Source organism: Clytia hemisphaerica, unplaced genomic scaffold, assembly GCF_902728285.1.
Source record: "Clytia hemisphaerica strain Z4C2 unplaced genomic scaffold, Clytia hemisphaerica genome assembly, whole genome shotgun sequence".
Lineage (NCBI taxonomy): Eukaryota > Metazoa > Cnidaria > Hydrozoa > Leptothecata > Clytiidae > Clytia > Clytia hemisphaerica.
In genome coordinates, this window is record NW_027104412.1 from 69956 (window position 1) to 142044 (window position 72089).

The following is a 72089-nucleotide window of genomic DNA, read 5'->3' on the forward strand; positions in this document are numbered from 1 at the left end:
TTGACAAAAGAGCCAAATTACCCATACAAAAGTGTCACAAATATATTGTTGAAAAAATTATTTAGGGTGAAAGCTTATTTTACCTAATTATCCTTCTAGTAATACTTTGACCCTTCATTTACTTAAAATTTAGCATCGATGATTCGAGTCTTCCACTCCAGCTCGAATATCTCGAGATATTTTGGTTTAAATATTGAAAATGATCGATATTTTTTGCTGAGTCAGCAGTTTTTCGGCATATTTAGCAGCCTTAAAAATGAATTATCTCGAGATTTAGACATCGAAAAAAAATCCATTTTTAGATACTACTAATTCAGGGCTATCCAGCTGTGAAAATGATTTTTTTCTGAAAATTCCCCCAGAAAAATGCTGACGTCTTCGGAAAACACCCAAAACGTCGATTTTTCGCCTTAAAGATGCAACTTTTCGGCATCACGTGGTCGAAACTCAACAAATAACCCTCATTTTCTTTACTTACTTTTCACACTGAATCCGTTGGTAATCTCAGATATTTGATTTTCAGACTTCAAAAAAACCGTTAGTAAATTGGGGACCCTTAATAAGTTCATCGATTAACTAAAAACTGACTTACTCGAAAACAGCAGGAGATACAAAGGGAATTTTTTTGTCGATTCTACACCCTATTAGGAGCATAATATCAAAAATTTGCCCTGATCTAAGGGGTGCCCTACGAAAACTACAGTGGACTACTCGGACGCTGGTCTAGTAGCTTGTTAAATTTTATGCCATTTATCATTCTTTTATAATTTTATAATATTCTTTTATAATTTTATAATATTCTTTTATCATTTTATAATATTCGTTGATCATTGACTTCCAAGCCCAAAGGGCTAAACTCGAGACTGGATTGAGTTCTGCAAAGAGACGAAAAATTATTTCCTAGATAAAGCTCTTGCTAGAAGCCTGCAGTACCTAGTACAAGCCTTATTATAAAGCTTTTTCTCGGCTTGATATCTTCTGCTATCTTCTCAGCATAAGCTTTTGTTTTACGTATACTGACACTCAATCTCTAGTTTCTCGTATGCAATATCTCCCATAATTACTAAATGACGAACTGCTTATTGTTATACTTTGTTATATTGCAATACCCATATTAGTTTGTTAACAAGTCACAATTCTAGATACATTACAATCTCTTCTCTAGCACAAGCCATACTATTACGTCAGTAAGCAATACATGTTTCTTAATTTCATTAAAATTTTAAACCAAATATGTTACTTGAAATTTATTTTTATATACAGTATATGTTCATAGGCACTGGTACAGACCCCTGCGCACTCTTATTTATATTCTATATGCCTATTCAGTTGTTCGTTTACTTATCCACATGGTCTCAATCAGCTAATTAGTATTTACAATTCCTATCTCCAATCCAATTTTATTTAGTCCAACCTAATTCGGTAATTTCATATTTCATCATCTATTTCATTGGTGGTCTACCAGTATTATGTTGTTGTTTTTTTCGGTAAAGTTATTAAATTTATTTCATGTTCACCTTAAAATATTGAAAATGACAAACAGGCCTTGCAATACCGGTTTATCTTCTTTTGGCTGCATTGTAATTTTATTACTTCTGGTCGCAGGGACCAGCTATCGTCCCAATTCTGAGTTAATCTTCTAGATATAGAAGGTGCATTCTACTTACCAATTCTACTTTGTTAGCGTAGCCGGTCAGAGCATCTCACTAGTATACATAATGATTTTCTAAATATAAATATTTTTCTAGACTTCTATACTATATAATATTTTCAGCCGAAGAGCCAAATGTAAATTTTGGAGATTGAAATATATCATTAAATATTTCCCGTTTTCCAAAAGGTAATATTTGTTAAAACGGGCTTTCTTCTCCATTTTCAGATATCAAAACGCCTTCAGTACGCCCTGACTGACGCCCGTTTTAGCGCTTAAAGAAAGTCTACTTTATAAGAATCAAATCAATATCTCTTGATTGAAGGCAATATGCCTTTCGGTAATTAGTTCTTACAAAGTAAACAAAGGATGGCAAAAATGATGAGCATATTTATCTTTATTATAAGCATCTACTTTATAAGAATCAAATCAATAACTCTTTATTGAAGGCAATATGCCTTTCAGTAATTAGTCCTTGCAAAGTAAACAAAGGATGGCGAAAAAGATGAGCATATTTATTTTTATTATAAGCATCTACTTTATAAGAATCAAATCAATAACTCTTGATTGAAGGCAATATGCCTTTCGGTAATTAGTGCTTACAAAGTAAACAAAGGATGGCGAAAAAGATGAGCATATTTATTTTTATTATAAGCATGTGCTTTATAAGAATCAAATCAATTTCAGAATTTTTGGCGTTTTCACTGTGATAACATATGAGCGATAACTTCTCTTTTTGAGATGTGAGCGACCGTCTATCCCATGTCATCTCAAAAGTAAAGTTGAAACCAAGCTTTCTTCCTCCAACTTAAACTTTATCGATAAAACGAATTTAAAATCTACACATGCGTAATTTTGCTTACTTAGGGATATTTTGATAGGAATCTCTGCGGGGCATTCTTAGCGACAGCTACTTGCTAGTATATGTCAATAATTACCTTCAATTTTAAGGAAATATTTAGTCGCAATTTTGCGATTCTTGTTATTATTATTATGGGAAATGAAACGACTTATTTCCCATTCAGAACGCCCGTGCGTTGTTTTTCCAAAAATGCCGGATTGAAACTAAAATCTATCGCTAGATTTCAAAAGATGCAGTCCTCAAAAACAAAGGAACCGTTAGATACAATCCGTCCTCATGATTATGCCGTGTTCTAGGCGTGTTTTTGGATGGGAAATAAAAGTGGCTTCACTTTTTCTTGCTTGGGAAAGGTTAGAGATTCCACTCTAGCCCGTCGATCTTTAAATCAATGTCGTTAATCCTCTTAGCCTGATCCATAAGTTAAAAAAGCCCACTCAGTTTTACCTAAAGTTCTGATGGTTGGTTGATTTAGCGCACCTCCAGTCGGGTTCATCTGCCCTTAAGCTTAAGCCTGAAATATTTCGGTTGGACCTGTCAATCCCCGAAAACGAGGGCTGGGCGGTCTGGCGAAATTTTGTAATGTAAAGCTTCCAGATGTTGAAAACTTGTCCGACTTTCACAGCTTTAGCGTGCTGGAAGAAAATTTCTGCATTAGGGCGAAAATAAAAAAAATGTAGTGTTTCCGGAAACCGGCCAGGTGTTGTTGTTGTTTTTTTTGTTTTGTTTTGTTTTGTTTTTTTAATATTTAGCGATTAATTCTATTAGCGACGTATCACATTCCTCAACTCAAACGCCTCATCGAATCAACTACAATAGTTTTTTTCACAATCTTGTTTCAATGCCTATTCCTCAGCCTAAATAAAATCATAACATATTTACGAGATATTATTTATCTAAGAATAGTTAGTTTATTTATTTCTTACTGTCTGCCATAATTTATCTAGGACGACTATCTTGCGAAGAAGCCGTTATCCAGTCTAATTATTACTAATCGAACAAACTTCCAAACGTCATATCTCAGTATTCTGATTCCGAGCATCACTTAGTTTTCCTTATTCCTTCCCGATGAGTCTTTCTTCCCGTATCTGTTCGAGTTGTTAGTTATTTATATATTTTATACACACAGCATATACATTATATAACACTTTTCTTGTAAGAAGAACCAATATTTTTGGAGATCAAGGAAATAATAATGTTTAAAAAAAAATTAATTAAGTAAGGAAACATTCCAGTGTAAACGCGCTCATTGGGTGGTTTCACACTGTTGCTTGAAACTTTTGGTAACAAAAGAGGGTACGATCCTATATTTTGTTTTCTATTTTATGAAATTGGCACGATCGCTTGAAAGTTTCAAGCAAAATTCAAGCAAAAACGATTAAGCTAACGAGTAATTCATTTCGCTTTGTAAACTCAAATTTATTTGCGACTTTATTTACGACCAACATTTATAAGGATAAGTTTGTTTCTTATGCGTGATTTAATAGAAAAACTGTTAATTTGATTTGATAAGATATTCATATTAACACAAAGTTTACTGTGATTAATATTCCGGTTTCACAAAAATATTTTGTTCTTTTCAACTCATCTCACGTTTTGTTGATGAAATCTGAACAGTCATTTGCTCTCGTGCTTTTCAACATTTGAAGCGGATCGAAACCTCCTCCAAGAAACAAAGGCAATTATTACTTTCGTTTGAACGCTTCACGTGAATTCGAGAAAGAAGCAGTAAAAATGGGGAGTTTCTAAACATCGACCAGAAATGGCGACCACGACCAGCGACCACGACCGGCGACCAGATAAATTTGGGTTATCGAGTTTATCTGCTCTCACCACCGTAGAGAATGTTTAAATCAAGTCCTCAGAATACTAAAATTTGACCTTTGAAGTAACCAGTCATTTCCATGACAAAGTGACACTATTTGACACAAAAATATTGACAGGGTCATTAAGTATGATGTTTGTAAGCTTCGTTACACCAAATATTTTACTTATGCTGAATGAGATGCCTTTAGTATGAATAGATAAAACTTGTCAGTAGGAAAAGAATTGGGAAGGCCAGTTTTAGAGATATGAATCTAATCAATTATTCTATTGTCATTATGCTGACAAAATGATTGATATCGACAGAAATAACAATCTGATGATGAAATACAAAGCTTCTCAAACCATTTTCAAAGAAAATTGTGCCACTAATTATTGTGATGCTGATAATACAAAAGGATCGAAATTGACACCATAATCAAGCGTATTTGGCACGTGGCTTTAATTAGATGAGACAGGGGTGAGCTTACTTTTCAATACAGGGTGTCCCTAATTAAAGTATCGAGTTTGAACATGCGATTGAGTAGAAAAGTTTGTGTGTGTTATAGCTAAAATATAAGAACGTTCTCCATCACACAGGCTTATTACAAAAGGTATAAATTAATCGTAATGACAAAGAAAAAAGAGGGAGAGCTTAAAATACAATTTTGTGAACACGCACATAAAACTTTCTACTCATAGTTGTGTTTCGACTCGATACTTTAATTAGGGACACCCTGTATTAAATATATTCAAATGATTAGAGACACTCTACGTTGGAGAAAGAGAAAAAACTCGATAACCCAAATTTATCTGGTCGCTGGTCGTGGTCGCCGGTCGTTGGTCGTCATTTCTGGTCGACGTTTAGAAACTCCCGTAAAAATGCTTTTCTTTTCTAGACTTTCTTTGTTTTATTGACAAAAAAAATTTATGATTATACACGTTAAGCCTATTAGCTTGTAATTTTCAGTGTGAAACCACCCATTCCCCCGCACGAAAATTACAAAAACGTAATTTTTATCAAAAACTAATATTTGGCTTCTATCGAAATTTACATAATCACACTTCATCAAGTCGACGAAAACGTTAAAATGATGAGGATTTGCCTGTTTATGGGTCACAGAAAAAATTAGTTAAACAAAACAGATTGTATTACATTTCTTTTGTTTTTATGTCATGTATTTGATTGACAAAACAAGCCCTTATGTTTTTAATGAATAATCTCATGTATATTGTAATTTAATCAAACCCACCCTTATCAATTTTTCGGTTAGATCATCGAAACGTGTGCATATCATCAAAATCACAAGACAACATTTGATGTGACAAAGAAGGAAGTAGAAAGGAGAAGAAAAGCATACATAACTTTTTTATCGACTTATGGAATTAAGACGGGTAAGTTACGTAAATTCTAAAATCTTTTACTTTTAACCTTTTCGGTTAAGTGTTACGTAAAGGTTTAAAATCTTACGTCATATCGTAATATCAACCCTTCACGTTACAGAAAAAGGCACTTTACTTTTAGGCTTCTAGGGTATTTCCGAAGGACAGGGTGTCCGCTTTTTTTATTTCACATTTCTTGACAGAGTAGATGGACACGATCAGTAAACTTAGGAAATTGGGCATTTGTGTGAGCCATAAGGGCTCCTTTTTCAGACCGTTGAAAGTCCCTCAAGGGATACAAAAGCCATTTTAAAAAGCATAAATTTTGACACGGGTCAGATATTTTCGACAAGTTTTGAACTGATATGTTTTCTCAAAATCTCTACCCTATAGACACCCCTGTCTCACAGCCCCAGTGGAACTTTTTTCCTCAATGGGGATAAAAATTCCTATTTAAATCCCAATGGGGATAGAAATTCTATTATTCAAAGGTAAAAAAATCCAGTGGGGATGGTTTTGGAGTGCAATTTTTAAACATTTAATTTCGAGTGGGGATGAATTATAAGTCAATTTCCCAGTTGGGCTGAAATTCCAGGGTATTTTCCTACCGGAGACGAAATTTTTGCAAGATTTTCCAGTGGGTCTGACACCCCTGTGTCACAGACCCGGTGGATCCCCCACCCCGGTGGAAAAATAAGCCAAAAAATCGTCCCCGGTGGAAAAAATATCCTACAATTTCATTCCCACTGCGAAATTGCTCTATGATTTTATCCCCATTGAAAACTGAATGTAAAAAATTGCACTCCAAAACCATCCCCACTAGAATTCTCGAGCTGGAAACAATAGATTTCCTATCCCCATTGGCATTTTGATAGAAATTTTCATCCCCACTGAGGGAAAAAGTTCTACCGGGGCACTGAGACAGGGGTGTTGTCTGTGACACAGCGGTGTCAATAGTGAAAATACGGGCCTGATAAAATCTGTACGAGGCTTCATTTTGACCTCAAACTTTTTGTTGCTTGAAACTTATGGAATATTTTGTGCTTATATCAACTAAAATCTCAACTTATTTTCAACGTTTTGTGCTATTAGCTCCACGATTAATATATGAATAGGAGATTTTTTATTGAGCACCCTGTATTGTTCAACAAAATCTCATAAACTTTGACGGAAGGTGTCAGTTTTAAGACGGGCAAAACTCCAGATAGTTATTTATGTATTTAAAAGGCACTATTTGTATTTGTGTCTGATTTAAAATGACGGAAATTTATCGTCCAAACCTCAATCTATCATCAATTAGACGAAAATCCCGGTTTTAAAGTGCATCGCATTGTTGAAATGTCAAGAAACACTGGTGCCCCCGGAAAAAAACTTCATCTAAGGAAAAATCCCTATATCTTTCGCAACATCTTTATGATTTGATTCCTTCGGGATTAATTGATTTCTGTTTTCAAATTCACCTTTTTTGAATTGAGACAAATAAGACAAATTCTAAATTTTAACTATTTCACAAGTTAGGTCTCATAAATGAAAGTAGTTTTCTCCTTTCCTGCCAGTGACAATTAGGGCCCACGCTCTATGGCCCTCGATCATAGTATGAATTTTGATCTTGTTAGGGAGATTGCTTTGTGAGTTTGCCCTTATCTATAGATCAAGTCTGGTATTCTACTTTCTTGCTATATAAAAGATCCTCGCAATTTAGTAACCATGGTAGTATATTATCATAGAGACCTGAATCCCATTGATATAATCAAACAATTCCACGTTCGACTTGTATGTAAGCGATCGTTGTTATAAGAACATCAAAAAATAAAAGAACTATCTTCCTTCCAGAACTAGAATCTTGCAAAATTTTATCAGAATATCATCAAGTGATACGTAAAAAAACGTGCGTTGAAATTGCTAAGAATATTATAGTGACAACACAAAGGTATTTTTGACGGGCGATAACCAAGTTAGCTTTTATAAAATAATTTTCTAATACTCAAAAATGCTAATTTGGAATGACAAGTGCTTTACTATGATTCAAGAGCAAATCCATGAGAGCTCGTGATAGTACAACATGTACTAGTCATTGAGAAAACAGCTTGTCACCAACAAAAACACTAAGATAACCATAAGAAAAATATTCACATGGTTTTTGATTTGTGTTGTTGTAATGCTTGAAGGGGGTGCTCTCTATTGCGTTAGGGGTCAAGAAAATATAATCATTATTAGAATATTGAATCTACTACTAGTACTGTAAAAAAACAATTTGTAAATTTTTTTAAAGCATGGGTGTTTGAGAATGATGGTAAAAGCTTAGACACGGAAAAGCCAGATTTTCTTTTCGCTTAACCTTGTTAATGGTTTTATGTAAGGTTGACTTGAAAAGGAAACTTTCTTTCATTTTTTTATTTTTGACATGGTGATGTGATAAAGCATCCTTTGAATTAAGCTTGGTGTTCACTTCACAAATGGGAAGGAATTTGACGATATTTCTTTTTGGCATTTTTATTTGCATCCTTCATCTTTAGGGGTTAATTTTCTGCGTTAACAAGATGTTTGTTTTTCGCTTTTTATGGTTTGATTGAAGGATAATTGTTCTTTCTCTAGTTTGATAGTGCCCAAAATCTAAAAAATTAAGGATTTATTAAAAATGTTTATCAATGATCTTATCGAACGCATGGAATGTCATCGAGTATTCTTCAAAGGTTCTGGAAACTTTACCAATAATTTCGGATCGTTTATTAACAATCGCATGTATATTTTTACTCCTGTGTGTCAAAAAGTCCGTGTTCTTCGACACGTTGCTCGAGTTGCTCAGGCACGTCTTTGTACGTTATCTTCTCTTTTCTTCGGTAACTCCGTAAGTTGGTCTAATGTCGACACCCCTCTTCTAATTTCGACATCCTTCTTTACAAATAGGAATAATAGGAAGGTCGGGATTGCTGATGGAAACTATTTTCCCTTGCTTAGCTTTCAGATTGAAAAAATCTTTTGTCTATAAGTGATCCCGACCTTCTGATCATTCCTATCTTTAAAGGAGGGTGTCGAAATTAGAAGAGGGATGTTGACATTAGACCAACTTACGGTATGTGAAAAAGAACTTTCAGTTACCTTAACGGACAACGAGTGTATGTGAGGGTGGATGCCGCTATTATTGCAGTGGCTGAAACACTTATTACACTGGCTAAAAAGAGTATGCCATTCGGTGCAAAATTTCTAATATTTGTTATCACAGCTTGTATTTCATTAAAAAGTTCAAACTGCAACAATCACCCTTTCATCTGTATCCTTATCTTCATATCTGTCTTCAAAAGCTACCTTATGACGTATGCATACCAGCGCTTTTGAAATTCCCTTTTTGATCAAAACTAATCTTGTGAGCGCTTAAAAAATTATTTATTTACTTGAAAATCCCCAAAAAGAATGTCATTGTTTTCTGGTTCTTGTCTCACAACTTTCGTTTTTCGTCTTTTTTGCAAATATTTGTCTTACAATATTTTTGAATCAAAGGGCCAAAATCTACATTTACCGAAATAAATCGTCAATGTACAAAATTCCTTTCTACCATTGTAGGCGCTATTTAAACAAACATGATAACCAAAGTGTAAAAGGGAAGTAAGAGGAGGCCTTGGAGACGCTTTGTAGAGACATTAGAGACAATTGACTTTCAAAGTTCAAATATTTAGACGGTTTAGCAATCATTGACCGTTGAAAATTCAAGTGCCGTCATCTGAGTTAAAAAAAAAACATTTTTATGTGATTTCAGCGAAAAAAAATATTCTTTGAGTGAAAATACGCACAATATCTTTCAAATTTGCGTACAGTAAAGTTGAAGCAACGAAATGAGTTTTGTTTCAATTTGTTTTTGATGATGTCTTCACTACTACTTGAAGGAAAGATTGAGGAACTAGAAAATTTTACATTAAATGCTACGGGTGATTCAACTATGGTTGGAAATGTATGTTTGCAAATGGCCACTGATTTCACTACCAAATACCAGGTGAGCTCATAATTTATTTTGATTTCATTAATTCAGGTTTGATTTTAAATATATGGCCTGTAACAACCCATAAAAAACAGTCCTCTAAAATCAAATTCAAAATACTCAAATTTGGGTCCACCAGTGAGGTTTCTTCTGTGTATATAAACTGTTGACCATTGCAGACTTTTTCATCATAATAGGGAGTTTTTTCCATCTGGTAGAACCTTTGGTTTAGCTCCTTTAGCTTTATATATTTTTTTTTAAACTCGACTAGCTAAGATGTATTCGGAAAGTCTTTGAAGCTCCTATTTTCTCCAAAGTTATAAATTAAACTCAGAGACTTTAATCTCTTCGGTAATTGGTGTGGTCTTTTGTTCCGTGTTAATTCGCTAGGCTTTGTTTTTTGGTGATACCGTATTTAATCGATCATAGTGCAAAGGTTTAGCATTCGGCTACGGTGTGCAAGATTTCAATCCCTGACTGGGTCATACCAAAGACTTTGTAATTGGTTTAAAATACTACTTGAGGCGTCTCTGCTTAAAGTTAAAGTTAAAATAAAGATGAAGGGTAAGTTGGACATTCCGGAAATCTAAGCAGTTGCAGACTTACTTAATTAATCTACTAAATAGTGCGTATAACACGGTGATCTTTGGACACTAATTCAAATCTAAAATTTCACTGTGAAATGAAATACTTTACGTTCTTAATCGATGAGTCAATACAATCTGTAAACAAAAGCGTCTCTGAGAAAATATACCAAGTCTGCAGTAAACGCTTTTTTTAATAAAAATACGCTTTATAAGAATGTCCATATGATGAAAATGGCAAAAAAATTGAGAATATCACCATCATGCAATTTTGCTACTGAAGCTAAGGATGCCATTATTAGGGCATTTTTAATTACAAATTGTCAATTACCCCAAGTAAGGCTCACTCCTTTCACAAAAATGCCATTTTATGCTTGAGATGCATGTACTAAATGTTAAATCTAGTCTGAATTAGGATTCTAACCTAAGAATGCTGTAACAATATTTTAGGATGATTTTCCCAAAAAAGTTAAGAATATCCATGATGAAATGGATTTTACACCATTCTTATAAAAAAGCGTGTAATAACCACAAGAAAAAGTGGACAACTTGAAACTTTTTTTGTTTTTGATGCAATAGTTATGTAGTTATTTTTTTGTCATTATGAACCTCCTGGTACTTAAAGTCCAGTGAATGTTTTAGGGTGTGTTTCTATGGAACCCCCGAAGAAGGATGAGAAGTTATTGATAAAATTTTTTTTTGACGAATAAGATTACTAGAATTAGATCACGTGATGCGAAATAAAACCTTTCATTAAACCTTTCCAGTCGACCCACTTGCCCACATCCATTTAGACAGTCCCTTGTTAAAAGATCGACATATTTTTAAATACTACAACACAAATTTTAAGGGCAATGCTGAATCAACAGTTTGGAATATTTGGTCTTAACCCTTTGCGTACCGCTGTCGGCAAATGCCGACAAGAGCATTTTCGATTTCTTTGCCGGTGTCGTCATTTGCTGACAAGAGAGATCTCGACCTATTTGCCGGAGGTTTTTTTAAGTTTATTGAAAGTTCGATTTTGAACTAGATTTTATTAAATAGCATAGATGAATACACGCTTTTTTTTTATAAGAATACACTTTATAAGAATGTCCATGATGAAAATGGCCAAAAAATTAAGAATATGCTAAGAATATCACCATCATAGAATTTTGCTACTCAAGCTAAGAATGCCATTTTTAGAGCATTTTCAATTATAAATTGTCAATTACCCCCAAGTAAGGCTCACCTCTTTCACAAAAATGCAATCTTATGCTTGAGACTATGTATTAAATGTTAAATCTAGTCTGAATTAGGATCCTAACCTAAGAATGCTGTAAGAATATTTTAGGATGATTTTCCCAAAAAAGTTAAGAATATCCATGATTAAATGGATTTACACCATTCTTATAAAAAAAAAAGCGTGTAATTAAAATATATTTCAAAGATGTTTTTCATAATTATAAATTTTTTAACTCAAAGTATATTCTTATGATATTTCTGATATCTTTCAGAAAATAAAGCTAAATGTGATGGCAAATAGGTCAAACATTCATTTTTTTTTTCAGTGGCAAATAGAAAATACGAACGGCAGTAAAAAATTGGACCCTCTGATTATTATTTTGTATCACTGACAGTCTAATGTTTAAACAAAAACCCTTTTACGGGTGCAAGCTTGGGGTTAATTTTGAGTGTAATTTTAAATTATTCAATAAAAATGTTTGCAAATTCACGTTTCATTAAAATTAAAGAAGCTCGACTTTTGGGTCTTGTTTAAACCCTGAAAATGCGAAAATTGGACCAAATCCCTCTTATACTAGGGGTATCTAGGGGGTTTTCATAAAACTTGAATGTTGTTTTTGTATTCTACATGAAAAATTGGACAAAAGTGGAAAGTTTCATCGAAATTTGATAAACTTGATTTTTGGGTCATTTTTTGCCCCAAAAGCCCGGAATTGGGCCCAAAACCCCCAATTTTACCCCCTATAAGACCCAAATAAACAAAAAAACAATATTGCCATTCAGTTCTACACCATTTAATTGTGTTATATTCGTAGTTTCATTAGAATTGGACGACATCGACTTTTTTTGCATTTTTGCCCTGGGGACACTCATCGGGGACGCAAAGTCTTAAAGGGTTAAGCTGCTGGTTTATTAAATTATGTTTGAGTAACTAACTTAGCCAAGACAAGTAAGATGTAGACGTGAGGAGACAAAAAGCTTCACAACGATGAGGTGGATTACATTAACACAAACATACATGTTTTCTTACTTAATCTTTGCAATGATGCTTATTATTGGATTAATGTGCTATATATAGGTATATATAGGGATGTATATCTATAGAGGTCTGCAATTCAGACTAAATGAAACCTAGTTTTGTTTTGTACTTACTTTAATTAGGACTAAGTAATTGGGTTATAGACCACGATGACTTTCCACGCTTTTAATTTCGATATTATACTTCCCCAAGTATAAAGATAGATCAAACTAGCTTGAATTATTTTCAAAATGCGACATTTATGATTTATTTCAAGATCCATAATGAAATGATTAATGGTTATGGCTTCGAAGATCTGTTTACTGGTTGTTATGTCTGTATTTAGAAAAGCATCTGATTAAAAAGGTTAACCCACTCCTGAGGCTCTCTACAATGACGACCTTGTCTATTTTGATGAATAATAAGGTTAAAAAATTAATGATTGAAAATGTTTGGACCGTGCAATAAATAACGCGGTATCCATGTCCACATCCATGTCTCAAAGCCCACAGTGGGATGAAATTCCTATCATCGAAATCCCAAGGAGGTTAGAAATTCTATTGTTCCTAGATCCTAGGTTAAAGAAATCCACTGGGATTGTGTTTTTGACTTGGATTCCATTGGATTTGGATTTTCATGAGAAAGAAAGTCAATTTTTCAGTGGGTCTGAAATTGTAGGGTATTTTTCCTACCGTGCACGAAATATTGGCCAAATTTTCTAGTGGGGCGGGGTTCCACCGGAGCTGTGACACAGGACTGTAATGATGATCTCCAACATCATGCAACATCTCGATTAATCGTTAACGATTATTCTTTGATAAAAATAACATTCTCAAATTAGCCCTTCAAAACCACTGAAAAGCTATTTTGGATAATCTGCTACTGATTACAACTCATCCTGGAGTGCTTTCAAAATTATATCTTTTTTTATTCTTTCAAGTTTTTTCTTCCAAGTGATTTTTGACGTGAACGGGGTGGGATACTTATAACTTATATTCAAGAAGTAAAGGGAAAATAACAGTCTAGGACGCCTGAACTGAAAAAAGAACTGTTGGCTCACTCGGGCTCAATCTCGTACCCAGAGCCTCTTGCACCACTATTAGATTTTACTGATGGGCCTGATATACAAACTTTCGTGAGCAATATCAGAATAAAACAAGCGAGCTAAAGGGACTGGTTTCGAGTTTACTTTTTGCTTAAACTCAGCTGGTTACATTTTTCATGATTTCAGGGCTGAAAGTTAAAATTTTCTTAAACGCTTTTAACATGCTTACTTTCTTCACCTATTATGACTAAATACAGGCATGAGATCAGCATTTTTAAATCACAGGCCAATTTGAGCCTCATTCTGTTATAAAATTGTTCCATAAAACAAGCGTGTGTTCTTAGACCATTCTAAGCTGCTCTCTTATTCTTCCAGATAATGTTTCTAGACCCTGTGAAATCTTTCAGTTCTTACTATGTTCTTAGATTTTCAGTATACTTTTTGTAACCTCGATGTCTCGCTTAGGGAGCTTAGTTTATTCCCCAAGATTCCAAGATTCTGGTTGGATTTGCATTTTTCTTACTAAAAAAGTATGACAATTTTCCAAATGGCTATTGAATGTGCTTAGATATGTTTTGCTTGACCCTAAGCATTTAAATTTTCGAAATGAGCGCTTAACGGCTTATTCTGACGGTTATCAGATTTAAAAAATGTGTAGGACATTATAAGTACTGTTATTCATTAATCTTCTTATTCAATTACAGAAAACTTATAGAGGTATCAAGATAGGGTATAGAAATAATTAGTCGTCGTGTCAAAGGCATTGGTTGCTAATATACACACTTAGAAAAATTCTCAACATTTTTTTCGTCGTTTCGTCTAAGAGAAAAAAGTACAAGCTTCGATAAAAGCTTACTTGTATAAACCCTCGAGTGACTGTAGCATGAAAGTAGAGAATCCAGCTACGGTGCGCAAGATTGTGGGTTCGATCCCCAGCCGGGTCATACCCCGGGGGGAGGGGTACTTAGGCAAAATGGGTGCCGGGTATGTGCGAGCCATAAGGGTACCTTTTCTCATTCCTCAAAAGTCTCTCAAAGGGGTAATTCAAAAGTTAGTCTCTGAAAGGGTCCCAAAATCACAAAATTCAAAAATTTCTCTCTCAAAGGGTCACGATTTCCAAGAATTTTGACCAAAATTTGGTGAAAATCAAACCAAAATTTGGAAAAAATGGACCAAAATTTTGGAAAAAGTCTCTCAAAGGGTCCCAAAATCACCAAAATTTTGTCTCTCAAAGGGTCGATTTTCGATTTTCGGCTCGGACATACCCGTCACCTCGCAAACCTAGTACCCCCCCCCCCCGGGGGTCATACCAATGATTCCCAAAAATAATACTTAATGCCTATCTGCTTGATGCCCAGCAATTAAAGAGACGGATCAAAGGTAAGTGGGGGAAATCCAGGGAAAGGAGTGGCGCCCCTCCCCTACCTACCTTCGGGTAGACAGCTATAGAAAAGGGAGCCTTTGGGTCGCCCTCGACTGTGGTCGCAAACTTTCCTACTTATAAACCCTCAATACTCCCATAACCATAGTGAGAATTTCCAAGGTATTTTATTTCCCACCTACTTGACTACTACGTTTATTAATGCGTATATCAATGTCATAATAGGATAATTGTATAGGGTATACCTACGTCTGGGCTTATGGGGGTTCATTATATCATCAAAGATTTTGTTGAATACTTTGATAATTGTGAGTGTCCAATTAGAACAATGTTTCTAACTCTTAATGAGTTTTAATAATGATTATTATTAGAAAAATGGGGGAGTTTAGTATGTACTTAGCTGTGCGCGATTAATTTGTCTTTGCTCATGATTTGTGTATTTCTGCCATAGTAACCATGTGTTTAAATGGATTTACATGGGAGAAAATCTATGGCGACCACGTATGTGCCATTCGAACTTTAGTAAACCTACTCATCACTCCCTCTTTTAGAACTCAAACCCACCTAAGACCATGTTTAGACGTTACGGTTTTGTATGGTTTACATTACGGATCGAGAGTGTTTATATTGGTTCCAGAACGTTTCGGAGTGAGAAAAGGGAGCTGTTACGTTTCGATAAAAAAAAAGGAATGCCTTAATTATTCTAAGTTCGAGGTCTAGAGATAGAAAAACTTGATATGTTAAGGAAAACGAAAACTGCGAAGCACTTTAGAAGAAGTCGGAAGTGATACGTTGAAATAATAAGCTGCAAGAAGACCTCAAGCAGGATTTTACCACGCGGATACTAAAAAGGTTCTATGTCACGACCTCAACATTCGGGAAAAGATTATGGTTACGGTTTGAAGTCTAAGTTTCTTACTTAATGAGAACTTATTCATTAACTCGTTGAATGTCATCGCACTTCATAACTTTAAGTTTTTAAACATTTTTTTTCCAACGCCAATATTCCTTGACTAAAGCAATTAGTACCCGAGACATGGAGAATTGCCAACATTACCGCTTAATTAGAAAGCTTGTTTGGTTTCGGATACGAAATTCAATGATGTTTGAATATTACTTCTGAGAAAAGATTGTGTTTCGTAATAATCAAACCACATAAATTTATAGGATTTTTTCTGTATTTCAGTTTTGGATTTTTATCTAATCTTGGTTTGGAAATCAAATCAGAGAAGCTTCCTCCTAGTCAGAACCTGCTCTAAAATTGAATTCAAGGCTGAAAAATTGATATGCTGTTTATAAACCGCCTTTCGCAAATAATGTATGATAATGATTTTAAGTTGGTATTTCAGAGTCTTCTTTTTAATCGAAATATCAAATTCCAAGAATTCAAAGTTTCGACTGCGGATTTTTTTAAGGACAAATGAGAAATCTTTATTAATTTTTTGACGTTTATTTGAATCAACAGTGTGTACAGCCATACTGTCTGTCAAAACGTGACAAAGCGATTTTTGAACTGGTTTTATGAGTCAAAGAGATAGGAAAATCCCGCGTTGGTAGGAAATGTGAGCTTACAATTGATATGACGTCATCAAAAACAATTTACTGTTTTACAGCTCATTTTGCCGGAGATATTGACGGAGAGTATTAACTCCTGCATAAGAAAAATAGTTAAAACGATAGCTCTCCCTCTTATACTTTGAACCCTCAAAGTTTGCTTCTGCACGTGCAAGAGACACAAAAATTCTTGTTTGTAAGTTTATCTGTCTCTGTTGATATAAGGTCACCTCTCAAAAACACGACTCATTTCTGACACGTTCTTGTTATATTTTGTTAAGTCTCTTTAAATTATACGATTTGTATCAGGTATTGCAACATACATTTTAGTTCTTTGAACCTCAAAATCAGAACGTATCTTGTTGATTAAACTTTTTTTTATTTGCCACGCCCTTTTACAAAAGTTTCTCTATGCTAAAATTATTCAACGATAGAGCCTCCCTCGAACACAGTGCTTGCCTGATCTCGTACACTTTACACCTTTTCGACCGTAGTCGCGCGGTCCGAGGCGCGGTCAGACGCGTGCTACTTTATTATTCAATTCACCACCCTAAACTCGGCCTAATCCTTTTTTAAACTTTTTACCATCGTCTTTAGGCGTGAAAAAAAGACTGCGACGCGTTTCAGGGTGGTAAAACGGACAAGAAAATGCCCGTGCGGCAGTTGGCGGCTACGGTCGAAAAGGTGCATTGATGACGCTGATAGATACGTTGACGGGGATATAAGATATAAATGATTAACGATTCCTTGAATTTAAGGGCACTGGCCTCTTTACGTCGCAGAATCCTTTATCGGCCCTGGCTCTTGAGGGTGTAATACGTCATTGACATCGCATAACTGACATATCTCAAAAAAGGCTTGCTTAATGCGCTCATATCAAATCTACGCCGTAGATCAATAAACCTAGATAATACGCAATTCTTTACCGTGGGATTACACTATAGCATGGGATTATGGGTATTCTAATATTTGCAAAAGTGACATCACGTTCAAATCTCCAAATCTGTTTTCTAGCCTGCCCCCTTTTCTTTTTTAATCTGCTACAGGAAAATTCACATTTTGCCAGAATGCTTCGTTACCTTCATCCATCACTGACCTGACTATGACTTTCTGATACTTTAAAATTTTCATCTTTTATTTACTTTCAACATTTCAATTTTACTTTTTCTCAGCCTTTAATTCCACTTTAAACCCTATTTCATATCCGAAACAAGATTTCTCACTTATTATTAATCACTACTGAAAATGTAACTCTTTGAGTTAGCTGTTTCTTGGTGGGAGAAAGATGGAACCCTGTCTGAGTGAAAACTTGTAAGATGTTTTTTAGCTTTTGGGATGAATCAATAATGTGGTTATACGGTCTCCTGTTTTTTTAATGGTGTAGATTTCAAATTAAACGAATTGGCCAACAGGAACAGAATTTTTGCTACCAGGGAAGATTATTTAATCAGACCGTTTTAGTGGATGAAGTTGAGTCTTAAACACTTGGAAGTAGTGTCTTTGGACAAGTGTTACCCAATGGTAGCATTACTCGATATTGGTGAAAATATTCCAAAGGAAAATTTCATTGAATTACTAATTGTCCCACATTGAGTAGTGCTACCATAAGGGTACCAACCGTCTAAAATATCATCTCTTAGATGGCCTGCTAAAGCTTGGTCATCTAAAGGTCAGTTGGTACTAGAAAAGAGGAATGAGTATCGAGGTGTAAATACGTAACAAAATTGTGAACAAGTCTTCTTCATCTAAGATCTCAAATAGTTTTCATGGTTACCTTTAATTCTGACTGGAGGCATACCCGAGGCATATACTAAATAGAAAGTCAATTCCTCTTCAATGTCCACATATGACGGTCATTTTATATCACACGTTAAATTTAGGGGTGAGAAGGATATTCATCTAAATAAGATCTTAATAACCATAGTTACCATAATTTTATTTTCATTGAACATGCTGAATAAACTGTCTTCACAGTTTGGTTTTTGAATCTTAGCGTAAAACTTAAGGTTTGGAAGCATCGAGCCAGCATTATTCTCACTAAGGATTTCAAAACTACATGTACATGCCCGAAAGGTATCAAGAGTATTACCCAAAATGTCAATATTTAAATTTTAGTACGATGATCTACTTTACGTGACATATTTGTCATTAACATATGGGTCAATTTTGTATTTTTTCCTCGCATAGCATTACAATACTGTACAAACATGCAAACAAATAAACAAGTACGCTGGCTCTCACTCTACCATCCGTAATTTTGTTTACTTTTGGATAGAGTATACCACTTGCTGGATTAGTAAACGTGTGTCCTTTTGCGTCATCAGAAAATAAGCCTGTCAGGCTTGGGATTTGGCTTTCCTGCTGGAAATAGTGTATCATTACTAGCTGACATACCTTTTGGTAAATTCCTAGAAACACTGTGGCCACTACTTTATCATTCTTTGTGAAATAGATAGATAGAGTCAGGTAGCTCCGTAACCTAGGACTTTTAGCAATACAGTCTTTTAATTGTTTTCAGGGGGTCCCCGACACGATCACCTTTATGAACTGAACAGAACGTTAGAAGAAGTGAGGGGTTCGAACCGTTTCTAGCACTGAAGACAAAACACTCAGCAATTGCTTCAAAAAAGGAAACAAGGAAACAAGCAAACAAGAAAAATTCATGTGAACTTTGCAAAATCTGAATATAAAATTTGGCTGAAATTCTCAGACAAGTAAATAATAAATGTTCTGAATATAAAATTTGGCTGAAATTCTCAGAAACATAATTTCCTTATATTATAAAATAATTTGCATTGGCACATACAGATTTGAATTTTTCGTATATCATTTCCTTCTTCAAAACATACATTAAAATCCTATAATTACCCTGTTAATGACAAGTCATTAAGAAGTTACCAGATAATCCTGTTCACCAATTTATTTACACCAATTATTAATATAGCCAGTACCCAACTCTCAATCCTATCATAAGAAAGGTTAAGAGTCAATGGATAGTTCAGTGCACGCTTGACTGTGACATACTGGTTACCACATACCGTACATTCCTTTTACCACATTCCTCAGCTTCATTCATTATTGCGTATGAAAACTGAAAACTACTAAAACCTGCAACATGTCATTAACAGGAGTTGGTATGTGTCATCGTTAATGATTCTCTATCCAATAATAATCTCGATTGTTGATAAGAAAGAGAATTGTTTTCTGTTAGAGTATTTTTAGGCTCTTCAATCGTGTTAAGGGTACGTTTATGTTGAGTTTTGTACGTAATTTTCGCTTGTTGTTATTTGTTGGTATCTTTTTACATGGCTGTTTTGGATAGTATCATAGAAGGTTCGTTGATGTCAGAATGTCATGGAAGAAATAAAACACATCAGGTATTCATTCGTACTTCTAACTACAGAATTATGTGTTTGCATATGCGATTCAATGTTGTGTACACGTCCTTTTATAAGAGCAGTCAAAATTTTTAAAAAGTTCAGGTTCTTAACCTAACGAGTATTAAGCCTAAAAATGTTCTTAAAATATTCTTATTTGCATTTGATTTGTCGCAGTATTATGATTGTGCTTTTTCTTAAGAGATTGGTTTTAATTTAAAGCCTTAAAATGGTATTTAACTTGTTCTTAATATTTTGGCCAACAAAGCCTTATGTATCCTTACTGTATATAGTTTGTTCTAAAAAAATTTGTATCTGTTCAGTGCTGCTAAATTTTCTTGTCTAACTTAAAGCCGTGAGAAGGTATCGGGTATGTGCGGGCCAGTGGACTGCCAAAACTGATCCTTAGAGAGACTAAATATTTGCGATCCTTAAGGGAAGATTGTCTGCCCTTTTTGTAGTTCCAGTACCTTCAGAGAGACTTGAGAAGTTTGAGAAACCACTTGTTTACTGATAACCCGTACTTGGGCAAAAAGGGGTACGAGGATGTGCCGCTGGTCGCAGAGTACCTTTTTTCAATTCCATGAGTCTCAGGTAGTGTCGCAAAAACACCAAAATTGGGAGTGCCCTTGGGAGAATATGGGACAAAAATAGGAAATTTTTGAGGAAATTTTGGAATTTCGGTTTCATTCAGAGTCACTTTTTTCAAAAAAACAAGTCTTACGTAGGGTCCATTTTTCGAACTTCAGCGGCACAGCCTCGTCGGTCGGCAAGGGTAGTACCCTCCCTCAGGGACTGCTATTAAAGTTTTCAACCCGGCAGAGTCATCGACATTCATTGAGTAGATTGAGGTTGAAATTAGCACTGTTGTTTTTCCTCCAAACGAAAGGCGGCAGTTCCAAATCAGATCATTTGAAAAGCGTCCCAGGATTTTTATCGATAAGAAAGTACGTGAGAAAGGAGATCGTCCTGACAGAAGCGAAAGTTAAGTCAATACATTCAAGTTTAAAATTGAACTACGACTCACAATATTTCAGATATCAAATTAGCAATCGAAGTAGTGATTACATACGAAATTCATAACATTATCTAATTTCTGACACCTGTCAAGAAATATGACAAGAAAATATATCCTTCAAATAAATATTGCATCTCACAAGTCACGTAAGATTTATGATATGAATGAACCAGTGCAGTATATTTGATATTATAACTGCTCAAGACTGAGAACAGTTATGGTGGACACATCCCCTTCTCACAGACCCGGTAGAATTTTTTCGGCCACAGTGGAGATAGAAATAACAGACTGAATCTCATATTCTTTTATAGGTGGGGATTTAAATTCCTTTGTTTTCAAGTCAGAACACCATATTTTGCAGTGAAGATTGGTTTATTTGATTATTTTCAGTGAGAACAAAAATTGGAGTATAATTTTCCACCGGGGACGATATTTTGGCAAATTTTTCCAGTGGGAAAGGGTTCCAGTGGGTCTGTGAGAAGGGGATGTGTGAACAATTACATCCGCGATAAAACGTTTTCCATTACAGATAGATTTCCGTCTGAGCGAAGTATATAAAGAGAAACTTTTCCGTCTCAAAATTCTGCATGATTCACAAAGCTTTCAAGAATATATGCTAATTTGCTGTGAAAACCATTTTCCCGTCTAAGACAAAAAACCTTGTTTTTGACCACTGTTAGAATACTTTGATAGTAGGCGAAAAGTGTGGGTCCATTGGCGATAACAAGTAAGATTCTTATCATGTTCTGACATGTTCTCTTTTTTTTATACCTCTACGTAAATGACACGTTTAACCCCCGAAATAGTCTAGAAACATAAATTAGATCAGTTTAGCTTTGTATGTTTCGAAAGGTTTGATAATGATAAAAATACTAATTGAATTAATATTGCATGTACAGGCTAATCAAAAACGATCAATGATTACTTTCCTGTGCAAATTCTTAGCTAAGTTATGGTGGAAAGCACGTCATATTATCTGCTAATTGGTCTCCTCCAACTAAGACGGGACATATTGTCGGGGGTAATACCTACTCAATTATCTAATGTTCCGATAATAGACCATTAGATAAGCCTAAACAATTCGTTTAAAGTAAACAAAGGTGATGTTATCATACGAAAAAATATGTAAAATAGGCGGTAAATGGGCGGTAGACGGAAAAAGTGGTGGAAGAGCTTAAAGAACATACTGTGCCAAACATCTCCGTGACTGTTTACTCCACCCTGGGCTAACTTCCGTTTTCAAATTTATCCTGCCTCCTAAACTATTCCCTTTCTAATGAACTTGTATTGACGATAGGATCGTCTAAAGTACCAATTAATAGAAAGATTTTTATCGATTTTAAACGAATATATTTATGTCTCGCTATTTCGATTTTCAAGCTACCAAGAGTTTTCTTTTCGGATATCGCCGTTGACAAATCAAAAGGTCCAATCTCAAAATTATTGCCTGAGAAAACTAAGAATTTTTCTATTTGTCTGAGCCTAAATTTTGAGATTAAGCCTAATTCATGTAGATGGAACCCTCTTCACTATGCAAAATGGGCCAATCTCAAATTTAGCTAGACAGAAAAACTCTTAGCTTTCCCAGATACTAATTTTGTGATTTGCCCTTTTGATTTTTCAACGGCGATTAAGCTTTTTGAGCTTTTCTTGGAATTACTGAACTAATAACTAAAAAGTTTTGACAGTAGAACGATAAAAGATATATAAGTATCTCCATAATAAATGCTCATTAGCCTACACCCATTTTCTACGTCACATTCCACTCTTTTGTTTTAATGCAATTTGCAAGTGATATATAATCATTCAATACGTCAATGGCGTAATTGCAGTTCTGGCTACGCATCACTTAAGACCCGGAAAATCCATAGTTTTTATTGGTTGACGTACGTATGATCACGCTAAAGTTCTTTTTTGGTGATGACGAAGTGTCTTTTTTTAGTACAGTTGATTCTTTCTAAGTCGATCTGTCGATCTTCAAGGGACCAAAAGTTTTCTTTGAATTAGAGAAAGATTCGAATTAAAGAGAGCATTTGACGAGGCTGAGAATTAATTCGAATTATAGAAAGATTCGAATTCGAATAAGCGAGAGCTCACTGTAAGAGTTTTTTCATTTGTTTGAGTGAGCAGATTAGTGTATCTTGCCTTTACGGTGTCCTCTGGTACCTCTAAGTAAACGGTAATAAATTTTGAAATTTTCTTAATTAGGTCTGCTACTTGAGCCTACTAGGATGTTCACGATGTGAAGAGTTCACAAGCTTTTTGGTCATTCCATACAGTATAGAAAAGTCCTTCAAACGCCCTAAATTTCGGGTAGAAGAAAAAATCTACCATTTATCAATACTCAATGACCAGACAAACTTCACGGTAAACATACTGGAAATTCGCAGTTTTTTATCTGAATGATGGAACTTAAATTTTTAGTTTTTGCACAGCGTGCTGGAAAAATTTTTTAAACAATTTATAGCTAAATTGGATTTATAATTCCAATTTTGAATTGCGTCACTTTTTCCAAAAGGAAAACTTAAAACGATTTTGGCTTTATTTCTTGGCAATCTATTGGCTCCGTGTTGAAAGGAAAAGAAACTGAGGGTGAGTTCAAAATATATAAACTTTTAACGCCCTACTCTTCATCAATTTGTCCATAACGCCCTTATCGAGATCCAACCCATCAGTCACTGTTTCAACTAGATAATGTGGCTTTTAAGAAAACTTTTGAAGATTGTTTGGAGCTTCCTTCTTTTTAAAAGAATGATACAGGCATGGATTTTTTTGGTTATTTTGTTTTTGAATAGTCTTTTCTACTTTTCTAACAATCGATTGCACTAATGCCACTATTGAGGCTCCCCAGCGAACTTTCAAATTCACGCAATTACGCATTCTTCACCAAATTCCAAATTCACGCATTCGTGCAATTTCTTTTCACGCAAAGATTTCCAATTCACGTAGTAACGCAGTTTTTAAAATTTTTATTCATTAACGCAAATTTAAAAGCCCATTCACGCATTACGCCAACCGCTGGGGGCCATTCAACATCACATACATTACTAATACCTGACCCAGGAATCATTTTTCATGCAGTAAGAAAGATATTATCAGATTGGGAATGATGGGCGTTGTTTACCGTAGGTTTTGTGGGCTGGGCAAAACACATATTTTTCAAACTTATCCATAACGAGTTCGGATAAAAGCAGGATGAAAGGGGTTGATAATAACATCAATTCTAATCTTACATAAACATTATAATATCAAGATAATCCGAAAATAACATATACGAAATACACGGATGTTGTTCGGAACCTTGGCTGGCGTCAGAATATCACCCATTTGGGAACACATGTGGAAATATTAATGGTGTCAATCATTAATTAGTTACGGATATACAAATGCACACTTGTCAACGAGGTTATAATTTTTTTCTTCTCTTTTCATTCCAAAATTATTTTTGATCCAATTTTCGATGAACTGTTAAGAATGCCAGATATAATTTTTCGATGTGTATTATGACTTCCTATCATTAGTTTCCACTCCTACATGCTACACATACGTGGGACATGCGTGTACCATACACACAAATGTGTCGCCTTGTTTTAGTATTTTAATTTGATTTTCTTGGATAGAATTCAAGAATTTTGCATTTCAACATTTCTATGTCAGTCATTAAATGTTTCGATTAAGAGTTTAATAAGCGGAACTGAATAAGCTTATCTTTTGGCAAGAAACTCGATAATTTTCAAAGATTTCGCTTCCTGATTTTCTCTTTATCGAATTTTTGGAATAATTATCTTTGGTTTAATTATCTTTAAAAATCAGATAACAATTTAACTGTTTTACAAATTTACGTCAAAACCTGTTGATGTGGCAATGACTGCTATGTGCAACCGCAGATATCTTGCATAAAACACTAGATAGAGCTACTCCGTCCCTATTTGAATTAAAATAATCCGCCATCTTTGATAAGTAGACCATAGTTCGGTGCCGGCAATTTGATCGATCAAGCCTATCTCTCGCCTCGTCGCGCCATATTCAGGTTTTTTTTGCTTGGTTGAACAAATTGCCGGTACCGAACTGTGATATACTTTTAGCAAAAATGGCGCATTATTTTGCTTCCCCTGCAGTTGTTCGGGAAATACAGAGTAGCTCTGTCTAGTGTTTTATATAAGATATCTATATGTGCAACACAAGCACATCAAAAAGATGTTACCTAATTTACCAAAAGTTCAGTAACAAAAGTAAATTTCTAGAGAAGTGTCAGGGAAAATCAAGTTTGAAAATATTAATATATTTTGCGAAAAGAACTAGCCAAGCGTAGAAAATTGCTTTATGCTCTACAGTATTTAAATTCGATTATCCTAACAGTCTTAGTTAGGCGTGTCTTAACCGTCGGGCAGACTATGAACTTTAAAAAAAACACTAGATGCCGGAAAACTAGTAAGATCCTCAAATTGAGACAAGAGTCTTTTGGCCATGCTGTATTGAATGGTACCACAATCTTTTTTATTTTTGTAACAATGTTGATTTATCCCCGGCATCAGGAACCGACTTGAAATCTGTCACTTCCATTTTAGATTATCAACGGCTTATTACAGTGTCCAAAGGTTAACATACACGCTTTTTTTATAAAAACATCCAAAATTTTCTTCGGCTGTTTTTAACTTTTTAAGATTTAAACCTAAAAATGTTCTTAAAATGTTCTTATTTTCACCATTTTTTCGTCTGTTTTCCTAAGAAATCAGGTGTCAAAGTCCTCAAAGCCTTAAAATGTTCTTAATCTATTCTTAATATTATGGCCATTGAAGCCTTATGTTCTTATAAAAAGACGTCAAAAGGTTAACTGATATGCTATCCTGAATGATTTTGTTATCACGTTTTGAGCAGCCAGTTAGTGAACACTCCGAATCTAGATACTATCTATAATCTAACGGGAAAATGGGATATTTCACTAGTGTTCTAACTATAGGTACAATACTATCCAGAGTTGAAAAAAATGCACGTCTGATGAGTAAAAGCTTTAAGAGAAAAGGGATATAACATCTTGTTCTGGAAAAAGTGTGATATTTAAAAAAATGAATTGGGTGCTACTTCTAAAAAAAAGAAGTACGTGTGCATTTAGTAGCAAAAGTTATGGTTGCAAATTTTCAGTCAAAAGTAAAAGAAAATCGAGGCTATAATACATTTAAATTCTAACTGGCCATGTACGTACCTAAAAATTAGGTCGGCCTGTAAATTTGCTTGTAAAATGTTGCTAAAAGGCTGCCAGTTCATATCTCATGGTAAAATTCTGTATATATTGATAAAAAATATGCATTTCTGTAAGGATTTTTTTCTTTGTCGTTCATTGCTTTTAGAGTCCGTGATGAAAGTTGACAATGCTATCGTCCGTCAGAGGCATAGTAAACGCGGAGAGATATACTTGTACAAATAACAGTTATCACAGCGCTTTACGGATAAAAATAGTGGTAGTAGAGTTTGGAACACTGTAAATACCGCCGCTATTAATTACTCTACCCTGGACTAACCTCCATTTTCGAAATTTTTCTCTTTTTAGTGATAGTGACCTTGTAGACTTTGTAAAGACGATAGGATCGTCTAGAAGAATATCAGAACTAAACTCCCATCAAATTTTTGCGAGTTACCTCTCTCTAGACTCACGTATGTTGACTTGAAATTTTAGACTGATGTTATTTGAAAGATTTTAAACGGTGAGATTTAATAAATCTTCGTTTAAATATTACATACTATTGAGCACGTTTACTGTCGCTTTGTATTGACACAACGGTTTTAGAATGGGAATGCAAAATTTTCTTGAACGGAAGACTTTTTTTCAGAAGGGGTCCAGTTAAATAGTCAAGCAGGATTTCTTCAGGTGCGCGACTGACCATATTATGATTGCATGTATAAATTGATATGGTTCTGGCAGGGAAATTTCAACGCAATAAAACTCAATTAAGCTCAATCCTGACGTGTGTTATTGTGAAGAGTTTCAAAAGATAGTTAGCAACCCAGGCGAACATAGAGAAAAGCTCTAAAAATTCCATGAAAATAGCACAGACATCGTAGAATACAGAAAATCCTTTCAAAGTGATTTACCCCTTGTACCTTGGTAATGACACAATTAAATTTGCAATCCGTCGTTACATACAGTTTCCTTTAAACAGCGTCAGTTACTCGTTCAATTGATATTACATGTTCCTACCTAGTAATCAGACAAAACAAAATGGAAATTTCGTAATTTTGAATTTATAGATATATACATTATAAATATTGCTACAAGTTTTTATGAAAGCATTCCAATCAGAGTTGCTTTTATTCTTTTATTGCGTAGAATTTTCCCTCAAATAAATAGCTCAATTGATTGCGTTTGCATCTGAAGTAATAGTTTATACCAGCAGTTTTGGTTACAACCTTTGTAATCAAGTTCGGTTAAGTATGATTTCATATTTTCTTAAAATCATGAAAATGCTTATGGAATAAATTATGGATGTAATTAACATATATGCAGAGGATAGCTCGTTAAGACCTCCGTTAGGAAAATAGCATACTGTATATAATCATCAGGTCGAATATAAATACACGTTTTTTTTATAAGGAACACGTTTATAAGGAACTCAGGGCTGAAAATGGTCCAAAAAATAAGGAATTGTTAAGGAACTGCTCAGGCTGAGAATAAGAAAACAAGTTTTAAGGAATCCAATTTTTGCGAATCCAAACTTAGCAGCTACGTAAATAAGGAACTCGATAAGGAACTTTGAGGCTGAAATTCTTTGTAAAAATAAGGAACTCCAGGCTCAGAGCAAAGTTAAGGTTCCTTATAAAAAAAAGCTTGTAGGATTCTTAAATACACATTTAGTTGAATGCTTTTGTTTAATTACTCCACTTCCTTTTCTATTGGAATTAGGGAAGAAATAGATTTGGATACTGAAGTTTTTCTCCATCATTTTGACGTAATTAGCTTAAAATGATTCAAATACAAAGCTATTGTATTGTGCTCTTTAAGTATCATTGTTTTCATTTTCAATACGATTCATTGTTTTCTTTTTGACAACTTCAACTTGCAATAAATGTATAATTAGGTAGGGTCATTAGCATTGTACTACATATCAGGTGGCGGCTACAGTTTAGCATGGATCTGATAAAAAGGTTATAGCGGTGTTTTATTTATAATTCGTTTTTTATGGAGAGTTAGTAATTTTACTGGTGCAGAAATCATGTCTTATTCAAGGCAACGTTGCTCAAATTCAGAATTACAAGAATTTCCAGTTCCCTTTTCTGAGGTAAGAAGTAGTATTAGGTATTTTTTCATTTGCGTTTTTCGTAAATTTTCTTATCATTTTATAGGGCTTTTACGTTTGGTCTTGTGAAAAGGTTTTACTCCTTTCTTTATAAGTCACTGTCTTGCTGAAAATGTATGTCAAAACAACGTCAAAACAACGTCCATTTGACATTCATAACGTCCAAATAACGTTAATTAAACGTTAAGCTGGACTTTTTGGTTGAATTGAATTAATTGAGAAACGAAACAATATTGAATGAGTTAAGCTTGACCTAAATCGCGGTCCTTTGCCATGGGGTGTATTATCGTAGTAACTGCAAAATTCCTTTGATGTTTTAGCCCACTTCAATGGTATACGATATTGGGGTCAATTTCATAACTGTTTCGGTGCCAATGATCCAATTTCATAATTTTTTGAAAATGATTTGATATTAAACTTTGGAGTCAAAAAGGTTGTCAGAAAAATAAATAAACATTCATATACATAATATTTAATATCGTGCGAAATTTAATTCAAAACAGTGCACCATGGCGTCAAGTCACACGACTTTCTTTGCAGTACAAGTAAATCGATATGCGCTAACCTGATACCCACCCCAGATCGCTCGCTCGAAAGTACTAGTAAATAATCCTTATGCGTGTATGACAAGTTTTTTGTTGTATGGGTGTGTCATTGGTATGTGAATTGCAGTGGAGGTAGAGGGGCTGTTAACATGTAAAAGTGGCAAGTGTTTTATTTTGCAGTGGCAGTCTCGTTAGTGCACCTATAGGTACGGTTTTACGGTGTGTCAGAATTGGCTTCTTTGTGTCGATGTTTTGGTGTCTGAAAAAACATAAGATGATATTTTGGTTTCAAAAGTGAAACGTGGTGACGAAATCAAGGATTTTAGCTGTTGGTGTCGATGGTGATTCAAGAAAAATACGTCGGCATTTCGGTAATGGCGAGCCCTGTGTGCTTCCGTTTCCGTCCCTATTGGCTATAGTCTTGTTTAAAATGCTTATCAGTCTACTTGAACTTTGATTTTGATTTGAAAGTAGCTACTGTTAAAAGGTGCAATAGGATATGTGTACAGGCCCTGTACATGCTAAGTATTATTGATTAGCAGACGGAAGAAGTGGTAACAGAATCATGTTGGTAAAGTATTGTACGTCGTCCCAGTGCAACTTCCTTTTAAAGATTGTCTTTAACATGCTGATAACTTTATCAGTTAGAATCTCAAACAACTTACACTAATTTCTTATCATTTTCTTGTTTTTCATAGAAGGATACACAGAAATTTGAGGTAGTTCATTACCGCAATTAAAATCTTATAAGTGGAATAATTCAAAGTGTCTCTTTATGAAGGATTTAAGAATGTAAAGATTTCCACCTCTTTTTTTTGACATCTAAATTTCGTATGATGACAGTTGAGTTATTTGAGAAGGAAAATCTCCTTTTCTAAGGATTCATATATAGACTATCCTCGCTAAGCCTTCGTACGAAAAGGTCACATTTTTTCCAAAATGGAGAATCGCATTACATTTACAAGTTTTTAAAGCGCTGGTAGCTTCGATTTCAAGTTAAAAAGTTATTGGTTGCAATAACGTGAGTTTTAATCAAGAAAGTCTTTTTCTGCACGTGAAACAAAAAAAATCGACTTTGAGTTGACTTAATATTTCATTTCAGTATCGTTGTTTGATTGTCTAGTCTTATTGAATTTCTGATTCTGTCATTTTGGATTCTACTTTCTCTAGCAAATATTAAAGTTCATAAAAGGTTATTTGGTATTGATTTACCTGGCTTGAAACACGCGAGTTAAGTTGAGATTTTCTATTCAGTCAAATGCAAGTCGTGTGCACAGTCAGTCTAATTGACAGAACTAATACCTCCTATAGAAAATTGAATTAAGACATTTTCTCGCTTAGGAGGCGGATAGACCTAATGAGGATAGTGAGGAGCTGTATGTCTCCCCCGCACTACTGTGTGTTCTGCGTGGTCTATTTCATGAACGTTGTTAAATATTGCAGTGTATTCAAAATGCTTTGCAGTCAGTGGTAAAGTGATTCTTGATCTTGGATGTTTTTTCAAAAGGAGATCATCTTTTTTTCCAAAGGCAGATTCTTAAACATAGCCGACAATTATTCTTAAGAGGAAATCTTCTTTAAAAGCTTTATGGTAAAGATTTTTATCAATATTTTAAAAGATTTCTCTGTTGTTGTTTACAAAGATAACTTGAGCAATAAACTAGGTAATAAAAACATTGATGAAAGCATTAAAAAGAATTGAAAATAAAATTTATGATTTTTCCGGGGAGACCGATTTGAATTTGAAGTTCTTTAAAATAAATTTGTCGTTATGGCGACATTTCGAAATAAGTTCAGATCTTTTGTTTACACGAGATCAAGCAATACGCAATAATTTTATGAAATTTTTCTTTGAGACAGAGGTTGCATCTTTTCCAGCCGTTGACATACGGGCGGGCGTGGTCGATAATTTCCGATGATAATTTTAGTTGTATCTTTTCGATTTGCATGTCCCAAACGTGGCTGGATGTTGATCTGTTGACGCTCTTTTGCTTTCATACTTGAAGGTGTAATTATGTCCGTACCATCTTTGTTTGAAAGCATTTGCTGTTAGACCGACATAAAAGTTTTCTGCATTTGTTTCGCGCTCTTTGACTTTACATCGGTAGATAGCTTCTTTTTGAAGATATTTGCCGTTTTCTTTTGCAGTTGCATTGTATTATTAGTCGTCTTGAGGGTCTGGTTCATTCGAGTTGAGGAATTTTTTTGTTATGCGAGGAGATGATGCTTAAAACATTTGGCATACAGCTGTAATTAACTTTGAGATTGTTTCTGTTAAAAAGTTTATGATTTTTGGAAAGATTTAGATTTTTTTGGTAAGATTTACAAATAAGATTTGCCTGTAAAGGACAATCAAAGTTTTCTGGTGCTCACCAAAGATGATCAAAATAGTTTTAAGAAATGCTAGAACTTAACTGAACATAGGCTACGTCATATCTTCCTTCGTTTCGAGCGTAAAACTCCTAAGGCCTAAAAGCCTGGATCTGTCTATTGTGTAGACTAAACTGAACAATACTGCTCTATCTCACTGACCAGACGAGGATAACTATAGCTAACAAGGAAGTAAGTCTGCGACCGCAGTCAGAGACGACCCGAAGGCTCCTCTTTCGATAGCTATCTACCCAAAGGTAGGGAAGAGCGCCACTCTTTCTCCCTGGATTGAGCCACTTACCCTTGCTCCTTCTCTTAATTGCTGAGCATCAAGTAGAGAGGCATCAAGTACAAATTTGGAAATCTTTGGTATCAACGGCTGGGGGTTGAACCCACAACCTTGCGAACCGTAGCCGGATGCTCTACCACTGCAGTACGGTCACTCAGCCAATAGGAAAATAGTAAAGAACCTAATCACAAATGGAAGATAAGGATACCATTGTTTCTATTGGTTTAGAACTTGGTCTCAGCCCTTCAATGATTTTGCACAATCCCTGCCTCACAGCTCCGATTTCTATTAAAATCTGGGAATATAAATTGTATTGTACTATTCTTGAAAAATCACGTGGGGTGATTTCAGAGTGATGGAGCTGAAATTAGAGGATATTTTCCCCACCGGGTACGAGTCCCAGCGATCTGTTACACAGAGATGAGTTAGTCCTTAAAAGTTTTCGTAATATCTAACACCTATCGATGCTAATACTAAAAGCTTAACCCTTTAACTGCCGATATGCCGACACGGGCGCTTTATCGATTTCTTTGCCGATGTCGCGCGGCAGTTGCCGACATAAGCACTTTTCTATACCACCGTTTTCTTTATTTGAAGTTTATTGAACTAGATTTCATTGAATAGCACAGTTGTATTTCTAATATTTTTCAGAAAATAAAGCTAAATGGGATGGTAAACTCTCTGATGGTCGTTAAAGGCGAGTTTGCAAGAATAAGTCGAATGTCTGAAAGAGTTACATTACGTAGCATGCTCAATGAGAATATGAACTTCATTCTACCCTGGTAAACTTGAGATCTCCTACAAGCTTAAGGAATTGTAGCTTTTTTACTTCAAAGAATGTATTTTTCAACCTCGTCATCATGTCGATTTGCTTTTCAAATGGAACTCTAAACGACCATCAAAATTATAAAAAAAATGAGAATCGGGCCCTGGGAACGAGGTTGTGTATTTATACTTCCAAATGTATCATAAAGATACACCTCAGTTTCTAATAACGAAATCTGTAATAAAGCTACGTCGTAACAAGACGGAGATCCTTTCAAAGGATACACAAAGACGGATGATCCCAGGTTTTTCAAACAAGATTTCCTATCTACCATTATGCTATTTTGATTTGTATTTTTTGTTTCACTGGGCGGTTTCTTTTTACATATAATTACAATTTTGTCTGTGTCGTTAAGGAATCTATGTCTCCGTGTTATCGTGTTTTTTCTTGGCTGTATTTGAAACCACAATGTTCCTGGAGCTCCTTTCGTCATAGATTTTTTTCAGGGCAACAAAAGGTTTTACCGTAACAAATTTTGAGGATTTTTTGGAGTGTTATAGCCAACTAATAACACGGCTATAAGCTCAGTGCGACAAGGGATTTCTCTTTTATTTTTGAAGTGACAATTTGTTCCTCCCTCATTGTTAATTTTGTGAGGTTTCTACCCCTCCCCTTGAAAAAGGGGAGGTGTTCGCACAACAATACGTAAACGGCTTGCTTGCTTGCTAAAAATGTTAGTCTTTTCAAATCTTGAAAACCCTTTAATTTTCATCACGCCTTAGAGAATTCCCCAAAGTCTTCAAGATAATTCCTTCAAGATAATTGAAAATTTGTCGGAAAATTTCCTAGTCAGGCGACAGGTCAAACAATCTATCAGAAGAAAGAATTCAGCAAAGGCTTCTGGTCTGGCAACGTTGTTTTTAATATTTTAGGTTCCTAAATTCAAAAGAATATAATATGATATTTGCTGGTTTTCACGTAATTTTCTCAGAGGTCCCAAAAGAAGATATTTACAACCTTTACAATAGGTTACATAAGGGTCTAATCAAAATCAAATTATCGTCGTCATCCTCATAAAATGCAATACGTAGTAGATTACCTACTATTTCCTGAATAGTATGGGTTGAAACTAAATTTTTAACTTTCTGTTATCGATATCAGTCATTAAAAAATGGTCCATCATAATTAGTGTGGAATTTTTATGAAAGTATTTCTTTTGGCAAATTGCCCTCCCCTTTCCCTTTTATATCCCGTGTGTATAGCATCTTATGTGAATTGTCAACATTTTAAAATACTTTAATTGTTGACCACAAGCTACTTTTGTATTCTCGATTATTATTTCTGTGAAATCGTTTTATCATTTCGATATTAGTCGTTGTAGAATGTGCGTGAAGTATATGGAAGGCTAGCCAGGAGTATCAGAGGTGATGTCTAACCTCCGTCAAATCGAATTTTAACTACGCTTATATACAGACACCTGATTGCAAATAATTCTTGTTGCGGCTCGTTTTATCGCATCCAATCAAATTCTTGTACTTTCGCTGTCAAAAAAAGGACAATTAACACCTTCCAAACAAAGAGAAAGAGTTTGTCATTTTTAATTGCTTTTTGGAATGGGCTTTTCCAGAAAAAAACCGTGTCCTCCCTGTTGAGGAGGTCGAACCTTTTGTGATCCACCCCCTTGGAATTCCAGGCAATTTTAGGATCATACCCCTCTGGAATTCCGAATTTTTACAAATTTTCAATCATTACCCCCTTGGAATTCCGCTTATTTTTTACGGATTTTCGTCTACCCTTATGGAATTCCACGCATTTCAAACCTTACCCCCTTGGAACGGAAATGGACCTCCTCAACAGGGGGTGCACGATTTTTTTCTGGAAAAGCCCAATAACGTAGATGTTATTGTATTTTTTACTTTGATAACAAAATATCTTTATTGCTTTGGGATTTGAAAATTTTGTTTTTACCGATTTTGTTATGCTACTAAGCTAATAGTGTACATCTTTTTAGTCAAAATTATACTATTAGTTTAGAACCTTGGCTAGTGGAAGGTTACTTTCATTGTCAGATGGTGTTTTGATTGCGGAAGGTTGGGTCAGAATCAATGTTTCGATTGGTTTGACTTTATCTGTCCCAATGGGGTCCAAATTATGGAAAAACTTTCGATTCAATCCAGGACCTTAGCGGCCCGTGAAGTTTGTAGTTTGTTAGTTTGAAAGCCAGTAGAGAATATTATTTCAAAGTTTTTTGATTTATACCGTCGCTCTCTGGCGTTTTATGACCACACCCATGTCTCACACAGCCCCAGTGAAACTTCTTCTTTGCACAATGGGGATTAGAATTCGTATCAAAATTCCAATGGAGATAGACGTTCCATTGTTCTCAGGTCAAAAAAACAGGTGGGATGGTATTGGAGTGCGAATTTTAAATGGGGATAAAATGAAAGTCAATTTTCCAGTAGTCCCTAGTGCTATTTTTCCCAGCGGGACGAAATTTCGGTCAAAATTTCCAGTGGGGCTGGGGTCCCAGTGGGTCTGTGACACCGGGGAGTATTACCGGGGGCTCATGCCAGTTGGGTTGCCTTAATCATATGGGATATTGCAAGAGGGCAATACAGATGCTCGTTGAATTTCTTTGGGAATCTCGCATCAATTTTCACCATATTAGGGAAATTTATTTAGACGACACTACAGTCTCCTTGATAAATGCTCCAGAGGAGTTTGCCGACAACAAGATCCCACTGAATTTAAAAACATAATGAGTCAAGACATAGTAGATCGAACGTCATTTCTTACTTCTTACTTTTTGTACAATCGAAAGAAAAGAAAAGACTAGTTGTTTGAAATGAAAACAAAATTAAATCTGTTTACAAACTAACTTTTTATTATCTTATTTGTATATTTGTCAACTTTACTTGACGGGTTATATACGGGATAACATCGTTAAGTAGGCGATCAATTGCGAAATAGACATTTAGCTGTATGCAATATTACCTTTTAGTGACTCGGAATTTTTCCCTTTTTTTCTTTCGATTGATGATTGGCTGAGAAGATGTATAGATATATTCTGCTTAATAATTGATTGTTTATAGGTTTGCTTTAACATGTTTTATCTTTCGGTTATACTTTATAGCAAAATAGAAATTGATAAACAAATTATCGTCTACATGAGCAATTATACAGATTTAGCGGAAAATCAAACCTTATAAATCTTTGATTTTACAAACACAAAATTGACTTGAATTTTTGAGACACTTTGAACAAGATATAAATGGGACTTTGTGCAGTTTGAATATTTCTTGTTGGCTTTGAATGTATTTGATGGCAATAATGGAGCAAGTACCAAGATATTTGGTAGGTATTGATCATTTATCACTCTCTCTTTAGTTCGAATGCTCACTATGTATGCTAATTTGTTCGAATTATAGAGAATTCGAGTGACAGAGTATATCGTTAATGTGTACATCGTTCATGTGTACGAGTCTGCTGAATGAATTTCAAATGGGTTCAATTTTCCAGTTCGGCTAAAATTTTAGGGTGTTTCTCGCACCGGGAACGAAATTTTCTAGTAGTCCCACCGGGTCGGTGACACAGGGGTGTAGTAACGGAAATATTGAAAGCCAGCTTTATTCCTTTGAATAGCCAATTAAACATACGCTTAAACAAGTCCCCGACCTGCAATGAGTTACAGAGTTGTACGTGCCTGTATGTATAATTAAAAGTTCAGTTTTGATATAAAACTCTGGTTCAAACAATTATGTACCAGTAATCGGAAGTGTAAAAAATACCTCCAACTGCTTGCTCGTGACACTTCCTTGTCTGTTCGCATTTCACAATCAAAGGTCTTGAAAATAAGAAGAAAAACGCATGTCTGTTTAAGTTGATAATGATCTCTAAATCCTATCAATTAAACAAATATCTTAATGAGGCATTGTGACTAAAATGGGGATTGTCTACTTTAAGTTAACTACTACAGTCTAATCTGGGGAGCATTCAGATACGGTCTTAGATTCAAACCAAAGTTAGTTCTCTTCCAAGTGATTAGAAAAGGTACCCGATGTATTTCTCTGAATCCTGTTCGCTATCATATGAAGGATGAAGGGTGGGTAAATAGAGAAATACACCTTCCAAGTAATCGAAAAAGGGCACCCTCACGAGCCAGGATGTCAGTTATAGAGAAGACGAAGACTCGGTACTTTGAGGCTTAAACTTCCCAAAAAATAAAAACAGTTAAGTATCAACAAAAGATTTATAGGTTCTATGAAAGTAACCACTGCACACTCTTGCCGTGTACGGCCAAATTTTCTCTGAAATAGCTTAAAAATGCTTGTGATGCCAAGAGCATGTAGGTCTTTTGTTTTGTTTATTATTTTACCCAGCGTGAGCTTGAGAGAGAGGTATTATTATTTCAACAGATTTTTGATGTTTTTTTTTCATAAAAACAAGGAACATTAAAATGCTTAAGAATTTCTTACAAGTCCTCTTTGGAACTCAATGTTTTTGTTATTGTATGCGACTAGTCGTTCAAACTCGGTACTTGGATGTGAAAAACATATGCCTTTGCCTCATTAGAATACTTGTAATGAATATATTTTGTTTTGTTCAAGACTTACTATGTGCCTTTTAAGAGCTGAATTCCAAGTTTACATGCGACTAGCTAGAAAGAATAACGTTATCTGTTGTTGAATTGGAAACTTTTGCTTTCATTTCTGTAAAGGTTAAATTTAAAAGTTGACGCCATGTGTATAGTACGTGGTGTACTCTGAATGAAAATTGTTTTTCTTAGCGCTTACTTCATTTTGAAGGTTATAAATTTCTTAGGAGGGGCTGCTCAGTTATGGTTAAAGTATGATACTTCTTTGGAACATAGTGCAACAGAGAATAAACTTAGCAAAACCTAGAGAGTGCACAACTTTTCCGCTCAGCACATTGTATATTACTGCATGAAATTTTAGATTAAGTTACAGGCAAAGTCTAGCTAAGCAAGTGAAAGCAGCAGGATGTGTGAGTGCTTAAAAGCTTTGTCACAGCAACAAGCAAAGGATGATACTTGATCATGTTTCTTTTAAATGAGAAAGGAAGGTCTTGATCTAAGTTAGGAAATCCTTTGACGATAGATTATTTAGATTGCTAAAGGAGATAGTTAGTATGGTGATAGTAGATGCTGGTAACAGTATAGAGCAGCGTGTGAATGTGCTTCACAGTTATTATGGGTTGATTTATGTGATACCTTGTTTTGGATATTTTCTAGGGAGTTTTGAAGTCAGTCAGCAAGAGCTTATCATTAAAATATTTGGTTCATTTATATCAACCACGCTTGGAAACGTACTCTTTGTAGTTCTAAGCCCCATTTAAATTAAGAACATTCTCATTGTTATTTTGGTTTTCGGTGTCAGTTTCCTTTTAAAGAATTTGACCTTGACCTTAATCTGGATAGGGTTCCTCAGTTGACCTTTGCATTTTTTCAAAGTTGGTTGATGACTTTAAAGTTAAACTATACTCTTTGCTTTTTGCGAACTGAACAAAAATATATTGTGTTCTCTGCTAAAACTTCAAGCAAATGCATTGGTAGAGCAAAAAGGAATGTTGGTATTATGAAAATTGTGTAAATTTTCCACAAGAGAGGAACATTGTAAAAATACTCGTGCTTCCTCATTTTGAGGTTAGCGTAAATATCATGTCAATTATCATCTTGTGTTCCTTATCCAAAGAAAATATTTATTCACGAAAAAAGAAGCAATTTCTTGATATTTAGATTACTGACAGATGCGGTAATGCATCGCGCTCCAAATATTTCCTGAGCTTCTCTTTTGTTTTCGTTGGTATTTTCGTCCGTAATTTTATAATGGTCCAGTTTAAAAGTTCATCGTGTGAAGGATAAACATCTATACGTGCTACTTGAGTTTTCTATGAAGGTCCGTTATTTTTGTAGAGTTGATATTTGGATTTAAGAATACATTGTAAACATTCTTTCCTTGTGTAAATGAACTTAATGATTTGAAATATTTTTGAGTTGCTTCTTAACTTTTGGTTCTTTGGGTTTTTGGATGATGTCTTTCCATGTTAGTATTTTTTTGTATTTTTATACATGAAACAAACTTTTGTAGTTTATTGTATTGAGCTTGCCGTCGATCGTAAGGGTTTTTTTAACTGGTAAAATGTTTTTTAAGACGTCCATTTAACATCCACGACGTCTTTATAACGTTAAATGGACGTTGAATTAAAGATTACCCGATTCTAATCCTACAAGGGTCAAATCAATTAGACGCATTATCTTCCAGAAAATCTCCCTTTAAAAAGTGACCGTGCAGAGCTTTAGGAAAACCATTGTAAGGAATTACAGTATTTAATATGAATATAACTTCTACCAGTAGGTCTTATTACCACGCCTCTTTTCTCAAGATATTCAAACTTGATGAAATTATGGAGGATTTTCTATAGATCTTTTCTGGTTATTGTTAAAGCTTAACCTTGATATTAACATTTTGCTTTTTTCTCGTTTCTTTCAGGAGTACATTAAAATCACAGTACGAAACCCAAGAACGCATATCAGTCGTGATAAAGCCTTGTACACTGACTACGAAATCCGCATTGAGGTATGTTAGATTTAATCACTTCAATGATAAGTTTTCCGCCTATGATAGAAAAAATGTTTACTGATAGATAACAGAGAGCTTTATGACAGTTTTCCTAAAAAGAAGTGATAACGCAAAAATATGTTAATAGGTTTTTGTGGAAAATGCATAGAATTTTTCCAGCGGGATATACGGCCTACCATTTTCAAAATTGACATCATCTTACACCATATTTTGTTTACACTTATCACTATTTACATGACGTCATCATTGTAAAGAGGAGACACCACAAGGAAGTGGCATCCGGGATCGATTCGAATTATAGAATTTAGAGAAAGGGAAAAGAATACTTCCAAAGAAAACAAGACAGTGTTATAAATCTGTTTCCTTCAACTGTAATGAGTTATAAAGTGACATGTTTCGATTGGATATCAGTCATTCATGGGTGTTGTTTGTTGTTGTTGATGATGACTGTGGTACTTTGAGTTTGAGTACCTGCTAAAAATAATTTTGTCTTTTAAGCGTTATAGTACAGATTCTAAGAGTTCAATATCTTCCATTCCAAAACGAACTTTACTTGTTTTGATACACTTTGTTCAACACCAACAGAAAACTCTTATATGCTTTTAAGAAATATCGTTTTGATCTTCCTCCCAGCAGTGCCAATTTGAACAACCCTACCAAATCCACCGACTTGCCAGCAATCTTTGGAGAGTTGACATTGAACTACACGCTTTTTTTTTTTATAAGAATACACTTTATAAGAATGTCCATGATGAAAATGGCCAAAAAATTAAGAATATGGTAAGAATATCACCGTCATGGAATTTAGCAACTGAACCTAAGAATGCCATTTTTAAAGCATTTTAACCTGTAGATTGCCAATTTCGATCTTAACCTAAGAATACCGTAAGAATACTTTTGGATAATTTTCGCCAAAAAGTTAAGAATATCCATGATGAAATGAAAAAACACCATTCTTATGAAAAAAAAAGCGTGTAGCTTAAGCTGAAACCTATATCTACTGCGTATGTTTCGAAGATTATATAATCAACTTATTTTCAATCGCAGTTTATAGACACTGGCTTTTTTTAAGTTAGGTAGCGCGAATGAGACAGTCTTTACCTTATCTCCCTAAGACTTAAATGAAATAGTCGATGGTTGGTTTTTCTAATTTTACGATTATGTCTCCAGTTTTGACCACAGCTATTGTCCATATCATCAAAATGTGGATTTCAAATTACATAAATTTGCGGACAATCTTAAATTGGTACCAAGGATTAAGTATTGCTTAATATGATCACTTACCAATTGGTACTATTTTGAATTTTTATGGGGGGTTTTGAAGGCCAGCTTGTGTGGTTATTATGTGATTAGGGTATAATTAACCAATATCATGGCCCTAATAACTTGATATTGGTCATTTTAAACAATGTAAACAATCAAGATTTGAAATGAAATGTTTTACAACCAGCCGGTTAAGAATTAACTCTCTTACATCTGTCAATTTCTTTCTGAGAATGTGGTCAAAATTTTGGTCTAAATGGTTCCAGTAATGAAAAGCCTCAAAAATCATTTATATAGCTGGTACTTGGCAAATTAATGTTATTTGAAAGCATTGCTAATAGTTTTAATTATAATTAAGCGTTGTTTATTTGGTGCCAAAAAATAAATTGCTTTAATTTCATGCTTTCCATTTCAACCTACGCTTTTTAATGCTTTATTGTTTTCGACTAATGAACATTTTTTATGACGGTTCGAATTTCGTTCCAATAATAATTTTAAGTAACAAAACCATGGGCTTGGTTCTTCCTTATACAATGGCCATTAGCGACCGTTATCATGAAAACAAAACGCTAATTACTTGATTGTAAACTAATTCAGCAAAAATAGATAGGTCTAGGTTGTTTTTACGATAAACGAAAACACTAGCAATAAGAATAAAATCGGAAAAGAAAGTGAATATTGAATTTTGGAGTCGAAAGCTTTCTTGCTCCATTGCGCTCAAACTATAACAATGTAACAATTTCCTTCATTTTCCACTTTTAGACAAATAATATCGCATTTGCTTGTACAGACTCATGCGTCAGGAGAAGGTATTCGGATTTCCAATGGCTTCGAAATAGACTACTCAGCCAATTTGCTTTAGAAAGGTAAAATTTTGAATTTTTTTTTTGAATTTTGAAACTCGTTTCATGTACTGAAGAGTGTACGCTGTCAGCAGCATATGGACAGACTTAGAATTTTCTGTGAGTGATTCAAATCTATAGATTGCTGGCTTAGAATGTTTCTAGGTGACACTTTTAATTCTTTATCATTGCCTTAAAAGGGTAAAAAAGTACAGAGAGTGAAGAAAATGGAGATCGACAAATATATAAAAGGATTAGATGGGACTAAATTTAAAACAAACTCTATTCATGATATGCACCACTGCAATGTCTTCTAACATTACATCACGGACCCAACAGCTGATTGGTTGTAAGTGACGTAAAATCAGTCAATACGTCACTTTGAACCAATCAGCTATTGGGTGGAATGGAAGACATTGCAATGGTGCATATCATGAATATAAACTTGATTTGTTTTCATAATTCACTTTTTTCTAATCCCTAAAACTAGCATTGTACCACGAGTCAACCTTAGGCTTTTAAGTTCATTTTTCTGTGCATTAAGATTTTCATTATTCAGACTTTAGTTCGATATTTCGAAAGCAAAGGTTTTATGGTATTACAGGTATCGAATTTTATTTAGCGATTTTTCTTTTCAAACATACCTATTATAATTTTGTATCTCCTCAGTATATTTACTGGTAGTCTTAAAAATTTCAAAAAATCTCTAAATTATTATACCATGTTTGACAAGAAAAAACGTTAAAACGATTCAATATCTGCCTGTGTATACCAAATCATCGCATCGCAGAAATCTTTCGCATGTAGGTCTTTAACTACGTTGCTCTATAAAATCAAAATTTTTAATTCTCAAATAAAATGATATTTCTTTCAACAGGTCATTACCAGAGCTTCCACCAAAGAAAGTGTTTGGAAGATTCAAAAGGCAATTTCTAAAGAATCGACAGAAAGGACTGCAGGCATTTCTAGAAGAGTAAGTTTCTTATCAAATTGTGGATCAACACAGAAATTGATTTTTCTCTTCTTCATTTTCCATATTTATTTTAATCTATCTATTTGATGATATTCCACTTCTGATTATCTTCTCAACAAACACAAAACTGCTATTTAGTTCGAATTCTATCAAATGTCAACAGTCATTTTTGTATCTGCTGCACAATATATTGAGACAGACTTTAGTATAAAACGCAAATTCGAATTCAGCTTTATTTTTCATTTTTCATTTTGAAGTTTTGAACAGTCCCCATAACGTATACGTATGAATATGAAATAAATTTTTGCAGATATAGTAATCTAAGGATGTTATTCCAGGAGGTCAGTGATTTTAAAATGTTTTAACGCCTTTCTTGACCTCAAGGGACCTCAAGCGCTATTTAAAAATAACGTCACATTTTGAAGCGTGCTTTAGTTCAGACGAACAAGATTACTATAAGGTTGTTTTTATAAGGTGGAAATGTCCAAAAACTCACTAGCCTGATTAAATCCTTACACTAGGCTAATCAGCTGATTCGGCTTAAGGCGGGTTAGCTTTACATACAGGTGTGAAAATCTGAAAAATCATAAAATCGTGAAATTATAGATAAACTCGCGGCGTCATCATTGAACTTTTTTTTTTACCAAACTAATGGACATTTGATTTGTTTTCAATAAAAACATCGTTAAAATCAAGTCAAACTACAGACGGCTCCGAATGAATGATAGTGTGTGTAGTAAAAAACTGGATTATCGTATCACGGGATAAACATGCTTTTTTCACGAGTGTAGGAAATAACTGTTATAACCTCAGCCGCTAAATACTCACGATTCAGTTCAAGTTTAAACGTTCTTTAAGAGATAAAAAGCTAATCATTTTCTGAGTCAAAATACAGAAAATATTAGCCTCATAGTCATTCTTCCAAAATATGAGCCTCCGATTGTTCTTGTGAAATTGTTCTTATAAAAAGGCATTTTAGTGATCAGGGCTTTTGTTTTGGAAAAACAGGATATAGCTAATGATAAGTTACAACCCTTTAAAATTCATTACCTATTAACTGGATAATAATTGCAGACCTTTTTAATGATGGAAAGTGAAAATTGAGATCAAAAGTTCATTGACGCTCATACTCTCTTATGATGTATTTATTTGGTTATACAAGCCCTGTTTTGTCTTCAATATTTTCGTTAGTTCCATAAGCAAACAAACAACAGTAATGAGCCCCCCCCAGCAGTTTGCGTGATGGCGTGATTGGGACTTTTTCTTGCGTGATGGCGTGATTAGAGATTTTTTTTGGCGTGATGACGTGATCAAGATTTTGGCGTGATGCGTGATAGGGCAAAATTTGAGGCGTGATGCATGATTTGGGCTATTTTTCGCTATTTTTTGCGTGATGACAAATTTTAGCGATTTTCGTGATGCGTGATGGAGAAAATTTTTTTGCGTGATGGCGTGATCAGGGGTGCCGCTGGGGGGCCTCAGTTATTGTATCTTTTGATGTCAAAATAATAAGTAAGAGTATAAACAACTTGAGTTGCAGCAAAGCTTAACAGTGTGATACGAGTTTTTCTTCTGATTCCAATGAAATTTCAGAGTATTCAATTTTAATTAGTATCAAAAAGAAGAATTTTGCCGGATCCAAAGGACCAATCTAAAAAATATGGATTCAAATTTTTCATAGTCCTCTAATATGAATTTGAAATTCATCAACTGTGCTAATGATTCACGCAAGCCAGACAAAAGCGATTTCCAGAGAGAGCTACTCGAAAGTCCTTTGACTGATTACTTTCAGATCCTAATCGTATTTTAGTGTTAAAGTGAAAATCTCTACTTGAAAAGATAAACCATTTGCGAAAGGAAAAAGAAATGTAAACTCGATGTTATTTTTAAAAAGTTATAACTAAATGATAATGATGTCTGGCAGTTATTCACGGACGTCTGATAATTTCGTCAGTTTGATAAATCGTGACAAGCTTACAGGAAAAACGTACTCAATAGTTTTTTAATTCGAAAAGATTCTTCAACATGTAGATTAATTTTTTGAAAAGACTTCAATTCATTAGGCTGTTTGAATTCTCTTTGTGTTTGCAAACAAATTGATAACAGCCTATCAAAAATCTATATTGCCAGAGAAACTTTAAAGATGAAACTTACATGTTCCATCCATCTTTTCTACATATGTTACTAATAGGTTTATTTTTAAACTGACATTTGGAAAATTTTGACTAATGGCTTAGCTAATTATCTAAACTGTTTGCAATACGAAGTTAATTAAAATAACCTGAAAATCATCCACCTAGCAACTCACGGATCTAAACGCTCAGCATGGAAATACATGCGACCTAACAAGCTGCAAAAGTATTCTTGTGCATTAAAAAAGTAACACATAAAGGGCCCTTATGATATCAAAAATCTTAATCCTGTTTTGTAAATATGTCTTACAGACCTTTTAGGGTGCGGTTTTAACTTTCTAATCTCCAACCCTTGTATTCTCATTGACTTTTTACACAGAACAGAGGGAAAAATGTAACAAATCTTATTGTCCTTAATGACGTCAACTTTCTTACTTTGACAATAGAGTGCTGAGCAAATATGATGAGGTTATTTTTATAAGGTTACATATAATACGGTTGTCAGAGCGGTCACATTACAGACATAAAATATGCTCTAACTATCGAAGAGAAAAGGAGAGGTCTTTCAGTATTGTTTTCATAATCAATAGCTTGATTTAATGCAAGCTGTAAAAGAGCAGAGATCGATATTTTTTATGAGTTTGATGTTAAAAAGGGAGCTTATTAAACGAGGTTTTGTTCTCGCGTAGAAGGTATACGACAAAATTCATAACATAACAGGTTGCGTCTAAGTATTGGATTAACATCAACCTGTAATATATAATTGAATCGCATGTTGCATACAACAAAAATAACATTATACTGATTTCGGATAATAATGTTTACATCTTACAGTATTACCGGACAATCAACATATCTATCGGACATTGCAGTGCACCTGTTTTTACAAACATCATTAAGTGTGTCAGAGATCCAAGACAAAATGACAAATGGTACTGACTCTGGTGGTGAGCTATTAGAGGAATATCAATCACCGTCAATACATGGTGGATGCACGTCGTTATCAAGGAGTTGTTCAGCTTATGAGGATCACGACTCCGGATTCAGCTACAGCACAGCAAGCTCGTTAAATGATTGTGGTAAGTGAGAATTTAGTTTTTGGTATTTTTTTTTCTCTGCAAAATATGAGGCTACATTGTGAACCCTTAAATAATAAGCAGGACACACCCTTTAATATAGAGACATTTTAATTGTTTTTGGTGTTTTTTGTTGTTGTTGTTGTTGCTTTTTGCAGTCAAAGTTATTCTGTTTTTGAGAATGAGTCAATAGGGTTTTACCAGGTGCAGTTTGAGAATATGGTTTTCTAAACGTGAAGGTGCAGGAAAAAGGTTTTTATCTTGGGTTTTTTCTTAAGGACACAACTTTCAATTTCAATTTATATGCGTGCAGTTTGTGAAACCTATTTTTAGTTTTTGATCCATCACTTTTTATTGATCAATCGTCTTACACTGAGGTGTAGTAGTTTACCAAAGAAAATGAATATTTGAAAGTTAATCGGATGAGTTTGTCTGCTTTATGAAGAATATCAGAGATTTGTTTGTTGTTCAGGACTTTCGTGAGAAATCTAGATAGATTATACTAGACAAAGTTTAACAGACAGAGTACTAGTAGATTAATGTTAAAAACACGGACCCGACACGAACCTGGTCAAGTCACTGTCAGGGAGAATGGTCTTGTTGAAAGATTAGATATAGCTTAGCTTTATCTTAATCAGGATAACCGTTTATTTAAAGGTTAAAATAAAGATGTGAAACTTTTGTTAATGTCAGGTTGGAAAGATTATAGCGTGTATTAAGCAGATTGAAAAGTTAAGCATTTCCGACATATGGATTAAGTAAAAGTTCTTGAACTTATCGTTTAAAGTAATCCCAGAAGTCATCCTGTCTCTGTGAAAATTGCCAAGAATTTTAAACATGGTTGAATTCTAGACCACGTAGCTATGAGTACACGTTTTTTCTTTTATTAGAACCTAGTTTATAAGAACATATAGGCTGAAATTCGTCGAAAAATTAAGAACATCTTAAGAACATGCCCAGCCTCAGTTTGGAAAAATGACAAGAAACTAAAATTTTTTCCTCTTTTTAAGCAGTTTTAACCGAATTTAGGGGTGGATCTTCAAAATTCGAGAGTCAAATATTGTCCAAATTTTGCCAAATTTAAGTGCTCTTTATTTTGTATCATATTGTCTATTTAGAGTAGTCTGAAAAATTAAGAACGCATTTAAGAACATTTTTAGGCTGAAAATTGCTAAAAAAAATAAGCACATCCTCAATAGGCTCAGCCAAATTTTAGGTGTTCTAATACAAAAAAAAACGTGTAGAGTTTAAAGAAAGTTGTAATACAGATTTCATAATTTCTCGATACAAATTATTCAAATTCTCCGTCATATACAAAAATGGGATGCAAAATTAAATTATGTTGTAATTGTATTAGAAGGCGCAGTCTAATAAGGCTTTCAATACATCATGCACTGCTGTGATTCATATTAAAATGAAAAGAAAAGGCATGATGATAATCCATAAAGTATGTAATGAAAATAGTATCTGATGGTGTATTGGGGGTTCCATTTGCATAAGATGTGGTTATGAAATCCTGTAATTTGTAATATTAATTTGGGTAAAAGGTTACATAAAAATTGTTCCTTTGTCATACTGTATAAAATATCGCGTTTCACACAGCATGACCTCAAAAAATACGTCTTTCGATGATAAAATGTAATTTCACAAGGCCTTTGTAACCTGGACAGTAGACAAGCTGCGCCAACCTACCTATTTATCATAAGTCTTCCTCTTCGAGGTCCTTAACATTGTTAATAATAAAGTACGGGAATTCGATCTTATATTTCGCCTTGTGAAATAATTTTCGAAAAATTTAAAAGTTAAAACCACATTTATTACATAATGTGCCTAATGATCACAAGTATTGCAAGTCCAAAGTTCATTTATTATCAGCATGCTATTTTTCCACAGTGGAAAATACATCAAATTCCATCTTATTGATTGGGTGTAATGTTAATCCCCTTTGATAGTGATTGTGATTAATGCATGGAGATAATCAATTATAGTGAGACAGGAGGCATGAAAAATCATTTAAATTCATTCCACTATTCAAGCATTTTCTATTATCAATAAACTCCTAAGTAGATCCATTAGGATTCAAAATCTTAAAATAAAGTTACAGGGGTTTGTTAAACCACCCACTTTATAAAAGCACAAACAAATACAAACAGACGCTGTGAATCGAATTGAATCGATGTAGTCGAATTAATCGAACCGAATCAAATTTAGTCGTCTCAGTCAATGTGTATTTTGTTCGATTTTTGTTCGATGATCATTAATAATCAAACCAATCAAATCAAAAATCGTGATAATAAATTTGATCGAGTTTGAAGTCCTACGACAATCGGAATTACGTTTGACTTGGTCGATTCGGCTTCGTTCGATTACCATTGACTAGACAGAATATTTTAAAAGATCAAGGTGTGAACAGGAGCAAAACGATTTACATCAAATGTATTATGTACTTGCTTCAAATGTTTATGAGGAACGCAAGACTAGAATTCAAGTTTCTTTAGAGGTATCGTGCATCCTACACATAAAATTGAGTCTATTTTAGCGTTCTATAATAAGATTCTTGTATACACAAAATCACCGTTCCCAACTTTAAACAATGACCTTGAACTTTAGAGTGTAACCTTTTCCTGACCACAATACAAGGCACAAAGGGTGACAAATACGTCAAAAAGGGGAAAAGAGGAAGTGCCCGGCCTTAGTTTCATGGCAATAGATCGCGTGATTTTTCACGCGATTGTCTTTTGTAAAATATACTGGATAAACATCAAGGTAAAATTAAACTGCAAACAATGTCGACCTCCCATTAAAAAAAAACCCACAAGTTTTTAGAGTTTAAGTTTCTTTGTATTCAAACTTTTTGTAAGCACTCAAACTCAATCAAAAGTACCGTTTGCCATAGATAGATAGCAAGTTATTTAGATACAATTGGATGTTTCTTATTTTCAAGAAGCAAAGTGAAAGAAGGAACAAAGAATTTGTGAGGATAGGAATCAAAAACCTGTACTATATATTGGGATGAGTAGAGAAAAACTTTTTCTGAGAGTTCTTACAAAAAAATTGAATCAGCATGATTTTAGAGCATGAGAAATAATCACGTGGATTTCTGTAACAAAGATGGTAGATTGGTTGTTTCAAAACAATAGAATTCTATTGACGTCAGCTAATGACTTGCCTAACGACGGCATATTTTTTCTTGCATTCCAATTTCAAAGACAAACAGAAAAAAACATGAGAGGTTCGATTGTCTATGTCGTTATAGTTAATTGTCTCCAGGGAGATATGCTATTGTTTGAATTACTTAGTTTAAAATAAATATTTTTTCTTTGTGCTATTGGTAATAGCTTTTCCTCAGTGCCCTTGCACTAGGCTATGAAAATAATGGTATAAGCTTTACATGGTATAGATTTTTGATTTTGAGAGTTCAAGGATAGTTCTCAAGAATAGCTTACTCCATGTGCAATTGACTATCTTTGGTATTGGTGAAGCATTGGTGTAGAACTTGTTTACTTTATATTGTGGAAGATCGTAAATATTGAACCAAACCAAGAAGCAAACTAGCTCAAACCAAAAAAGTAATTATACTCTTTTCTAAATTTTTCTTTTTAAGCTATTTCGGGACCATATTGGACATACCAATATGGAGAAATAGAATGTCCGTAAATGAAGGCTTTATTGATTGAATTAAATTTGTCTTTTCGCCCTTCTTTTTTGGTAAAAATATAAATATAATATAATATCTTGAATACTCATGGTGACCTGGAAGAAACTTTCTTGAGCTCAATAGAGTGTACATAGTGATGATTGATGGAAAGTTTATAAAAGGATATAATAATGTTTCGGCTGACGTTTTGAAGTACAGGACATCAATTAGGAAGTGAACTAAATATAACAGTAAGAGAGAGAAGAGAGTGAGATATCCATGGTAATGAGAAACAGTGTGAAACTCTGTAAAAACTTGTTGATAGTTTGTTTACTTTACTTTTGCTGTCCTGAGAAATTTGGTGACATACTCCTGATTTTTTAGTGACCTGTCATTTTCGGTTTTTTTGGTGGTGTAATCACTCTATCTTTCAGTCACCTAGGTTATTATCTCCAAAGAACTTTACACACGTGAAGGCATTTTTTCTTTGCTCCTGATTCAAAGTGTTTACCTAATCAAAAGTAAATTATATTTGGGAGCTTCGTGATGAAAAAACCTCCTTACTCGCCTCCTTACTTAAGCGATCGATCATATACCCGATTTGAACTCATTTCAGGATATTTGCGTTATTGTCTCATACGAGTAGGTCATTTGAACACATTTTACACCCCTGTGTCACAGACCCGGTGGACCCCTCGCCCCGGTGGAAAAAAAGGCCAAAAAATCGTCCCCGGTGGAAAAAATGCCCTACATTTTCAACCCCACTGGGAAATTGCCCTATGATTCTATCCCCATTGAAAATTGAATGGAAAAAATTGGACTCCAAAACCATCCCCACTGGAATTTTTGAGCTGGAAACAATAGATTTTCTATCCCCATTGGGATTTCGATAGAAATTTTCATCCCCACTGAGGGAAAAGGTTCCACCGGGGCACTGAGACAGGGGTGTAATTTTAGATATTTGACCTAAACAAGATTTTTTGGGAGGTATCAAAAGTTACTTCCTGAATTCCTGACATCATCAAAGGCTTTCTTTATAATATGCCCACATACAGGATTTCAAATCTGTCAACACAAAATACACTTTAAACAAAAAAAGTTGTGAAATTTATGCCAATGTTAACCTGTGCCTTTTCAAAACATTTAAAACATGGTATCGAATGCAAATAAAAATGTTCTAACTTCTGACGTCAGAGTATCTCTGGTATGACTCGTGATTTGAGGATGCATTCATTTTTTGTTTTGTTGATTTTGTTCTATGGTATCCATATATCTTTATGTTTACGAGTTTTCTATCATTTTGGATAACGACAAGGTCAAAACAGGAGTTCGAATGAGGTTTTTCAAAAATAATATATGTCTCTGATTTCAAGTCGGTAATATAAAAGTAAGTTAGACCTTTCTTTTTCTTCATTTAAGTTGCTGATTTAAGTGAAAAGTTAACTTAAAGATATTGGTTTAAACCATGGAGACTGGTGGCTTCGAGCAATGGTTTATCGTATTTCTTTCATCACAGTAAACCCTTTACAACAATTTAGACAAGAAAGAGTTGCAAGCAGTGACAAACAACGAGAAAAAAATAGACATAAGACTCAGAGGAGCAGAGTGGACAGACAATATTAGAAACGAGAAAGCAAAGTAGATACACGGTGCGAGTCGAAAGAATAAGTGTAAGCGTATATTCGCGTTGGATTTGCCGATTAAAACGATTAAATAATGGGAAAACATGCTTATACGATCATAGCGCGTGAAAAAAACAAGGTTTGAAGGAAAAAATGATATTAGTGTTATTGTAATGATTCTTAATCATAAACGATAATCTAAAGTTTTGACAAGCCGTTGAATTCTGTTTATTTAGATCATAGTGAATCGCTTTAGAGGCAGATTTACTTAATGAAAATATGAGAAAAAAAGGAGCGACTATGGGACAGACTATCATTTTGACTGTGTCTTTATCGCTGTCCCCTTTTTGTGTTTGCGCGTGAGGTGCTTTGAGGTGCTTTTGTTTATTGCTTGCGCTACATGGTGTTTTTATGACCAAAATTTGTATTTTTTTATGAATGGGAAATTTTGCTTTTGACAAAGAGTGATTTGTTTGTAAGAAGAAAATTTCACATGATCAAAAAATTGTTTTTGAGACATTGAATTTGAATTTGTTGCTGTGGTGATTTTGTTTTCTTGATCATGATAGATATGAGAAATTGTTGGAAAGAAGAACTTGACTTATTTGTTGTACGCAAAAATTCCATTGAAAAGGGTATCTACTTAAACTTACTTTTCGTGTTATCCAGGCTTGATATTTAATACTAATTATGGTCCACGCAATGAAATTGAAAGTTGGGAACCAATGAATATAGAGTCTAAGGAAGCGCGACCAAACATTTTTACTTTGCAAAAAAATGGGCGTAGGCCCTGCTAATAATGGTTTTCTTGAAAAGAAAAAGAACACTAAAGTGACTTTATTCAGCATTTAAATTATAACTCTCTCAAAGACAGTTTAAAAACACATAGTTACAGCAATCTGTAGTGTCTTTGCCAGGAAAGCTACATTGTAATAAAAAAAATTTGTCGAGACAGGGTGTGTCCAAGCAGATGTTCAGTAGGATACGCCTCAGTCCACCTTTAAAGGAAATACAATTGACCTTCTCTGAAATAGGCGAAAGAGGAAAAATGAAGTTCGATTAGCAATATGCAAACAATATTTAAGCTAGCATCCAGGATGGCTTTTAAAGGGCTGTAAAATGATCAAATGACATCATTAGGAAGTCGTAAAATCGCATCCTGGAATATGAAATGTTATTTGCTAAACAGAAGGCGGTAATTATTTAAAAAATGTCAATATAGGAGAACTGTTCATATCAGTCAAGTATGCTTTTCTACTCAACAGTATTAAGTTCTTTTTTATATCAAATTTCATGAATTATTTTCTTTGTTTTTTACAGTGGCACCTCACACTTCATGTGATTCAACAATCGATGGATGCGATATAATGAACCCTAAAGATGTCGAGCAGAATCTATCATGCTACGCTGACAGTACTGAACACGAGACGACGTTACAATCGTTAAATCCAATCTCTCAAGAGGTGTCGGGTAATGATACAGACCCAGATAACGTTTCATCGAATTATTATTTCACGTCGGACGATGAAGGTTATTGCTGTAGTAACTATGATGCCGACGACGAGGACATTTACCGACAATCACCGAGAGACGAGGAAAACAATAACCGAGTACCGAGTCTTGCCGAGGATGATGACGACGACTCTTTATTTTGTTTTCGCATTAAATCCGACCATACCATTTACACAATAAATGATGCTATGGAGATTTTAAAACAACGACCAAAATTAACCGATCGTTTGTATTGTCAAGAAGATAGCGACGACTGTTTCCGAGAATCAGAGTACGACGTCATCGATACCGACGATTCTGATAATGCTGATATTGTTGAAGTGATCAATGGTACGACCAATAATCCGGATACTTCAAGAATCGAAATAAAAGTTCGAGCACATACATTAAACGATGAAGGACGTCTTATTGAAGTTAAAACTACTCCTGTTCGAGACAAAAATAAACTCAAAATCGGTAAAGTCAGATCGTTACCCGGTATCCGTTTTCCAATCCGAAACGGGAAATCTAAATGTTATCGCTCAACATCAGAAATATCATTAGTTTCAGCAAAAAGTCAGCAAAAACTCGATACAGTTTACGATGAACTTATTTTAAAAGAAAGTTACCTAACGACATGTACTACTCCAACAAAGTCACACCGCTCGGAATCTTCTGATGCTGATTACCTTACAACAATAAATCGCTGTTACAGCGCAGACAGTCAAATAGATACAAATATAGAAACTCAAACAGAAGACACTGCACCTACCAAATTCTTTTCAATGCTTAAGTTGAATAGCAAAAAACGTAAAAAAACTATACAACGCTTAGAGTTTCAAACACAAGATCATTCTTCTAAAGGACGTTTTCAAGTAACTACAGTTGACGAAGTTGCAACTCCAGAAAATGAAGTCAAATTTACACTTGGTGGAAAACACTCCTTACTAACATCAAGTACAACAGATGAAAAACAATTAGTTAATGGCAGCTTGAAAATGCATAATCGTGATCTCTTTGAACATTGCTTTTTAAAATCATACGAAATCCTTTAAATTTCAACTGCCGATTATTTTAAAACTTTTATGTTATATTTTATCGAACAATATATACGATATGTTGCTGGAACCTTCATTAATGTTTGCTGGTCAAAACTTTTAATACAATTATTTCTAAAAAAAAGATTTGTATATAATGTCAAATTTGTTTACAAAATCGAAAGTCATTAAGAATCTTCGATCTGACAGTAAACTTTAACCCATGAACAAACAATAAGTTAAATCAAGCCAAGGTCCTACAATTTAACAAATCTTACTTACCCTTTTTCAGTAGCTGGTCTATTGTAGAAAGGGCTCGGTCTTTTTATTTTAAAATAAGGCCTCAAGGCTTGAGGACGAAAATGTTTGTTTTGGATAAAAGTTAATAGTCAAAAATATTTTACATCCATTAATTTTATTAGTCAAAAACCATAAAATCTAATTTTAAAAACGTTTTATTTTATATATTTTAATTTATCAATTTCCTTCTCGCCACACTAACTTTTATACCTTAACCAAACTTTGTACATAAATTTCTCATATATTATTTTTTAGATACGCCAATTAAAATTAAAATAACTTAAAAATTTCATGAAAAATAAATACTTTCTTGAATTTGGTTGGCCAACATACCTCCATCTCCTCGTTGAAAAGATAATTTTAAGCGAAACATTTTAAGATTTCAAAATTTTGAACATTTTTGAAACTGAAGATCTTTTTTTAATAGACCAAAAGTTTTGAATTTATTTTTAATTTAAAACTTGGAACTTCGTTGATTTCAAATATGTTTCCAAGATTTTCATACCTTTTTCAGAACAACAACCCTTTAAAGTAGGCTAAAAGTGGGTAAAATGTACCCATTTTGGAGGACTGTAACTTTTGTTTAGTAGAAACTATAAAAAATCTGAATACAGCGAGACCTTATTTTATAGTAAGTTTCAGACATATCCGCATTGACATTTATTCCTGTATCTATGAAGGACCACGAAGGAAAATTTGAAAAATCTTTTTATTCTTGAACGTTGAAGGAGCAGAATTGTGATCATTGGTCAAAAATCTGGAATCTATGAATTTTCAAAGAAAATCCTGACTAATAATCGATGAAAGATCTTTGAATTTTCTTTGAATCCATCAAAGTTTTTGTAGTTTTAAAGAAAAATATTAAGATTTTCGTTCAAAATAAAATTTGGTTTAGGACCTCCTGCAGTAATGTGTAAAGTATTACGAAATCCATGATTTTCATTCAGTGTCAAGTCTCAACAAAAACATATCTACTACAAAATAACAAACAACTAGGAAATAGTTCAAATTTTTTGTATAAAAAAATGTTTTGATTTGACGAAAAATTGTGAGAGTAAGTAGGGACCGCAATGATTTTTTCAAATTGTTTTTAGCGCATTGAAACCATGCTCATTGGAAAGAGCATCAAAAAAGAAAAAAAATGAGGGGTCATTCATCAAAATCGGCCAAGCCGTTCTCGAGATATGAAATTTTCTATCTCCTGAAAATGACCCTTTTTTTGGAACGATTTTCGAGGATTTTTGTAAAAATCATGGTTAAATAGGTTTAAAAGTGAAAATCCGGGGGTTATGTCGAAAAATACATTTTTTGCAATAACTTTACTTCTATTAATGCTATAACATTGAAACTTGGCACGAAGGTTCTCAAGACAAAGTTTTAATTTTTTATCAATTTTTTTTTCAAAATTCTCGTTTGCCGTACGAATGAATCGAAAATATCCTGTATGCCAGAGAGCTGGCAGATTGTCACTCTCCGTGGACTTTGAACTTTCGAATTGTAAACAAACACGCGCTCGACAATTCCAGAATTTCTCGAATACCAATAAACTTTGAGCCAAAAAAGACAGCAGAGCGCGGTTGAAAATGTTAATTTTTATTAACAAAGAATATGTAAAAAAGGTTGAAATTTCATATTATCTTTGTCTTAATGCCGGGGAGGACAGCTAAAGCCCTCAAAAGTGGCTTTTTCCCAGAAAAAACTGAATAATTTTTTGTAGGATTTGATTGGGTCAATGAGACAAAAAAAACAAACAGCGCTGATCTCTTCCAGTTCCAAAAATGTATAACATCATGGGGGTTTGAGGACGCGCTCACCTGTCTAAATCCAATTTTCTGTTGGTAGGTCGTCATTCAAAATTTTACAAAATTGCTCATATTTTCATAAAAAATAAAGTTATGGCCACCAAACTTTTACAGGACATTTATTTAATGATAAGAATGCTTCTAAAACTTATCCCATGGTTATAGGTGGTCTAAAACCTAAAAACAACATTTTGGTCGATTCCAACCATTTTACCCCCGTCTTTCGCGATCCCTAGAGTAAGTAATACAAATGTTTTAAGGGATTAGAAACCATTAATGGACCCAAAAAACAATAAATATTAGATTAGGAAGTCAACAAAAACTACTTTTAGACTGTGTCGTTAACTTTTCAGGAAAAGACACGTTTTTTCAACTACCCCTCAAATTCGAATCAAAATTTTACGTTCTTAAAAAAAATAGTTCCCTGGGAGGTTATTACCTTTATTGATCGACAGGGTGTTTAACTTAAGGGGAGCTCATAAGCTTTAAAAGGTATAATTTCCTATATGCCCACCCTTAGGCAAAAATGGATGCTTAGTATGTGCTGACGGAAACCATCAAAAGTTTAAACAAACTCGAGTTTTAGTCCCTCGAAAGGCTGGTTTTTGGAGAGATCCGGTCTGCACATATCCGATATTTCCCAACCATAGGACCCTCCACCGGGCCAGTTGCATGTTCCTTCTAACCCCAAGTTTGTCTTAGAAATACACACTTTTCGAGATAAATCAACAACGTTGCAAATGAAATAGTTATTTCAAATGACATTTTATACGTGAAATATGTTTTCCCATAAAAAGACCATTTTGAAAAATTTAATACAAAACCGTAAAGGTTTGCAAACATAAAATATGTCTGGTGGCGTTGCAAGATCTTGGATACAAGATCAATAATTACTTTGAAATTGGCTCGCAATAATTCCATGCATTTCGAGAAGAGCTTATCAAAATAATAATTAGAAACATATGCTAATCCCTCATGTAAATTTGTTCGATAATTGATTTGTTCTTAATTGTTTCGTTATTTTGAAAGATTAATTGATATTTCCGATTTTTTGAATTATGTTGTTTGAGTAAAGTTTGTGTAAAGCATTAGACTTTGCAATTGCGTTTTTGATAATAAACGTAAAAAAATCAAGAGCAGTGCCATAACTACATGAACAATTACAGACTCCAAATTTTTTTTTTTTTTGGTTGGATTTTTAGTATCGAAGAAAAGACTTTCACCAGGATCAAGAAACGGGGATTTCAGATTTATCAAATTTTACAATAAACAAAAAAGGTTCAAAGGATGGATGATAAAGAATTGAAATTCGAATACAGCGTTGTCAAATATCAATACCAATGCGCTCGTAACGATTTATGGAAACAGAAAAACACGCTTAAAAGACTAAAAATGGTTGAAGAAATTCGCAAAGAATCAACATCTAACAATAATTTTGTTGGTAGTTACGATTTAGCGAAAGATGAAGCGCAGAGAAAAGCTTTGAATCAAGAACTTGTCACCTTGCAGCAAAGACTTAGAAACTTGAATTCAGAGTTGAAAGGATTTGTTCGTCAACGCGATGCAATACAAGAACAAAACTTCAAAATGGAGGACCAAATTGATCGAATTTTATCTGATAGAGCTCTAAAAAGCCGTTCAAAATCAGTTCCAAGTTTCAAAAAGTCACTCTCTGAACCGAACGTCTTTAAGGCTAGCTCTTTAGGAACCTCGCCTACTAATCTAGGAGTTCCACAGCCAAGAGCTAGACTAGGATCTGCAGTAGTGGCTAACAGAAAGATGCAACTACCTTCCATAAAGACAACTATCAAATTGAAAATGAACTTAATGGCGCTGAGAAAAAAAGCGCAAATGAAAATCGAGGCCCGGAAAAATGGGGAGGATGGAAAAAATGACTTTATGCCATTCCCTAATTTAGCAACGCGTGGTTCGAGCAGGTTAAACCCGAGAAGAGGCTCTTTTAAAAACTGACGCATATTAAATTGACGCCACATTTATCCAGTAATGTTCAGAATGTCAAAGTGAATTTTATTCTGTTTAAATTACGGATTCAATATTACAAATCTTTTGATTAATGATATCCCCAATTGTCAGGTCAAAATTACTTGTCAGAACTCGATAGATTTTTTACATTCAAAATATCTTGTATTTGGAAGTGATACACCGACTAATGTTGAATATTATGACAAGTCTTTCTCATTTAACTTAAATGTTAACAGATTCTTCATTCAACAGGACAAATTCGGATCAGAATTCGTTTTGAGTGGTTTACTTACTTTTTACTGGTGATCAATTTTCAACCGAAAATGTGAAGCTCGAAAATGGGGAACGTTTTAGAATATCAGATTATGCATGTCATTCAGATTCTAAATTCATGGTCATAATTGGCAATGATCCAAGATACTCTCTCTCTCAAATCAATAAAATTCTTTTATATCACTCATTCTAACGAGATAATTTATACGAAAGATATATTTTAAGGTAAAAAATAGAGAATTATTATCTTTAGAAAAGATACTCGGGTAAATTAATGCGTGTCCAAATTTTCGTTAATTCTTCGGACCCATCATCACCCCTCCTAGCATAATAAATTTTACCTTTAAAGAAGTGCATTACGATGTAGAACATGAAAATCGGTGTTACTTAAATTTAGGTTTTGCCAATTTTGCGAAAAACCGCAAAAACCAAAAAATGCTGACGTCAGCAAAACTTGTTTTTTAAATAACTTCAGTTTGGGTCATTCTTCTAATTTAATCCGTCCTCTAATTAGTACGAATTAATTATTTTGGCAAAATGAAATAATTTATCTAACTCTAATTATTAGTACGAGTCCATGATCACGAATTTCTGATTTTCCTCTAATTTAGTACGATAAAGGTCAAATTTTCCTCTAATTATAGTACGAATAGTAAAAATAAACGAATTTTTTTTGTTTCAAAGACACTTCAAAGACAAGGAGGTATGGAGATACCAGCTGATTTCATTTTCAAATCGGTCAATGCAAAACTTTACAGTCAAATGAGAGAGAAAGTTCTCAAGGAACTGGAAACTTTTGAAGAAAAGAGAAAAGTTGGTAAAAATAAGAGTTTGAAAAAGAAAGAAAAAATAAATAAAAAGTACCAAAAAGTGTGTTTTTAATTTTTCAACCCCTAATTTAATACGATTTGATATCTCTTTTACTCTAATTATTAGTACGACAATCAACGTCAATTTCCAAGGTATTTTATTTCCTCTTATTATTAGTACGACCCCTTCAAAATAATTATTTTTTCCGGAGGATTAAATTAGAAGAATGACGGTAAACATGAAATTTGGACCAAAGTCGTGTTTAAACACGGCAATTATGAAAAATTCACTATGGTCAGAGCCCTTAATACGTTATTGTTAGCCAAGTATGCCTTGTTTTGTCGCACAATTATTTTGAAAATCTTTGATTTTATTTAGCACTGACCATTTGTTGGCAAATATCTGGTACGGCGATCGACGTACCTGCCGTCCCCGGTGTGGTGTTCCAAGAGTTTCGCCCAAGAGAAAACATTTAAAATTTAGAATGCCTAGATTGCTTGAAAACGCATCATGTACATCATTATCTATGAGAATTATTTTTTAATTGTTCGATGCTGCATACATACAAGATGTTTTAGAACTATCTACTTTTGCAAATTATTGAAGGAGCAAAAATCCTGCTTTAAGTCTCTTAAGTTAACACGGTATCATTTTGTGTAACAATAAAAGCGACTACGGAGAGACGACCATTATTAAACGCTGACGGAGAAAGACTTTTTTGTTTTGGCTGAAAAGGTTTTCGTTGGATGCAGTCCCGATACAGTATTTGCATCACAAAAATTTTCATTAAAAATGAAAAAATACGCCCTCAGAAAAATAACGAAAATATTTGATGATTTTAATATTATAAAGTTTTGATTATTTTGAATGACTTTACCATGACAATGTTACCAAGTTGATATTACAATAAGTTAATTAGTTAGCGAAGCGAGCAAGAAAATTTACAGATTTAGTTACATTTTTAGTTACATCTGATGATTGCTTAGAGCATGAAACTCCGAGTTATGGATTTTTAAATTTTTTGGTTTTGAAATATATTTTTGATTAAAGAAGCTCTACTCCTGGTTGGTTTTATTTTTATCGAGCACTCTTTGAATATGATCACCTTATTTGATTCATCAGATTTAGTTCTTATATTTTTAGAGTTTCCTTGTGTTTTAGACAATGATTTGCTTTTCACGTTCACGTTAAAAATCTCGATTCACGTATTCACGTCAGAAAAAAGGCTCATTCACGTGTCACGCCAGCCCCTGGGGGGAGCCCCTATGAGAGGTATTGGAGGTATGAATTTTCGATTTTTGCGATCTAACAAGAATCTCTTAGCTCGGAAGACAAGCAAACATTGAAATAATTTTTCAGAAATCTTTTAGATGTTCAATATACAATAAGGACGTTCTCGGCCTAGTGGGTCATATAAGCTGGGCCGGTGGGCTGTGATATATCTGTCACCTTTACTCATCTTTTTGCTCATTTCGACCCTTACAGTGCACTTTGGCCCCCCTTTGGGTAGCTTGGAAAAGGGAGAGGATAATTACAAGGTCTCAAAAGAAGGTTGTCTATTGCTCATTCCGACATCGACTTATAACCTGACTGAAATTCGAGCCGTTACTAGCAACCCTGACCCTACCTAACTTTTAGTTGATCAATTCCAAACAACAAAACCCCTGGAAAATTTAAAATGTCGGAATGAGCAGTAGACAACCTTCTTTTGAGACCTTGTAATTATCCTTTTCCCTTGGGAAAAGTGACCCTTAAGAGCCGCACGTACGTACGTTAGGTAGCTTATATCTCGAATGCCCCAGCCCCGACGCAAAATTTTTTTCCGTAAGCGACCCAAGCCCTCATTTAGCGGTCCAAGCCCTCTTTTTAGAATTCTCTGATTGCGCCAGCGGCCCAAGCCCTACTTTAGCGGTCGTTGCCCTCCTAAAAGTATTCTGCGGCTCAAAATAGCGGTCCAAGCCCTCAAACAACGGTCCAAGCCCTCGGAAACTTAGTCACTTTTTTATTCTGGGTGATAATCAGCGGTCCAAGACCTGAATATTTCTGACAACGAATTTCCTAAACCAACTTGGCCGGAAAACAAGAAATGTGATTTTTTTGTGCGCGAAATTATTATGACTTTAACGGCCCAAGGCCTTAAAGCATTATATTTAGACTTATCATTTCATGCTACTTTTCACGGCGAAAGTGAGAGGTGTGATTTTAGACAAAATGCATATAAAGCGAGTGAGTGAGTAAAAATTACGAGTGTTTGGAGATTTTAACTTGGAGTTTTTGTTGAATGAGTAATATCTGTAATGTTGATTTCTTTCTTTCTTCTCAAGATTTAAAATGTCTTTTTAAATTCAAAATGGACGAACATGCACGTGGAAGGGTAGAATTAATTTTAGATTACTTCAAGGAAGCTAAAATCCTTATTCAGGATGGGAAGGAAGAGGATGGACAAAGTCCGAGCATAGTGTTCGAATGTTGATGTCAAAAATCAAGAGGATATTGACAACTTTTTGGATTTTTATATGAATGAGACGAATGAAATCATGAAAATAAAAGTAAAAAAAAACACCAGGTCAGAAGAGCATTTATGCAATCAAATCAATTTACCGATGCCATTTTGATACAAGATATGAGAATACCAGAGACGCTGAATCTATTTTGAGGAAGGACCCATCAAAACGATTCAAGAATACAATGTGTCCTTTTCAAATTTCATTCAAAGTAATCAAAATGCCCCTCTCATTCGAATGCCTCTTGTCAACTCACTATGACTTACGAGCATAACCACCCAGTGAATTCCTTAGAAGCACTAAGCTTTAAAAGAATTTCGGAGGAAATTCTGATCGAAGTTCAGAACCTTTTTGAAAAGGGTAATACATCATCCCAAGCATATCAGGAATTTCTCAGAACTCTCAAGCTACATTGTGAAGACCAAATCAAATTTCATTTGAGTAAAGCGGACAGATCAAAATGCCCACGACGAAGAGACTTTGATTCACTTTATATAAAGTTTTGCAAAGAAAAATTTGGTGGAAAGAATGGAGCTGATATGTTTGAGAAGCTTGAAGAAAGAATTAATCAGTTTGAAGAAAACATGGACGGGATAAAAGTCGCATACCAGCTTTACAACGAGGACGAAAATTCGGCATTGATTTTGGCTATTTTGACACCTTTGATGATAAGAGTCCACAGAATGGTAAAGACAACTCTATTACATTACATTTTTTGAATTTTAAGACATGGATTTCCGATTGGGGATGAAATGAAAGTTAATTTCCCAGTGGGGCTTAAATTACAGGGTATTTCCGGGTATTTTCCGGGTATTTTCCCAGTGGGGACCAAATTTTTGCCAAATTTTCCAGTGGGGCTGGGGTCCTAGTGGGTCTGTGAAACAGAGGTATAATAATTGATTATTCACAAGAGCAGCCACCGGCTAGGAAGTATGAAATACTTGTTCTTGAGGTCCTTTTTTCCTGGAAAAAACGAGCTGTTTTGTATCCTGGACTCTCCTGGATTATATCATTTGCTCTGGGAAAAAATGAGACTCCTGTATATCTGTTCTCTTGAAATATTATGCTCCTGGAAAAATATAACAGCTATTTTCTAAGAAAGTTATAATGTTCCTAGAACACTTACTACAATACTGGCAATAATATTTGGGAAAAAAGGGAAAACTTAACCTCTGATACTCAGGGTAGCCATTACGCCTAGAAAATTTAGTTTTCACGCTCATATTTTGTTATATAATAAAGCTTTACAGGTTTGCAGGCCACCGTGAAGACACATGGGCCTCTATAAACCGCTCGTACTTTTTACAATGATCTTTTTGAATTAAATTTTTTTCGCGGGCTTCCCCGGACTTTCCATTTTGTGTTGTCTCCCTTGATTTTAGCATTCATTTTTTCGGCTTCCTTACACCATTCTTTGATTATTTGTCTTTCATTTTTGGTCAAATCCTCTGTCACTCGGTAAGGAAAGCCTTTTTCTTTTGTTATTGCTTGCAACACTGTGTTCTTGTCCTCTTCGTTCGTAAATGTGACTTTGATTGGTCGGTATCTCGCTTTATCTTCTCTTTCTTTCGTAATTTTTCCAATCCGCTGCGTCTCGGTAATCTTTATATTCCTCAGATGGAGCCGCTGACCAATAATTTGGATGGATAAATTATATTATGTCCAACAATTTTTGATATGCATAAGTCAAGATTATATCATTTTTCCTATCGAAAACACCCAAAAATTAAAATAAAAAAATTAATAAAATTTGACCTCTGTTTTTCTATTTTTGACACATGGGTCAAATTCCATTTTTATTGGGTGTTTTCGATAGGAAAAATGACGTAATCTTGACTTATGCATATCAAAAATTGTTGGACAACTGGTCACGTCAAAGGGCACCGGTTTGAGGGGTGAGGTATATTTGAGTAAATTGACAAAGCCCATCTTGGTTGGGTAACGGAGAAATTTTTTGAATTTTGAAGGGTTCAAAGTGCTATTTTAGGACCCATTTCAATTCAATTTGAAAAATAATTCATGTAAAAATAATGGAAATCTTTTAAAAGTACAAGCAACATGAGGGGCCATGCCCCCTGGTCCCCCCGTTGACGGGTCCCATGGGAATTAATTGTGAATTAGCGTGAATAGTTTTCAAAAGGGGAACGAGGAGGCGCAACTGATCAATCTGCTTAAAATTACACCTCATAATAAACCTGTTGTAGTGTTGATTCTTTGTGTTTAAGGATTTGCTACAAATGTATGTTTTCCTGAAATAAAAGACCTGATATCTTTGATGCATCTATAAGAATAAGCATCTAAGGGAGAGGAGAATGTTAGTTACAGAGGAAGCGCAACCATGGTTTGCGCTGACGGGGAAAATTTTCAATTTTCGACCCTCTCATAGCATTCGACTTTATTATTTTGAAGACTAGCTAGCAACTGCTAAAAACAATCGGAAGTTACAAGGATAAATGGCAGATGAATAGAACTGTTTGCACCGTTTTTTTATGTTTTAAAATGAGATCTATAGGAGACCCTATGGGAGGCCCACCATAGTTGGGGCCGACCAAGAAAATTTTGAATTTAAACCCTCTAAATTGGCTAAAATGGACATAGAAATACGATTCAACTAATAAATATAATTTTCACGATCACGCTGAACTGCAAATTTCAGGCCATCACGCCTAAAAAAACTCGATTTCACGATCACGCCGGCACTTCATTTTCACGCCATCACGCCGTTTTTTTCAAAATTTCACGCCATCACGCCACGAAAAACCCTCCATCACGCCATCACGCCAACCGCTGGGGGGGGGCCTCCTTTAGTGTGAAAGCCAATTCTGTTGTTCTTTCGGCATATTTTTCTGCTTTCTAACCTTTTCAGGTCTTGGACCGCTGATTATCACCCAGAATAAAAAAGTGACTAAGTTTCCGAGGGCTTGGACCGTTGTTTGAGGGCTTGGACCGCTATTTTGAGCCGCAGAATACTTTTAGGAGGGCTACGACCGCTAAAGTAGGGCTTGGGCCGCTGGCGCAATCAGAGAATTCTAAAAAGAGGGCTTGGACCGCTAAATGAGGGCTTGGGTCGCTTACAGAAAAAAATTTTGCAGCCCCGACCGAGCTGTCATCCCAGGTCGTATTTTGTATTTTCGAGCTGTAGACTAAAAATGGTAGCCTGATTGCCATGCTGTCTCGTTTTCTTCACGAACAGTAACATACTATGATTCCCGGCATATGTCATATTCAGCGCAGCACTACAGATCGGGCTTCCGGCAATTTTCAGTTTCGAGATTTGTAGCGGGCATATTGTGTCCTCGAAATTATGTGTCTATATTATATTGGGCACATCAATAATGTTTATAGTTTTTATATTGGGCCGCTATAGGGGTCATCAACACTGCGTGTGTTTTTCGCATGGGACATGGCTTGATGTGGTTCCATGTGGCTTGATGTTCCAAAATATTCCAGTATTCTGAGTGAGTAAAAATTAAAATGTGGGAAAAAATGACTCTGGCACACTGGAAGATCACAGTTAATCAGTTTGTCAGTGATCCAAGAATTGACATCGCCCAAGTATATTTGATAAACCCAGAACTTTACTTACTATACCTGATGATTGGTGCTGTGATGACACTTTCAAGTACTCTCAACACTTACATTTTTGTGATTCATTCATTATTTTTTTATTCTCATGGAAAAAAAATTGGGTGAGGATATAATTGGATAAATGAAATTAATGAGCTGATAACACAAGAAAAAGGAGTTATTGCATTGACTAGAACATTAAACGATGATATAGGTACAACAATGACATTAGGGTGACAGAACCAAGAAAGCTGTTGTTTTTTTTGCCTAAAGTGTTTGGATTGGAAGCCATAAAAAGTTTTGCATCAGAGCCAGAGGTACCTATAACATAAAAAACTTATTCTATGGAAAATAATACATCAATCTATCACCATACAGAGAAGAGAATAGGATTGTTTGAGATAATATGCATTTCTTTGGTATTGAGACTGTATCATTTCTAAACCAGTGCACCTTACTGTAAGTGGCATTGATGAGAGTGATGGATGACAGATGAATAAACCAGTAAAACCTTCAACATTTCTAGCTGAATCATTGTGTGGTGGTGGTGGGTAGTGATGAAAAAAGAATGATCCTTTACGAACAAAAAGCTTTTTGTTCAACTGAACTAAAAAATGGATTTAAAAAACATTTCAAATATGATTGTTGTTCTATATATACTGCTGTCAAATCTTTTGACAATATTTGTATTTGGAGTGAAACTTTCATACACCATGCGCTATACGAGACCAAGATTGTTCATCTAACGTTTCCATACCATCTTATAAGAAAGACAAATTATCGAAAGACAAAATAAAGAACGGCAATTCCTAACAAAAAAAATTTATTTTGCCATCACTAACCCTGACCTTGGTCAGTGACTTCCACTTCCACCCCCTACGTAGTATTCATTTGTGTTTGTTTATCACAGGTAATAACATACGTATGTGGTTTAAAGAATGAGAAATTATGCATGCTTACAAGTTTCACTTTTGATGGTGAGCTGGAAACATTACATGAACTTATACTCATACATACATTACCTTAAGGGAAGAAATTTTCGCGAGAAGAAATTTCTCGCGGAATTTAATTTCGCGAATCAGAGTTTCAAAATGGCAAATTTCGTGGAATTTAATTTCGCGAATGAGCCGATTTCAAAAGTTTCACGGAATTTAATTTCGAGGTTGAGGAAATTATTTGTCGACGAAAATCCCTATTTTGCCCTATAAAGACCAATTTTAGGGGTGATTTTTTTAATTGTGAGAATATTTGTGTTTTGCGGAATTTGATTTCGCGGTTTAGCTATTTGGTGTGTTTTCGCGGAATTTAAATTCGCGAATTACACCCAAATTCGCGAAATTAAATTCCGCGAAAAATTTCTTCCGCGAAAATTTCTTCTCGCGAAAATTTCTTTCTTCCCTTAAGGTAGATTTTATTTAGATTAGATTTTAAAAAACTTTTATTTTATTTTAATAATTTTCATTTCTTTATTAGGTTGCACCATTTGTAATTAGGTTTCTAAACTTGGTGTCCCTTCCTTTGGGTAAATATATGTTTTTGAATTGAAAAAATTGAAAAATACAGTATAATTGGACTCAGCCAAAGTACCTAAATTACTTTTTGTGTTTTTTTTTTACTGTTTTTATGTTGGTTCTGTATTGGTTTTGAAACAATAAAACTACTTGCTCCACAGCAGTGACCTATGACGAGATCATTTATCATGTTTTTACTGGCTGAGGGCAGATAATTTATGTGGAGTAATTTGTTATTCAATAAAGTGTCACATTCACCTTAATTACTTTTTGTGTCATCTCTTGTGGCATAGAACCTCTTTTAATTTATCCAAAATCTGAGGTGGATTTTAACTTTTTCACCTTGTTCAGTTGTTGTTCTAATATCTTTAAAAAAAGCTTATGGAGTCTCCTCCAATTTAGTATATACAGTATTATAATCTTTTTGATTTTGAAAAAAAAGGATCGGTCTTGCTTGTAAAACAATGAAATTAATTTGGTGTAACCTTTTATAGTGGATTTAGGGTTTTTTGTTTTGTTTTTGATACCTTGTTTAAATTAATATAAATAATAAAATGTTTAAAACATATTTTATGCTTGGTCAAGTAAACCTTTGCTTTGTCTGGATTCCTTCCTCTTGACTATTTATCCCCAACTTTTTCTAGCTACCTAAATCTGAATTGGTTCATTTACTTTACTTTATTACATACAAGAATTTTTAGGCAAAATGTCCTTCATGAAAACCCCTTGTCCCCCCTCAGATCAACTTTTGGTTTTGGTGCCTGAAATTGTTTACATCTTCAATTTTTTATACCTTTTGCAGTTAATTTGCAAGCATGTTGCTTCCCTCCTCTCCATTCTTATGTGAACAGGGAACAAGAACTAATTCCAAATTATTATTTGCGTCAATATTATTATTTATTATATTAAGTCTTCCTTTTTTTCCGAAAATTTTTCTAAGTTTTTTGTCCAAACGAAAAACGCCCCGCAAGGCTAGAAAAGGCAAATAAGGGGCGGGTAATAAATAAGTCGATAGTATTACCTCACTGAGACTTGAATTTTTTTTGGAAAAATTTCGTCCGAATAAAAAGGCCCCGAGAGCGAGAGGCTGGACATTAGGCCCATTGAGTTTCAAGCCTGAAGGGATAGATAGAGGCCAATTTTTTACCCTTCTCAGGCAATAGAAATTGAAGCCACTTATTTCCCATCCAAAACGCGCATAGAACGCGCCTCAATCATGACGAAGGATTGCATCTAGTGGTTCTTTTGTTTTGGAGGACTACATTTTTTGAAACCTAGCGATAGATTTTAGTTTCAATCCGGTGTTTGTGTAAAAACTACGCGCGGGCGTTTAGGATGGGAAATAAGTGGCTTCATTTCCCATCCAGAAGAGTCGCCGCCTCTAGCCCTTCGGGCTAGGACTCAATGAGTAGGCCATAAGGCAACTCTATAATTAAAATCTACTGTAATAAATGCTGACAAATGTGGCGCAAAGAGGTCCAAAACTGCACAATTCTTTTTTTTTTTTTTTTTTTTTTTTTTTTTTCTTTATTGAAACATAAACACAGGGTACATTACGAACATATAATACAAAATACTACTAAACATTAATATAGTCCCTCCCTCCGCTAGAAACTTAAGTTATATCGCCAGAGGCAAGGCTATGAAGAAAGGAAAAAGTAAAACAAGGTGTGACGTGGAGAGAGCTATGGTTGTAGTAGACGCACCACTGAACCTTCCAGATTCATGGATATATTCAACGACAGAAAAAATTATAGTTTGATTTAAAATTAAAGTCAAGCTTTCATCACCGTATAATAAAAACCGACAAAAATAAGAAGGGTTCAGTGGGAGGAAAATAATACCTAAGTCTTGTAGTTTGTCGAATAGAGATTGTCTCGCAAGGGAATATATAGAGCAGTGCAGAAAAAAGTGCTGAGTATTTTCAACTGAGTTAGTTCGACAACCACAAAAAGGGTCTAAAGTATCACGAAAACCATGCCTAAATTTGTGCTCGTTCAGATGACTGAAACCTACCCGAAGTCGATTTAGAAAGACTACACCTTGATTGTCAGAAACATCAAAAACACGAGATTGTTTGGGTCTCAAAAATTTTAAAATTGCATTCTTAAAGGTCTTAACAGAAGGTAGATCTCTTATATTCGCGCCCAGGACATTCCACTGTGATATGCAGTAAGGAAAAAAAGTATTACGAAAACGCTCAGTTCGTATATTAAGAGGATAAGTAGGATTTCTTGTTCTTATGTTAACTGGCTCTGTAAGCCTTGCTGGCAGATAGTTACGTAAGTAAGACGGAGCTTGGTTATTTATGATTTTATATGCACAATTCTCATGTCCCTTGCGTTGGTTATCCCTTTAAATGGCTCGTACTTACAAAAATATGAATGAATCATATATCTACATGGTTTATACTGCAAATATATTAAAAAACAAAGTAACTTTTATCTTCCTTGAAAACCCCTGCCAAACGGAAAATCCACGAACCTTTTACAAGTCGGTTCCAAAAGGTTTTTCCTAATAGTGTGGTGTGTGGTCGTGTTACAAAAATACAGGCTGTTTGTACTTTCAACATTGAGTTTCAAGCCCGAAGGGAACCTTTCTCAGGCAAGAAAAAATTGAGAAGCCACTTATTTCCCATCTAAAACGCGCATAGAACGCGCCGTAATCATGACGACGGATTGTATCTAGTGGCTCTTTTGTTTTGGAGGACTACATTTTTTTAAACCTAGCGATAGATTTTAGTTTCAATCCGGCGTTTGTGTAAAAACTACGCGCGGGGTGTTTAGGAATGGGAAATAAGTGGCTTCATTTCCCATCCAGAAGAGTCGCCTTTAGCCATTCGGGCTAGAACTCAATGACTGTTAAACGGTTATAGCCGATTTCCTTACCTAACTTGAGATATTTCATGCACAAGTTCCACTTTTCACTACCTTTTGGTCTAAAATTGACCACAAATTGCATCCTCTGCGTAAATCTCGAGTAAGGTAATGAAATCGACTATACCCGTTTAAAAGCCTTCTATATAGTTTTTTGAGAGCTTTCGAATGGTATACATGATATTGTCTGAAAATGAGTTTGAAATTTTCAAAAATTTTCGGCCTTAGGGTTTTGCCTGGGGGAAAGAGAAATTGTCCAAAAAAGGGATGTTCCACCAGGGATTTTTTCCTGAGGCATAGGCATCTTTATAGAGTAGGTCTGGAGAAAGTTTCAACTAGGTATTATTATTTTTTTTGTAAATTGTGCTAAACGACCTAACTATAAAGTAAGTCAAAAATTTCACATCGAGTTCTCGGCCGACTTTTTAAAAAATTTCTCAATTTTCGCACAAAAAAGATCTTCCGAGAAAAATCTGACCCGTTGTTTGAATTCATCCCCTGCCTTGCCCTGCATTTGTCCCATCAAAAAAAATTCACCTCTCTCTCTCTCTGAATGGAAAAGGTACTGTGGCTAGGCAGTCTTTGTATAAGAATCACAAGCTCAAAAGTTTTTACTTGATATTCTTGAAAGGAATTGGATTGTGTTTATGGGCGCAAAGATTCGGAATCCGAGACACTGTCGCCCATTCATAAAAAAAGTAGTCATTTGGTAAATTGTTTTGAAAGTATAGCAATAATATTTTATAATGAAGCACTCTATAAAAATATTTGGTTTTCAGAATGAAATAGCTGAATCTAGACAGCAAAGGATATTTCATCTGATTCAGCTTGCCAAATGTCAAAAGGCTTTTCTGTTGATTCCTCGTTTACGCGTCTAACGTCTGGTATTTTTCTTCTTTTCGATGTTTTCGGTAAGGTACTCTTTTTTAATTTTCTTTTCACTTTTTTTGTTCCTGGTACCCTTCTTGTCTTTCTTTATATTTTTGCAGAAGCGGATAACGCCTAGCGATTCAAGACTCTTTGTACATAGGCTTTGTATTGGCCCATACAGGGTGTCCCTAATTAAAGTATCGAGTCGAAACACAACTATGAGTAGAAAGTTTTATGTGCGTGTTCACAAAATTGTATTTTAAGCTCTCCCTCTTTTTTCTTTGTCATTACGATTAATTTATACGTTGTAACTACCTTTTGTAATAAGCCTGTGTGATGGAGAACGTTCTTATATTTTAGCGATAACACACACAAACTTTTCTACTCAATCGCATGTTCAAACTCGATACTTTAATTAGGGACACCGTGTAGAAATAATGAAAGGAGTTTTAAATTAACAGAGATCCCAATGCTAATTGGCTCTATAAAAACAATTACATCTTTGCAGAGGCGGACAACGCTTTGCGATTCAAGACTTTTGATACGTGGATTAATTCATTCACGAGACAAAAGAGATTTAAAGATTTCGCGTGGATTAAATTTCGCGAATTAGGCCTTCTTTTTTAATTTCGCAACTATATGAACTAAATGGAACAAATGCAGACAAAGTAACTAAAATACTTTCTTTGATTTCGCGGATGACATTTTAAAATTATTTCGGCTTTGCAACATTTTGATTGCATCCAAACGAACTTTTTCCTTTTTCACAACCTCAAGTCAAAAGTCTCTGAAAGGGGTAGAAAAACCATTAACTCTTCCCATACGGACCAGCCAAATTTCGTTCATTTTGGAACGATACCTTGGGCTGCCGGCAATTTTTAATTGAGGACCTAATTCAAAAAAGTGGCACGCTGAAAAGATAGCCCGTGAAAAGAGCTTTCTAACGAACCCAAACAGGACCTATTTTGCATCAGCTAAAACCGAGAAAATTATATTTGAAGTTTGCAAATCGCCACTTTTGAGAAAATCTTGAAAATTACGTTTTCCACCGTACAGAAAGAGTTAAAAAGCAAATTGAGTCTCTGTAATAAGGGTCCAGAATTTATAAAAAAATCGAATTTCCTTTTTCAAAGGGTCGCGATTTTCAAAAGTTTGGATAAAAAACAAGCAAAAATCTGCAAAAACTTTGAGAAATGTCTCTCCCAAAAGCGCCAATTTTCACTCTCTCTAAGGGTCGATTTTCGACTTTTGGCTCGGACATACCTGTCACCTCGCAAACCTAGTACCCCCGGCTATTTCGATTTTTTTTTTACCATTTTAAAAGCCATTTTTTTCGCCGCACATACCGTCAGTTAGCAAACCCAGTAGCGAATTGACGATTTTTGAAAATTTGACGGGGATTTAATTTGGCGAAGAAAGTTTTTTATTGCCGTGTTTTGTTGAAGCTCAAAATAGAAACAATGAGGAAGTGGAAGCTCCAAATGGAGACCGCCATAAAGAGACGATAAAAAACATAAAATAATAAAGAACGAGAAAGAACGATAAAAAACGAAAAAAAGAACAACAATAAAGAACGAAAAACTTTAACTCGATCAAAATAATGATTTTCCTTTAATTTTGGCGGGGATTTAATTTGGCGAATAGGAAATTTTGAAAAATTTGGCGGAGATTTAATTTGGCGAATTTTGCTTTATCCACTCAAGGTACTTTTTTCAATCTTAAAATAAAACCAAATCATACTGAAATCCCCAAATACAAAACCATTAGACTCACTAACCAAAAGCATCTTGTACAGACAGTGAATCGTTCACTGATTACAAACAAAGATCAAAATGGAATCCAAATAGAATTCGTTTGAAACATTAAGTACTTTAACCGGATTAATTTTCGCGAGATTAAATTTCGCGGTTTCGCGAAAATAAAACTCGCGAAATCGTTTGGGATAGCTCGTTCGCGAAATTAAATCCGCGCGAAATTTTTCAAAGGGGTCATTCGCGAAAATAAATCCACCTAGGTTTTTTTTTAATTTTGCTTTTCTTAGTTCACTTTTTTTTTCCTTTTATGACACAATGATATGAATAATACATCTTTAAAATTGACAATATCTAATCTATTGTGACTACATCACTTTCCTCATTTTCCACATTTTGGGACTTTTTCTCTTGAGAAGATAACGGCGAAGATGACGACGAGGATGCGTGGGTTTTGCCAGAGAAGCAACGCTCTGCATTTGACATTTTTGAAAATTTTGATGATGAGAAAGAATTGTAATTTTTGTACCATAGTTGTTTTTAGCAAAATTGTCAAGTTTCAAGAAATGTGCGTAAAATTTACCGGACCCATCATTACGCACCTTTTCAAGTTACCATTCAAGCTTTAAAGTCGCCAATACATTGTTTCAAGTAATATCTTTTCAACACAGTTTAATAGCCAATTGGTTTTCTTAACAGTTTTTCGATCCACGGAATCGATAGAGGGAAAAATGCGGAATAATTGCAGATTTGGCACCTTATCATTACGCAGTTGAAAAATGTTGCTTAATAATGAATTTTGGCTTATCGGAGATAGCTTATATGAATGAAAAAGGTTTGAAAATGCTTTAGCTATCTAAAAAGAGCTCAACTAGCGAGCAACTAGCCTTTAATCGCAAGAATTAGCATCCACGGAATCGATAGGGAAAAATGCGGAATAATTGCAGATTTGGCACCTAATCATTACGCAGTTGAATAATTTGTTTAATGAATTTTGGCTTATCGAAGATAGCTTTTATGAATGAAAAAGGTTGGAAA

At 34.6% G+C, this 72089-nt stretch overlaps 1 protein-coding gene across 4 annotated transcripts; it reads left to right on the plus strand.

Moving 5' to 3' along the window:
• The first annotated feature begins 5654 nt into the window (after nt 1–5654).
• On the plus strand, nt 5655–53394 carry LOC136820233 (uncharacterized). 4 transcript variants are annotated; one of them, XM_067076425.1, is made up of 6 exons: nt 5655–5708; nt 38642–38728; nt 40757–40860; nt 41714–41809; nt 44776–45020; nt 51597–53394. In XM_067076425.1, the coding sequence occupies exons 1-6, from the start codon at nt 5694–5696 to the stop codon at nt 52820–52822; spliced, it is 1773 nt and encodes a 590-aa protein (XP_066932526.1). In that variant the 5' UTR covers nt 5655–5693; the 3' UTR covers nt 52823–53394. The 4 variants fall into 4 exon arrangements, with proteins under 4 accessions (XP_066932526.1, XP_066932522.1, XP_066932524.1 ...); XM_067076421.1 differs by lacking the exon at nt 5655–5708 and adding an exon at nt 19602–19852; XM_067076423.1 differs by lacking the exon at nt 5655–5708 and adding an exon at nt 28064–28144.
• Nucleotides 53395–72089: the final 18695 nt, after the last annotated feature.

Bases quoted from the DNA above. Each gene is read 5' to 3' on its own strand.
- LOC136820233 (XM_067076421.1), top strand. From the start codon at position 19,781: ATGGCTGTTTTGGATAGTATCATAGAAGGTTCGTTGATGTCAGAATGT. The intron at 41,810-44,775 runs GTAAGTTTCTTA...TACATCTTACAG, and splicing joins CTGCAGGCATTTCTAGAAGA to TATTACCGGACAATCAACAT. The intron at 45,021-51,596 runs GTAAGTGAGAAT...TGTTTTTTACAG, and splicing joins AAGCTCGTTAAATGATTGTG to TGGCACCTCACACTTCATGT.